At 47.1% G+C, this 72089-nt stretch overlaps 1 protein-coding gene across 2 annotated transcripts; it reads right to left on the bottom strand.

Moving 5' to 3' along the window:
* Positions 1 to 10368: 10368 nt before the first annotated feature.
* Positions 10369 to 59407, bottom strand: LOC142765249 (uncharacterized). 2 transcript variants are annotated; one of them, XM_075865947.1, is made up of 4 exons: positions 59283 to 59407; positions 49712 to 49806; positions 17660 to 17949; positions 10369 to 10640 (listed from the first exon to the last, which is right to left on the bottom strand). In XM_075865947.1, the coding sequence occupies exons 2-4, from the start codon at positions 49790 to 49792 to the stop codon at positions 10613 to 10615; spliced, it is 399 nt and encodes a 132-aa protein (XP_075722062.1). In that variant the 5' UTR covers positions 49793 to 49806; positions 59283 to 59407; the 3' UTR covers positions 10369 to 10612. The 2 variants fall into 2 exon arrangements, 1 of the variants encoding a protein (XP_075722062.1); XR_012884120.1 differs by lacking the exon at positions 49712 to 49806.
* Positions 59408 to 72089: the final 12682 nt, after the last annotated feature.

Below are 72089 nucleotides of genomic sequence, written 5' to 3' on the forward strand. Positions count from 1 at the left end.
TGAACGATGGAGAACATTAAAGTGAAGGAACTCATTGAAATTTGTGAGGAATTTGGTATTACTTTGGGCCGTGCGAAACAAAAGCAAGCGATCCTTGAGATCATGAAGGGTGAAGGAGTGTCGGCTGAAGAAGTCGATGAGGCCTGGGCGGATATCAAAGCATGCCGCGAAGAGGCTGAAAGGCGAGAACGTCGCGAGCGTGAGGAAGCCGAGAGACAGGAGCACCTCGAGTTGAAACGGATAGAATTGGCAATCGTACAGTGTTCGCAGGCACCTAGCGTAGCTTCTGCGACAGTTCAGGTCAGCGGTTATACAATTCTGAACCAACTTCTACCGTTCGTAGTAGGCGAGGACATGGCGAAGTATCTCGCCAAGTTTGAAGACGTCTGTGAGCGAAATGCTTTAGAGCGGTCTCTTTGGGCGCGGAGCCTGTTAGCTCTTCTTCCCGGCGAAGTGTCCGACGCGATAACTTGCTTGTCGAGAGAAGCGTTTGAGAGCTATGATAAGGTTAAGGAAGTGCTCTTGAGACATAAGTTGTCACCCGAGGCTTTCAGAGAACCGTTCTGGTATCCTAAAAAGGGGAATGAGTCACACGTGGACTTCGCGTTTCGACTTGAAGCCGATTCAATTAAATGGCTCAAGGGTTAAGGTGTTTATGGTGATCGCGATAAAGTGGTAGAATGCATTGCATTGGAGCAATTCTACCACTGCATCGAGGAGGATGTGAAGCTTTGGCTGCAGGACAAACTTGGTGAAGTACAGCTAAACAAGGCGGCATAGTTAGCCTAGGAGTATTATACTCGCCGAAAGTTGCATAGCAGGGCAGTGCGCGTTGAAAAAAATGAATGGAAAGAGGGATTTTCAAAGGAACCTGAACAACGGAAACCCGCTCTTCACCGTAATTTCAGGAAGGACCCGTTTCTTACGAAAGACACTGTAGGGGAAGGGCAAACAGAATAGGAGAAATCGAGTGAGGTTCCTAAACAACGCACTGATACCACATGGGCGTTTGAATCACGAAAGTCGCTAATCTGCTGCAACTGCAAAAAGGAAAGGCACATCACGATAAACTGTAAGCAAAAGTTTGCTTTCGCTACAATCCGAGAATCGGAAAAGAACATGCGGTTATTCGAGCCGTATCTCCAAGAAATTAGTGTGAATGGGAAAACTTGTCGAGCATTTTGAGACTCAGCGGCAACCGTGAACGTTGTCCATCGTTCGTTGGTGTCTCCGGATGACTTCACAGGAGAATGGGCGTGGATCAGACAAGTCGACGAGGAGCAGAGCACTTGCTTACCAATCGCTACGGCCCCGCCGCGGTGGTCTAGTGGCTAAGGTACTCGGCTGCTGACCCGCAGGGCGCGGGTTCGAATCCCGGCTGCGGCGGCTGCATTTCCGATGGAGGCGGAAATGTTGTAGGCCCGTGTGCTCAGATTTGGGTGCACGTTAAAGAACCCCAGGTGGTCAAAATTTCCGGAGCCCTCCACTACGGCGTCTCTCATAATCATATAGTGGTTTTGGGACGTTAAACCCCACATATCAATCAATCAATCGCTACGGTTGTCACTGAAGGCCCGTTCGGTAAGCTTCGCACCGAAGTGGCTGTGTCTGCCGCGCTTCCCGATCGTTTTCCTTATGTTTTCTCTAATAACTCAGAGTAGCTTCTCAAAGAGCAGGGTAAATCGTTCTTCTCCAACTTAGCGTACATGGCCCTCACATGATCGCAAGCACGGAAGCTTTCGCAGGAACTTGATCTTGTTCAGTGTGGTCTAACACCACCTGCGAAGTCTGCTGATCTGCGTGAACTTGGCAGCGAGTCGACGGAACCTCAGACAAGAAATTCTCCGTGTAAGTCATTTGAGCAGTCACTCGAGCAGCCTGTTGCCAAAGCGACTGGTGCGGTCTTTGTCTGTGGAGGAGACGACATGGTGCCATTGAGTCAGAGCGAAAGGGGTGCAATGCTCTCGCCTGTGGCGAAAGTTGGAGTGAGGTATCGAGGGTTGATTGAGAAACGCTCATTTGAGAGCAGAGTGAGGACCTCCCGATTAAAGCACTAATGAAAAACGTAAGATTGGGGAAAAAAGGAATTTTTCTTTTTTTTTTGAGAAAGCAGGACTCCTGTATTAGAGCTACACAAAGGCGCAAGGTCGCAAGTATGAGCAGCCCTTGGTGCCACGAAAATATCGTCGCCAACTATTGAAACTGGTCCATGAAAACGCGTGGGCAGGGCATCTCGGCATGAAGACCAAGGCTAGAGTTTCCCTTCAATTTTATTGGCCGAAATGCTGGAAGGATATCGGAAGCTTTGTACGGTCATGCGACACTTGTCAGAGAGCAAGGAAATCCATGGACGTGTGGAAGGCACCCATGAATATTGTGCCAATTATCACAGAACCTTTTCGGCACCTAGTAATTGATATCGTCGGGCCATTGCCAGAGTCAAGGCAAGGTTGTCGGTACATCCCAACGGCCCTCTGTGTAGCCACAAAATTTTTGGAAGTGATACCACTTAAGGAGCTCAATTTCCCTCATGTTGTGGATGCACTGCTATCTATATTTGCACGCGTTGGATTTCCTTCTGAAATCCATTGAGACATTGGTAGTGTCTTCACCAGCTGCCTTACCTCTACCTTTTCGCATAAATGTGGAATAAATGTAGTGCACAGCTCGATCCATCACCCGCAATCTAATGCAGTAGAGCGTACGCATTCCGTTCTGAAAGGAATACTGAGAGCTCTTTGCTACGAGCACAAATGCAACTGGAAAGCGTGTATTCCTCCAGCTATGTTCGCTTTGAGATCAGCTCCTCATGAGAGCACTGGTTTTGGTCCTGCAGAGCTTGTGTATGGCAGGAGTTTGAGAACACCATTGCAAATGCTACGAGAGTCCTGGGAAGGATTCGATGAGGACCCTAATGTAGTTGCGTATGTTCTAGACCTCTTTCAGAGGCTGGGAAAAACGAAATATCTTGTGGAAAGCCTCATGAAGGCGGCAGAAGTGTTGTCGAAGGAGCACTACGACAAATCGGCGAAGCACACCTTTGAAGTAGGTAGCCAGGTAATGCTGCTGCGGCCGTCTAAAAAGAACAAGCTTGAGGTTCATTGGGAAGGGCCCACCAAAGTAATATCGAAGCTTTCTGATACCAATTATGAAGTAAAATTAGGAAGGCAGCCGAACAAAATTTACCACAGTAACTTGATAAAACCATACGTTAACGTCAAACGATCGTAAACCTGCTTTTGAATGCTTCAGAGGAAGAGGGAGCAAAAATTTTGACCTCTAGTGATGTAATCGAAAGGGGATCTGAGGTAATCTTGGAGCAGTTGAACCTAGAGCCTAGGTTAAGTGAAGTCCAGAAGGAGGACCTGGGGAGGATTGTTTTTGAGTTTAAAAACGTGTTTTCGGACTGTCCCGGAAGCATGACGATGATTGAACACGATATCGAGCTAACTTTTGAGGAGCCAATCCGTAGCAAGCCGTATCGATGTTCCCCTGTGCAAAAGCAGATCATGAAAGAGGAGATCGATAAAATGCTGGAGTTGAGAGTCATAGTACCGGGCGAGAGTGACTATACATCCCTTCTAATATTGGTTCAAGTGCCGGAAAAAGATCCAAGGCCATGCATCGATTATCGACGTCTTAACGCCATAACTTGAGACCAAACTTACCCGATACCAAACCTAGAGGAGAGGGTAGAAACTGTGTAACAGTCTAGCAATATTTCCACGTTAGAACTCGTGCGAGGGTATTGGCAAGTTCCCCTTACGGAGCGCGCTAGCCGCTATGCCACATTCGTTTCTCCAATTGGAATGTATCGTCCACTTAAGCTGAACATTGGATTGAAAAATGCGCCCTTTTGTTTTTCACGCTTAATAGACTGCGTTCTTTATGGCCTCTCTCAGATCACTCTGCCGTATCTTGACGATGTCGCCACCTTCTCAGACAACTGGGAAGAACACGTCCAGCATTTACGACTCATGCTGAACAGGTTGAAAAAAGCTAGTCTTACCGTGAAACCTACTAAATGTCACTTAGGGTGCGGCGAGGTGTCTTACCTGGGACACGTTGTGGGGCATGCCGACGTAGACCTTCAGAATTATGGTAGCCGCCGTCGTCAACTATCCATGACCAACCACAAAATCTTAGATAAGGGCATTCTTGGGCCTAGCTGGATACTATGAGCATTACGTGCAAAACTACTCTAGCATTGCCAGCCCTCTGACGCACTTCGAAAGTCCGAGCCGGTTAAAGTAGTATGGGACTCCAAAAAGGAGAATGCAATTTGCCAGCTGAAACAGGCCTTAAGCGAATCAGGTGCCTGTTCTCATGACACCCGATTTTTCTAAGAGATTTGTGACTCAATGCGATGCGAGTGATCGCGGCATGGGAGCTATATTGTGCCAGGAAGACAGTGCTGGTAACGAAAGGCCAGTTTTGTATTTAAGTCGAAAACTCAGCTGCAGGGAAGAGGCATAGAGTACCTCTGAAAAGGAATGCGCTTGCCTTGTGTGGGCCGTTCAAAAGCTGGCCTGTTATGTCTTCTGTTCAAGGTTTGTGGTCGAAACGAACCACTGTCCTCTAACCTGGTTAAATAACATGTCGCCTAAATGTGGCCGGTTACTGAGGTGGAGCATGATACTCCAACAGCACAACTTTGACGTTCGCTACAAAAAAAAGGAAAGCTAAACGCTAATGCAGACGCATTGAGTCGTGCGTTTTAGTAAGTACCTTCTCCACCTTTCGGTTTCTCGCTGGTGATTCGGAGCAAAATTTTGGCCTCATTTATTTATTTATTTATTTTATTTATTCCAATACCCTCAGGGCCCGAGGGCATTACAGAGGGGAGTGGGTTACACAACATAATGAAAAAGCGGAAAATTGGTGGTTACATGGATCATTGAAGGAAACCAACAAAAAATAATGCACATTATAAGAACAAAAACACGTATTAAAGAACTACAAAGTTTAACAGGTCTACCGAAAAATGGAAATACTATATACCTAAAAATTATGGCGACAGGTTAGTTATAGCAGCCTTAAACATAGAGGTATTAGTCATCTCGACTACAGATCGGGGAAGGTGATTGCAACTTGCTGACGTACGGGGGATGAATGAATTGTAAAAATGGTTGGTGTGGCATGTGGGAATGCCAACCTTATGACGATGGTCGATGCGAGCGGATAGTAAGAAGAAGGGGTTATCAATTTATTCTTAAGTACTGAATTGTGGTAATATATCTTGTGAAACAGGCAGAGGCGAGATATTTTTCTACGTTGTGAGAGCAGAGGTAATGATAAAGTTGTTTTCATGGAAGTGACGCTGGAGGTGCGATGATAGTTGGAAAGAATGAAACGAGCAGCCCGACTCTGGATGGATTCAAGCTGATGAATGAGTGTTTCTTGGCTGGGGTCCCACACAGATGCAGCATATTCCATTTTGGAACGTACTAATGATTTATACAAAGTAATTTTACCGGAAAGGAAGAAAGATGAAAATTATGGCGTATAAAGCCCAGCGTGCGATTAGCGTTATCGGTTACATGTGTTACATGCATCTTCCAGGAAAGATCAGAAGTTATGAGTACGCCTAGATATTTGTAATATGACACAGGTTCTAGGTTAGTATTATTAGGATAATAAGAGGGCAATGTTGTATCGCGTCGTGAAACGCGCATGTGCTTGCATTTGTTGGTGTTTATCTCCATGTTACACGTGTTAGTCCAGTCACGAACACGGTTTATATCTGATTGAAGAAGATATACGTCAGAGTCGCTGTTAATAACGCGGTACACAACATGTCGTCAGCGAACAGGTTCATTGATGAACATAGATTATCACGTAAGTCGTTTATGTAGATGAGGAAAAGCAAAGGTCCCAGCACAGAGCCTTGAGGCACGCCCAATTTAACTGCAGAAGTGATTGATAAGGTGTTATTTACAGTGACAAATTGGGAACGATCAGTGAGAAAAGAGTGAAGCCATTGAAGAACGTTCGGATCAATGTTAAGTTTGCCGAGTTTTAAAAGAAGCAGTTGATGAGAAACCTTGTCGAACGCTTTTGAGAAGTCTAGGAATATGCAGTCGACAATGAAACCCCTTTCAAGAATGGAATTTAGGTCATGTGTGAATGTCAAAAGTTGTGTTTCACAAGAAAATGACTTGCGAAATCCATGCTGGTGATCTGTAAAAAAGGAGTTTGGCTGTAGGAAAGATGCGAGATGAGAGCAAATAACATGTTCCATAACTTTACATGAAATACATGTGAGTGAGATTGGTCGATAATTATATGGAGAATGTCTATCCCCAGACTTGTGCAAGGGAATAACCTTCCCTACCTTCCAGTCTTCCGGAATGCAACCGGTATGAAGCGATTGCTGAAATATATTAGTGAGAATGATGGGACTGTACACTTTAGTACTAATTAAAAACTTTGAAATAATGCCATCTACATCACATGATGATGAAACTTTTAGATTTTTCATGATTTTTCTATACCGGCAGCATCAAAGACAATGGGGTCCATTGTTAAGAAATTTGAACTAGCATATGTGGGAGTTACGGAACACACATTTTGTGAAAAAGCAGAAACAAATACAGAGTTTAGAACATTTGCGTATTCATCAAGTTTGATTATGCGATTGTTTGCATCTTTAAGGGTGATTGAGGAATTGTGTCTTTTGTTGACTACATTCCAAAATTGCTTAGGGTTGGTAATTAAAAGAGATGGTAATGTAGTATTGAAAAATAAATCCTTAGCATCTTTTAGGGCTTGTTTGTATTCCGTAGCTACGGCCTGATAATCACTACAACGTTCTTGAGTGCCAGTTACCTTTGCAGAGCTGAAAATGCGTTTTTTCTTACTGCGTAGTCGTTTAAGCGATTGACTGAACCATGGTGATTGCAGGTTAGATGTGATGACTATGCATGGCACATATTTTTCTATGAGTGATAGAACCTTTTCTTTGAATAAAGTCCAGTTAGTATTAACGGAGCGATCATAAAAGTGCATGTAATCACTTCAAAAAGCTGAAAGATCATGAATAATAGCATCAAAATCTGCACGCTTATAGTCCCGGATATATTTTTTGTGGTTCCTACTGTGAGGTACTGTGCAGGTGAAAGAAAAATGAAGCAGCAAGTGGTCGCTTAGCCTCTGTAAGTAGGATATGGAATGGAAAAGATCAGGCGCAGTGGTGAGCACTAAATCTAAGATGTTAGATGTGGTAGACGTAATTCTTGTTGCCTGTGTTATTAGCTGGGACAAGTTAAAATTGTTGCACAAATTCAAAAACGCGTCTCCCGCTCCAGAGAAAGGATGGCAAGTCGAATGCACGTTTGGCCAAACTATATTCGGGAAATTGAAGTCGCCTAGTAAAATGAGCGGACTATTCGGATACCGTACTGTTAGCGAGGAAATGACATCATGAAGCTCGTCAACAAAAGTGGATGGACAGGATGGTGGTCGATAACAAGCGCCCAATATCAACTTCTTGGAAAACGTTTGTACTTCAACCAAAACAAGTTTCAAAGCACTACTAAAATGAATTGGAAAAGACGAAATCGTATCTGAAACCACGATAAGCACACCGCCTCCACACCGAACACCTCTGTCTCAACGGTAAATGTTGTAGTGTTTTTTTGCAGTCAAATAATTCACTGTTATCAACCTGCGCAGACAACCAGATTTCAGTTAGGCAGATTATGTCGGCGTTACAAGCATCGATAACAGAGCAGAGATTGTCACGTTTTGGAATTAGGCTTCGAATATTTGAGAAAAGAAACGAAAGTTGATTTGCGACTGGTAGCTTTGATCCACTTCCCCTCGCGTAGCGCTATTCGGCGTTGTGCGACACAGATGCATGCGGCAACTCATGCGAGAGATGTGAAGTTTTGACTGATGACTTAAAGGATTCGGAGATTTCACGCACGCAATCATCAGAGGGGTTGTAGATAAAGCACTTTCTATTTACGTACAGTTTGTTAAAGCGAAACTTAAATCTTGAGGATTGAGTCTTGCCAAATTCAGCCAGTTTCTTTCTGGCAAGGCGAGTAGCTGGCGAATAGTCTTCACTAACGGCAACATTTACTTCCTTCAGCTTTGAACTACTCAGAAGTATTTGCTGCTTGAGCTTGAAGGAAGAAAATTTGGCAATGATTGGCCGGCACTTATTGGGATGATAACCGCCAAGCCTGTGCTCGTTCGATTAGTATTTCAGGGGGTGCTATTTCTAATCTGGATGAAAACACATTCACCAGCTTTTCTTCTGACTGGGCCCAGGACTCTGACTGGGCATCAGGCAGCCCATAAAATAAGAGGTTGTCTCGCCGCTGCATATACTCGAGCTCACCTTGCCGAGCATGCAGTTGATCGTTTTCGCTGCTAATATGGCTAATCGATTGACGAAAATGTTGTATTTCTTTCTGGACTTCCTCAATCGCGACCGTTTTGCGCTCTACTTCAGTTAATCGTTTGTCTAAAACAGTAAGGTTTTTTTGAAAACTCGCCTGTGTTTTTTAAGCTCATCAACAGATTTGATTGGATCTGTCTGGTCCCTCTCCATTTTTTTCGGTACGCGTGTTTACAGCTTGTAACATCTTGAACATATCATTAAACTTCTTAGTCTGTGAATCAGTAAGAGGACTTTGCTCTTGGGCTCTAGTGTTAGGTCCGGGATTGAGCTCAACATCACCGGACAACATAAGCAATTGAGTTACAACGTCAAAGCACTCATGAAAAACAGAAAACAAAACTCCCGGGCGTGGGAACAGCAACAAACTAACGTTCTTCGACTTTTTAGCATACATAGATGTAACCGAACTAACCTGGACGACAAAGCAGAATGGATTAGTGAACTGCATCGTAGTGCTGTTCACACGCCCACTAAAGGCGCCGGGATTCCGCCAGCTCTTCATATGGGCAGCCGTCGATGATGTTGTCGTCGATCCGATTCCTTCGTTTGGTAGAGGGATGACCGTAGACACGTCGCTGTCGCACGGGCAGGCTGACACTTTCATATCGTTGGGATGGCAGGACAGCCTGCTGGTGTTGCTTATCGCTGGAGATATCGGTACGGCGGTGAAGTGAATCCATGCCGTAACCTGGACGACAAAGCAGAATGGATTAGTGAACTGCATCGTAGTGCTGTTCACATGCCCACTCAACACGGCCTTAGCTGAGCGCTCTCGTCTTGAGTGATCTCAAGGGGCCAACTTTATGTTGTATTCTATTTCATTACGTTGTTGTACATGTATAAATTTGAGTTCTCATTTTAAGAGTCTTGTGTCCCACATGTGCCTTTTGATGTTGAGGGAACGAAATTCCGATAGACACATAGCTAGGTATATGTTGTACTATGCTTGGTCTGGTGTTCTGTCGGGTGACTGAGGGCACTTGCTTGTGTCGTGTGTTGTTCGTTGTCGAACTGTTCTTGACAAGTTGCAGAACCATTGACAAGTGCTGAAACCAAAAATCGACAGAAGAGATGTGTGAAGCTGGCCAACAAGTTGGGGTGACAAGCCAGTGAAGCTGGGATCCGTCCTCAAGGAATGGATGTGTTCACGGAACTGAGCCTAGAGCTACATTCTCCCCATGGCCCTGGAGGCAAACCTGGAGGGACCTGGCGAACGAGCGCGCCCGACATCCGAGCCACGTGGAAGCAGCTCGTCTTTACGGCGCATTGTCGGGTGGCAGGGGTGCTGTTACGCCTGGGTGTCTACGCCGAACGTCAACGCCTCTGCAAAGTCAATCTGTGTCAAAACCAGCGATTGAACCCGCTTGACCCGATCAACTCAAAGACGTCATCAAGCGGCGGCGGTCTGTCACGCAACGCCCAGCGAGCTCCCTCAGCCCACGAGCCCGTTGAAGCAATTGGCGCCTTCCAGTCTGGCGAGCCTTATGCAATACGTTGCAACGTCACTCGTCACTGGGTGCAAGCACGCGCAGCGACTCCGGATTTAATGAGCATGACGCAGCCCAGCGGCGGGCCCTATTTGAGGATTAGGACATCAAGGCCAGCGGCGCTTTTGGTTGGACATTGGTGACTCAAAAGATCCACCCAGTGCCTATAAAAAAAGCCCTGCGGCGCGTCGCCAGCAGTAGACCTATGTGTCAGAGAAGCGTCTCGTTGCTTCGAGCCCCTTTCGCAGTCCGTGCGGCTGGTGTCCTTGCAAGCGGCGAGTATCGTGGTGCTGCTGTTCGTAACCTTGTAGGCGGTGCGCCTTCGTAACAATTAGCACAAAGTAGAATGAAACTGTCAATACAGCACTCCCACTTGTACCCATGTGTTTCAGAACGATGGGTATGGGCAACAGACTCTACCTACTTTTTTTTATTGAGCGGCCGGAGCTATAAAATGAAGAACAGTATTGCTATATTTGAAAAATGCATTTTTTATTAGAACATTACATTATATTTACTTTTGCACACCTTTTAGAGACGAAAGTTTTTGGGGCTTCTTTAGGCCCAGTCTGCCCTTGAGACTTGAACTTGTTTGACAAAGTTCTAGTGATACTCCAATCATTCAGCTCGTCTGGCATCTAAAACATTGTGCATGCCAGACGGCAAAGCATCGAATCAGTTGTAGCCCGGAACAAAGTACCCCAGGCTTCTTGGCTCACCCAATAGCCAGAGCCAACGTAGACCTGCAGAATTAAAAGATACGAATACAATTTATGTACTGGATAATATATTTACACATTCTTGAATTGACAGAAGCTTATACCTCGTGTTTACCAATTCAGTTTTTCAGAATTCCCTGACTTTTCCAGGTTTTTTTTTTGTGATGACTTGAAGCAAATTCAATGACTGTTACGTCTGCTTCCTCGAGACACTGGGTCTCGAGTAGTAAGAAAAATAAGGCGCTTTGATAAAATATGTCAATAAATGTACCACAAGTTCTCCGAATGTTCTGAACATATGCAGTATTTGTGAAAAACTATGTGTATCTGGCCAAAATGCAACCTCTGAGTCAGAGAGTAAGCTAGTTGGCTGTTAATTGTTTGGAAGACTTGGAAGGCAAACACATGGGTTTAACTGTAGCTAAAAGTTCGAAGGGGTCAATGACTGTCTTACAATGCAGCTAAAGCTGCTGGGCAACGCAGAAGTCGTACTATCTCGCAGCATCTGTGTAAAAGTAGGATGCCGTAGCCTGGCCGGTTTTACCACTGGAATATATTTTAGTTTCACAATAACGGTTAAAGCTCCGGCTACTTAGGATGTGGATTGGATTACATCGACCTGTATTTACTGACTTTACTGTTTAATTCGATTGGATCTGATGAAACCTGGATTGCTGAATTTACTAGTGATTTTGATCCCCGCGTAAATTGCACACCTCCAGTATATACTTTTCCGCAAAAAAAAAGAGGCAAAAAGAACAACGCTACTACTCGTGTATTCTGTGTACCTTCCCTTGACGAGTATCGACAACACTGCAAAACAGAGCCGTACTGCAAAACTCCCTTTCTTTTTTTTTCTTTTTTTCGACGAGCATATGCATGTTTGTATTTTATGTCTCTGGGCTCCGATATTTTAAGTGCAAAAAAAGTCCTCGGACGGCTTCAATGAAAGCTGGAAACAGCGTTTAAAGTGCCGACATTTGAATATGTGATGGCAAGAAAGAATCTGCCAAGGTGCAACAGCTTCCTTGATTCCACCGATTATTCACGAATGTCGGCACCTTACCTTGAATTACGTACTTTGCTGTGGACGTGATGGTGAAAAGTAATTGCAGACTTCTTCGCACAATCGCATAAAACTGACATAAAAATTTAGAGCTGAGGTTACCCAAGTGCTTCCCTTGAAACACGAGCTACCAGCAATAAGTGTGTAGCCGAGGACGTTTGCTGTTGTATCACCAATATTATTAACAATATTAATGATAATAGTATTATTATTATTACTATTAAAAGACGTGAGTAGCCTGAATGTGTGAATATGTGATGGCAAGAAAGAATCTGCCAAGGTGCAACAGCTTCCTTGATTCCACAGATTATTCACGAATGTCGGCACCTTACCTTGAATTACGTACTTTGCTGTGGACGTGATGGTGAAAAGTAATTGCAGACTTATTCACACAATCGCATAAAACTGACATAAAAAATTTAGAGCTGAGGTTACCCAAGTGCTACCCTTGGAACACGAGCTACCAGCAATAAGTGTGTAGCCGAGGACGTTTGCTGTTGTATCACTAATATTATTAACAATATTAATGATAATAGTATTATTATTATTACTTTTTAAAGACAAGAGTAGCCCAGCATGCTTCTGCTGATGGCATGTAGCCAAGACAAACCAGACTGCCTTCAAGCGGAGCCAAAATGATAGCATAGACAAACTGCATAAATTTACAAACATGGGTAAAGAGGTTCAGAAGTCAGATATGCCATGTGATATGTAGCAGCAACAGACATCAAAATAGTGGATGTACCAACATGGAAGCTAAAGAACGCTTGAGCACAAATTTCCTTGGTCTTGTATATGCTTCTACAATTTGACAACCAGTACACCGGTGAAACTGGTGACTTCAAGAAAAGAGAAATATGACACCAAGAAATGGAGCGTGGCCTCGACTGCGCTCGCTGAACACGCCGAATATACAGACCACCAAATAGACTTGTAAAATTCGTGTGTTCTGGAAAAAAAAACCCCGCACCTTCCCCTGGGGGGAGCGGGGGGGGGGGGGCAGGTGGACACGAGTGAACGCCTCAGAGTGGTGGGGGTATTGTGTGAATGCTGCATAATCCAGTAAGGTTTGGGAATGCTCAATTGTTATTTTGTCTTTGTTATTCATGCTTTATGCATGAAAGAGAAGCGTTGCTTTATTAAGTGTTGGGACACTGTTGTGCCCCACTACTGGTCGAATCCGGAATGAGGAAGCAAGCCTATCAAAAAACAAGAAAAGAATTATCAGTTTCAGAGGACTAAAGCAAGTAGAGAAATAACTTTGTTCTGTATCCATGTTATGCATTGTTTCGATTTTCTTTTTCTTTCTCTTTTCACATGTGGATTGCGAGCCCTAAAAGTTGTTCCTAGTTTTTTTTGTGCATTAGTATACTAATGCAATTTTTTTTCTGCTCGAGAGTTATCATCAATCATCATCGTTTATTATTCTTTAAGATCCCCTGATGGGGCATTACATAAGCGGGGAAGGGGAAATAGCGAAATATACATACAAGGTCACAATTACAAAGAAAAAGAGGCAGGTTAGCTTTGTACACAGCTGAAAAACCAAAGTTGAAACAAACAAAAAGACACATGCTAAGTGTTCCTGCATGTGTTCAAAAAGTGTCTATGTTGTGGTTTCACAAGCACGAAACAAAGGAAAAATTATAAACATCAAAGTGTTTACAATATGATCAGTGAACTGGTTTCGAAAGAAAAGTCGTGATACATTCTTAGGGAGCCTCAGACCGCAAAATCGTATTACTTTTCAGGCACATTATTGAATAAAAGAATGAAAATGAAGAGGTACACAGCAAAATAGTTATACACTAGGAAAAAGGAGCAGCTCGTAGAGAGATTCCAGTTCCAGGTTTGAGGTGGTAAAAAAATCATCTGCTTTATTTTGATAAGTGAGCTAATATACCAATTGCCTAAATTTTGAACTGTCGCACTGATGGATGATTAATTCGGGAAGCGAGTTCCCCTCTCTATGGCCAAGAATAAGAAAGACTTATTAAATGCAATTGTAGAGCCAGTTATACGCTGCACACTCATGAAATTAAAAAGTCGACGTGATGTTCTCAAAGGTGGTATTAAAATTGATATTCGAGTGTCCGGATAATTATGATACAGGTTATGAAACAGTGCTAGTCGCAGCGTTTTGCTTCATTGGGCCAAGAAGTTGAGACCGAGGAATGATTTGATGCCACTAACGCGGACACAACTACTATATTAAAAACTGATGAAACAGGCAGCCCTATTCTGAACGCTTTCTAATAATTCAATCAAGTAATGTTGATGTGGGCTCCATATAGCAATGGCATATTCGATTTAGGTCAGACATATACCTCATAAGCAAGTTTTCTAATGGAACTCCGAGATAAAAAAGAGAGCATTTAATAAATCCTAGTGTTTTGGATGTATCTGCTATTAATTTTGTAATGTGTTCAGACTTGTCGCGATTGTCATTGATAAGGACACCTGAATAATGGTACGAATTGATGAATGAAAGGGTAGTAGATTATAAAGTGTATGAATTTTTTATGGTGGAATGCTTTTGCGACACTTGCATGCTTTTGCGTTTCGATACATGGAGTTTCAAAAGCCAATGGGCGCACCAACATTCTATTCTATCTAAGAGTCTCTGCAGCAACTTCTGGTCAGTGGTCGAGGTTATGCGATGATAAAAAATGCAGTCGTCTGCAAATAGGCGAATCGAGGATGAAATACCAGTAGGAGGGTTGTTAATTCAAAACTAAATGTAAAAGTGGTCTGAGTACAGAGCCTTGAGGTATGCCTGAAGAAGCTTGAGATAAATTGGGGCTGTGATTGCATTTAACAGTAAACTTAGTGCGGTCTGAAAAGAAAGAAGAAATCCAGGACAGTCATAAAGGATCTAAGGATAGGGAGGAAAGTTTAGTCATCATACGTTGGTGTGGGACCCGGTCAAAGGCTTTAGGAAAATCTAAGTAGATAATATCAGTCTGGAATAACGAATATAAGTTGAATTTAAGGTCAGTGGTGAATTCTTAAAGCTGGGTGTCGCAAGAAAGTCCAAATTTCATTGATATGTGAGGTTTAACGTCCCAACACCATCATATGATTTATGAGAGACGTTGTAGTGGAGGGCTCCGGCACTTTCGACCACCTGGGGTTCTTTAACGTGTTCATCTTGCTAGGAAGCGCAGCCACTATAACAAAGAACCTAGCAAGATGGATCCTTACCAACTGGCCCGATACAATTGTTTCTTTAACGTGCACCCAAATCTGAGCACACAGGCCTACAACATTTCCGCCTCCATCGGAAATGCAGCCGAGTACCTTTGCCACTAGACCAGCGCAGCAAAGCAAGAAAATCCAGAACGAAAACCATGTTGCTTAGAAAAGAAGAAAGAATTTTTTGTCCAGGTGAAATGTGACTTGAGAATAAATGATATGTTCTAGCATTTTACAGGCAATACAAGTTAATGAGATTGGCCGGTAGTTCGATGGATCAGTACGATCGCCGGCTTAAAAAACTGGCGCGACCTTGCTTAATTTCCAATCATCTGGAATTGAAGAAGTACATACTGAATGACTAAAATAATTTGTAATATCTGTCATGAGATGTCCCCAGTAGCTTTAAGAATCTTTGTAGTTATGTCGTCAGGCCCGGGAGCACTGGCTGGCTTCAAGTCATTGATAAGTTTAGCTGTGCCTTCCGTTGATATGACAATAGGAAGAGTCTAATTTAAATTAAGGTTGGGAAAGTAGGTTATGTTATGTGCCGGCTCACGAGTACAGACAGAGATAACGAAGTCATTCATGACATCAGCACAATGATCAGGAGGAATGTTTGGGCCATCTTGGTGATGCAAACTGATGTTTTGTGAAGAGTTCTTGCTCGGTAACATGATCTTCCAGAATTTTTTCGGGTTTTTTCTAATTATATTTTGCAAGTATATATGGAAGAATTTCTTCTTAGAGCACCTTAAAAAATTTGTATAAGCATGAAGACATTTAGAGTACTTCGCCCATTTAGATTGGCAGTCTGATTTTTTGGCGGTCCCGAAAAGGCGCTCTTTCTTATTTAGTTGCGGTCGTAGGGCATTGGAAAGCCAGTGCTTATCAGCATCACCACGAATACAGATAAGTAGTACATATGAACCTATAAGCGACAGTATTTTTTCCTTGTAAAGCAACCAGTTAGTGTTAACTATTCGAGCATGAGCACTTAGTCTGAATTGATGAAGAAATTCTTTCAGGTCGTGGTTAATTTTTTCATAGTCTGCTTTGTTGTAGTCGCGAATATTTTTTAATGATGACCTACTGATAGAAATTCGAAAAGCCAGATCAAAGAAAAGCAAGTTGTGATCACTAAGGCCATCAGTGCACGATAGAAAATACTGTAACCACACGTTGGACTTTTAACACACTGAATCAAATTAAATTTAAGAATTAATTATGTAAGATTTCATTAAAAAGATGTAATACATCTTTTTGACTGATATGAAGATGCTGTCAGCTCCTCCCAATTGATGTCCAAATAATTAAAATCTCTACAAAGCACAAACTTGGCACGGCTATAGCAGGACTGTAGGTGGAAAAGGACGGAATGTAACTCATCAACAAAAGAACAATCGGAATCTGTTGGACAGTAGCAGGCGACAAGTACGGTTTCGCCAAAAGGAAAACACAGATTAATGCACACTAGCTCGAGGTTACAATTCACGCGTACTAATTGGGAGACTATCACTGCTTTGACTAAAATGAGGGCACCGCTGTGTTAAATCTATAGACGCTAAACAATTCACTATTCTTGATGAATTCATTGTCCTGGATATCTGCGGCAAGCCGTTATTAGGTGAAAATTGAAATGTCGGAGCAGTTATCTTCAAGAATGACTTCTGTAGCATCTTTTTTTGGTAAATAGCTGTGAATGTTTGTTAGCATGACAGCCATATTATGAAAATATGGTGTGCTAGGTGAAATTTGCAGAAGCTGAGCAGGTATATGGTGAGGCCTGGAAGTGGTCGGTGATTGCTATTAAGGCAGTTCGATTACGAAATCTATAGCAGCATTATATGTGTACTGCTTTTTGTCCATCAGTAACTTGTCATAACGTATTTTGAATGCGGTATCCTTTTCTTTAGCAAAAGATTACAGTTTTTTTCGGGCCAAGCGTACGTACGTTGAATAATCTTCTTGAATATAAAATTTTGTTCCCTTCAGCTTGAGAAGTATTGCAAAAATCTTTAACTTGACCTTAAAGTGTGCCAGTCTTAGGATTATGGGACGGTTTTTAGGTTCCTGAAAACGGCCCATGCGTTGGGCACGTTCTATATTGCCGGTAAGTATAGACAGTTCAAGGTACTCTGAACAGAAGGAGATAATGTGCGCCTCAGATTGCTCCCAGGTTTCACCGTTTGCATTCGTGATACCGAAGAAGATTAAGTTTGACCTGCGCAAGCGATTTTTTGCGTTGTCGCACTTATCTGTTAGTGTTTTTCTTTGAGAGGAAAGCATAGAAATTTCGTTGATTGAGGCAAGCGATACAGCCCATTCGTTAGTCGGATGTGCTTGTACCACTTTTTCTAAAACGTCAACACGCATAGGAACAGTGCTAACGTGGTTTTAATGCTGCTCTGTGCACTACGAATGTTGGAAAGCTCATCTAGTACAGTGCTTTGAAAATCCTCAAGTCGTGCTATTGCTGCAGCAATTGATTGCAGGGTTGCTGTTGTATCTTTAGTATCGGGGCCAGGGTTCAGTTCAATGTCAACAGAAAGAACAAGCAGAAGATGAACAACAAAGGCATTGACACAATATAATCAAGTCTGGCAAAACAATTTACGGCAAGATTGATTGATTGATATGTGGGGTTTAACGTCCCAAAACAACCACATGATTATGAGAGACGCAATTTACGGCAAGAATCAATGAATTCAAGTGGACCCTACACCACAAGTAGAAATGGGTCGCTTGTACGAGTACAACAAGCGCACGGTAGACTACTAACCTGCACAAAGAGCGGTGTTGGCATGACCCTATTTGATGCGCTGACGTGCCCCAAGTGGCATCGGTGCAGTCGCGGCTTAAGTATGAGTGACGAAGATCCCGCGTTGACTGTAGCACCAGGTAGCCAGATGAGTGCTCGTTCCACATGGGAAGCACTGAAAATTTGGCGTTTTTTCTGGCAGCCAGAATCTCAGGCAGGCGGCAAAGCGACTTGAAGGGGTGGTATTCCTCGGACAGCTGGATGTCGGCGAAGCAGATAGGCAGCGCCGAGTTGGTCCATATCAGAACAGCCTGCACAAAGAGCGGTGTTGGCATGACCATGTTTGATGCGGCGACGTGCCCCAAGTGGCGTCGGTGCAGTCGCGGCTTAAGTATGAGTTGTGAGTGCACATTTTTTGTTAAAATTGTACTTCCAGTTTCTTTTTTAGAGCTGTACAACTGCGTAATATTTATTTGAAGTGTAGTATTTGATTTTTATGTACCCTTTCATACTTGTAAATGTCTTTTTTCGCTGCTGCTACTGTATAGGTGGCACAGCCCAGTCAGGCAATGTGTCTCCATGGACCATTTTGTAATTGTTCTTAATAAACTAATAAAGAAAGAAAAAAAAAGAAAAGGAAAAAGCGCCACTACTGATTGTGCCCCACAAGTGGTGCCTCACTACTGGTTGCTTGCATCGCATCTACTCGAGTCAAGCAAAGCATAAAGTCAAGCGAAAGCCAAATAAAGGCCCCTTTGACTCAATTCTGAATGCCCGATCCAGTGCCTACATATACGGGGTGGTCAGGGAATGATTGTGCAGCGGGAGTAGTCGGTTTTTACTAGTAGACGCTGCCTGTGTCGGCTTTGCTAGGCGAGAGAGTGGGGGGAGCGACAGTTGGCACGAGACGAGAACATGCGCAGTAGGGGTGTAGACAACACCACCGATGCCCGATTTGCAAGTAGGTGCCACTATAAAATGCTTCGCATGTAAAAGAAGCTTGCATGATACGCGCACCTGGAATCCAGATACAGACGACTGTACATACCCTGAACAGGAGTGATAGGATGCTTCTGACAATGTACTCTCGCTGCTTATGTCACGTATTTAGGCGTACTTAAGTGCACTGTGCCTTTCTTTTATGGCTTTTATTGTGAACAAGGCTCCCTCCCATATCAGGTACTGAAACTTGAGTAAACTGTGTGCTCTACGGGTCGGTGTATCCTTTCATGTTTACACCAAGAAGCAAGAGTTATGAACGGTCTTTTTTTTTTTCACATGCCTCTCAGCAGCTCACTGTAGTTGCAGCTCAGAGAGACTTTTTAAGCTCACAACTACTGTCAGTTTCCATGACCTGACCGGGTTTTTCAAAAATTCCCCGACTTTTCAATGGCTTTTCCAAAAGGGTCCCAATTCCATGACTTTTCCAGGCTTTCCAGTTTCATAGACACCCTGAGGCTTACACACTCTAAAATTATGACTCCTCCAGACTTGCTTGGACTGAGACTCACGGCTTGATCTGAGTGAGTGCATCTCAGTGAGTTGAATCATAAGCGACTTTGCATACACCTATGAATACCAGTGTTGCAAGGGTGTTTGGAAGGCATCCTATTGATTGTTCATTTACTAGGAGGTCAAGTTTGAGCTGCTACACAGGCAATTTCGAATGCTAATGATTCAATGGGATACTATAAAATTCTATCAATACCCCAACAGCATTTGCAAATTGGAAGAAGAAACAGTGCAAACATGCCGTTCTGATTACAGTGCTCGTACTTACAATAAGCAAGAAAAATCAGAATCGGTCAAGAAATATGTATGTCTGCATATTTACATAAATGTATTTTTGGCACTCCAAATTTGTCATATATACGTACTTCTGACCACGACATACTCATACTTCTGACCACTGAAGGGGACACCGAAAATTTTTGGATACTGTCAGTTGGATAAGCCCGCTCTGGACTTGGCACCAACTCGTATCCGATCCGAGGTGCAGAGTTGAGATTGAGTCGCCGTTGCCGCTGGCTTCCCACGGCAGCGTTAAATGTGTGTGTGCATGTGTGTGTTTTGAGTTCGCTTGCTCAGACCACAGAGGCAGGAGCTTGAAGGCGAAAATTTCGGTCATCGCAAACAGTATTTACCATGTTACATAGAAATTAAGCATGCTTCATTAAATTAGCAGTTTAACATTGTGAACATGCCGAACTGCGGCGCGCAGGGCTGTTGAAGTAGATATGCTTCTGAGGAAAACACTTGTGATCGGTGACACTTCTTCAAGCCCCTCAATTACCCCGCAGTTCTGAAGGCCTGAACAGCTGCTATTCCACGAAAATCTTTCCAGGATACAGTCAAGACATACATTTCCGACTTACATTTTGAATCCGAGGACCTAATCACTTGCTACGTGCATATCGTAAGGGGAAACGTGAAAATTACCATGTGAGAGGTGCATACCTAAGCCTAGTGCTGTTCCTCGAATTTTCCCTCAATATTCCTGCACATTTGTCTAAACACCAACAATAATGTGCAAAAGGAAACCACTGAAACTTAGACAAATCAAGAATTTTGAAGGTCATGTGTCGACAAGTGGTGGCGATGTGTCGCACGTTCACGTGAAGAACAACGATGTGAATGAAGCTACTGGTTACCCCTCCGATCCTGAGTTGTGCCCAGAGGTAGCAACTTGGTTGCCTGCATTACAAGACTGAACAATGTTCCAATCCTCGAATGCCAAGCTAATCCAGGAAGAAGTTTTTTATTCTTTTTCAAATTCGCTCTTTGTGCTGTGCAGAAAGCTTTAAAGTGTAGCCAGCCAGAAGGTAGCACTACGAAACTGAGTGGCTGATTCCTTGCCCTCTCTTTAAAATATCAAGCCCTGCTGCTGCTTATAGGTTGATGTCAAAGGTGAAAATACTGCCTCTGCCGACATCATCATGTCTTAAACAAATAAATTATCGAAGAAATGCCTTGCGAGTTTGGGTTAAAACATTTTGCTCAGCGCCATCGGTTGTTGGGCTGGAAGGCGGCCGGTCATCAGTTAGTCCACTTGACTGGTAGAACCTTTTTAAAGCTGTGTGTTCATTTTACGAATGTCGTTCCTCACTTTTTTTCCCCAAAAACTGTGGCCCTAATAACTGCCAGTTTTTTTTAGCAGTCGAGCGTAATTTTCGGTGAAGCTTCGTTGGTTTTGTAGATTTCTCCTTTTTTTTTCTTCTACTGATATCGCCGATTATTCCTTCTGTTCTTGCATAATAGGCATAAGTCTTTTCGGGACAGCCTAAAAGTGCTCCTCCACACGTCCCAGATCTTCAGGGCTGGTGTTGCGGTCGAAATTGAAGGGGATAAGCTGGTACGACAGCCTGTACATATCTTCAGTTGTTCAACGTAACTGAAAAAAGTTGATACCATCTGCAAGCTCGTGAGCTTCAACTGACTTCCTAAACCATGTTCACTGTACATGCACAAGGGAACAAGCTTACCCCTACAACTGAGGACAAAGGTGAAGTCTTTTACCACCACTGCCTTGTCAATTTCGACAATAGCTTTGTTCTGAACTTAAAAAAAACCGTCTTCCTGAATGAGCTCGACATTCCTGGATTTTCCAGGAATGTCGAGCTCATTCTTCTTTCTTCGGTATTGTACTGCAGGCAACCAAGTTGCTATCTCTGCACATAAGTCTGTATCAACCAGAAGCTTCGTCAACATCGCTGTACTTTATGTTAACGTCAGACACATCACCAGCAAGTGTAGACACACGGCCCTTCAAATTCCCGGTGTAGTGGAGCATACGCACTAACGTGTATGCGCCTTCCAAAGAGAAGGAAAAACCCCGTGCTCTGATTGCACGAGAACCTGGGCCGCCTTTTGCCAGACTTGTCGTACGGCCATTTTTCGTTGCGACATCGTTGCGACTTCTCCGGTTCAATAAACGTCATCACATTTGGTGGAGGCTGCTGAGATCCCCAAGCAGACCAGGAGCTCCGCTCTCGCAAGTTGCCCGAGAGACCACTGCAAAACATGACTGACGCAGTCGCCAACCAGCCCATCCCAGCCCAGCCAGCACCACCGGCTGTCCCGTCTACCTGCCCCGGCGCTACTCGCCAACGGGACCCACCAATCTTCAGCGGCAGTGGCGAGCAAGACGTCGAGGACTGGCTCTCCTTGTACGAACGCGTAAGCGCCAGTAACAAGTGGGACAACGACTCTAAGCTCGCCTACGTTATATTTTACTTGGCAGACGTAGCTAAACTTTGGTTTACGAACCGCGAAACCGCCATCGCCAACTGGTCTTCCTTTAAGACACTCGTCACTGAAGCGTTCGGCCGACCAGAGGTCCGCAAGCTCCGCGCTGACCAGCGCCTGCGCCACCGAGCCCAGCAGCCTGGCGAGACGTTTACTAGTTACACAGAGGACGTGCTCGACCTCTGCAAGCGTGTGAATCCATCTATGCCCGAAGAAGAAAAAATTCGGCAGATTCTCAAGGGCATCGAGGATGGCGCATTCCAGATGTTGCTAACGAAAAGCCCGAACACGGTGGCAATCCTCGTAAGCCTCTGCAAGAGCTTTGATGAATTGCGCCGTCAGCGTTCCATCGCCCGACAGAGTGTCCTACCGCCGGATTCGATCTCGGCCGTCACACTCACAAATGCCAACGTTTGCAAAGAAAGTCTGTCCAACCAGATCAAAGACTTCATCAGGGAGGAAGTCACCCGACAGCTCTCCCTGCTGCCGCATAGCGACGCGCCCACCGCAAGCCTGCCTACGACACTGCAGCAGGCCATACGCACGGAAATTTGTGATGTCCTCCCTACAGTGCAGGCCCCTTACCCGTGCACTTCAGTAGCGCCTAATCTCTCAGCTGTCGGCTACGCACCACCTGCACCACCTTCACCTCTCAGCTACGCAGCTGTGGTCGCGCGGCCCCCACCGCATCCAGTCGCCTTATCAGCTCCACCTCCTCCGGCCTCGCCTCCAGTTTACAGGCCCTCACCTCGCTTTTTCCATCGATCTAATGAGTGGCGCACTCAAGACAATCGTCCTATCTGCTTCGCCTGTGGCATCGCTGGCCACATTGCACGCTTCTGCCGCCGTCGCCCCACACCTGCAAACGCATACTTCGGAACTCCTACCTACGCGCCACAGCAGGCCACCGCATCTGCATATGAACAGAGGCACTCAGACTCGGATCGCCGCCCATCGACTGCTCGTTTCCCATCCCCTCGTCGCCGGTCGCCATCGCCTATGCGTCGTCGACCACCTCCTGAGGAGGGAAACTAATCAGTGCAGTTCCGGAGGCAAGAACTGCAACTTGTGCGCAATTCCCAAGGCCTCCGTTTTCGCCGAAAAATGTTGTTGATGTCGATGTTGAGGGAGTCGCCACATTAGCGTTAATTGATACCGGGGCCGCCGTTTCTGTGATGGACGTCAAATTTTGTCGGAAACTGAAGAAAGTGACCACATCTCTCTGTGGCATGGTGCTGTCCACGGCTAGCGCGCAACGCATTCATCCCTCGGCTCTGTGTACGGCGCGCGTCGTCATCCAAGATGTTTTGTACGTCGTACAGTTTTTTGTTCTGCCATCTTGCTCTCATGACCTTATCCTCGGTTGGGATTTCTTATCAGGTCATGAAGCTATCATCGATTGTTCCCGTGCCGAAGTGTCCCTTGTGCCAACATATGAATTTCCACCACCCGACCGGTCTCCTCGGCTCTGCAAACTCATCGCTGACGACGACATCACCTTGCCCCCGGAAGCTTCGGTCCCTGTAAGCCTTTCATGTGTGGCGCAACCTGACGCCACGGTGGTGTTTACGCCATCTCCTGTTTTTACTGAACGCAAGGGCATCGTTCTCCCATTTGCCGTTCTTACAATTGCATCTGGTTTAACCGTAATGCTGGTTACCAACCACTGCAACTACCCCATCAGCTTACTTCGTGGTGAAACGTTGGGATATGCGCAACCTGTCGACCATATCGATGATATTATTCTTCCCGACGAAACGCCATGTCACATTGCCGCAATAACTCATGCGTCTGAGCCATCAAGTTTGTCAGCCTTCGACAATGCTATTGACGCAGACCTTCCCCTCTCGCATCGCCGCCATCTTGTTGCTCTCCTTAACAAGTTTCGCTCTTCTTTCGACTTTCAAGAACCTGCTTTGGGCCGCACCACGACTATCACTCATACTATTGACACCGGCTCACATTTGCCTCTGCGACAGCGTCCTTACCGCGTTTCCGCCGAAGAGCGCCGCGTCATTACGGAGCAAGTAGACGACATGCTTAAACGTGGAGTGATACAGCCTTCTCAAAGCGCTTGGTCATCACCTGTCGTTCTGGTCAAGAAAAAAGATGGCACCGTTCGATTTTGCGTGGAATATCGCCGCTTAAACAAGATTACGAAGAAAGATGTCTACCCGCTACAACGAATAGACGATGCTCTTGACTGTTTACAAGGCGCCGAGTACTTTACATCCTTGGATCTGCGTTCTGGGTATTGGCAGGTGCCAATGGCTGAATGTGATCGCCCTAAAACAGCCTTTGTAACGCCAGATGGTCTATATGAGTTCAAAGTGATGCCATTTGGGCTCTGCAACGCACCTGCCACATTTGAGCGCATGATCGATACCATCTTGCGTGCCCATAAGTGGAAAACTTGCTTGTGTTACCTGGACGACATCGTAGTCTTTTCGTCTGATTTCCCGACACATCTTGTTCGCCTCCACGAGATTCTGACGTGTCTAACTTCTGCGGGCCTACAACTTAACTCCAAAAAGTGCCACTTCGCAGCACGAAAACTAACCATCTTGGGACATGTCATCACAAGAGACGGTGTTCTTCCGGATCCCGATAAGCTTCGGGCTGTCGCTGACTTCCCGTTGCCCACATCACTGAAAGCTCTAAGAAGTTTCGTCGGTCTCTGCTCGTACTTTCATGGCTTTGTGCCCAACTTCGCGTCCATCATCGCACCTCTAACAAGTCTGCTCTCCAACAGCAAAGGTATATCTGCATGGTCACCTGCATGTGACGACGCATTTCGCCAGCTGCGCCGCCTGCTGACCTCACCACCCATTCTTCGTCACTACGACCCCGCTGCTGCCACAGAAATTCACACCGATGCAAGTGGCATCGGTCTTGGTGCAGTTTTGGCACAACGGAAAGGCACCCAAGCCGAATACGTAGTCGCCTATGCAAGTCGCGCTCTCAAGAAGGCTGAATTGAATTACTGCGTGACAGAGAAGGAGTGTTTGGCCATAATCTGGGCCTTGACGAAGTTTCGCCCGTACCTTTACGGCCGCCCTTTCGACGTGGTCACAGACCACCACGCTCTATGTTGACCCGTCCGGACGCCTGGGACGTTGGGCACTTCGATTGCAAGAATACGACATCCGTGTAGTATATCGTTCCGGTCGCAAGCATGCAGATGCCGATGCACTTTCGCGATCGCCTTTGACCCCAGATGTGGCTTCTCTGTCACCACTTTTTACCACCTTGTCACCAGTAGACACCACTGACATGCTTTCGGAGCAGCGTAAAGATCCATACCTTGCATTGTTACTCGACTACCTTACCGATCCGTCTGCTGTCCCTTCCACGAGAGCGCTACGCCGACAAGCAGCCCACTTTTCCGTGCGAGACAGCATTCTGTACCGCCGCAACTATATGCCTGGTGGTCGGAAGTGGCTCCTTGCTGTCCCAACTCATATGCGCTCTGACATCTGCATGAATTTCCATGCAGACCCTCAAAGTGCTCACGCAGGTGTCCTGAAAACCTACGAAAGGCTGCGCCAACGATATTACTGGCGAGGAATGTATCGCTTTGTGCAGAAATACGTTCAGTCTTGCACCACTTGCCAACAGAACAAGACACCTCCGCGGCACCTTACTGGCATGTTACAGCCGCTCCCATGCCCGGCTCGCCCATTCGACCGCGTGGGTATCGATCTCTATGGCCCCCTCACATATAGTCGCTTTGGAAACCGGTGGATTATTGTCGGCGTCGATCATCTGACACGCTACGCTGAGACTGCAGCTCTACCAGCAGCGACCGCCCATGAAGTTGCACTCTTCATTCTCCGCAGCTTCATTCTCCGTCAAGGGGCTCCAAGGAATTACTCAGTGATAGGGGTCGAGTGTTCCTGTCGGAGGTCATCCAAGCTATTCTCGCTGAATGCAACATCATCCACCGGAAATCTACCGCATACCATCCACAGACGAATGGTCTCACTGAACGGTTCAACCGCACACTTGGCGACATGCTGAGGATGTACACCTCCTCCGACCACACTAACTGGGACGCTGTCTTGCCTTTTGTTACCTTCGCTTACAACACCGCGACGCAAGCGACTACCGGTTTTTCCCCGTTCTTTCTGTTGTACGGCCGCGAACCATCCCACCCACTCGACACCATACTTCCGTACCGCCCTGATGTATCGGAGTGCTCCCCGCTTTCGGAAGTGACCAGATACGCTGAAGACTGCCGTCAGTTGGCTCGGTCTATGACAAGTGAGGCTCAAGGTCTACAAAAAACCCGGCATGATGACGCTCATCACATAGCGCCTACGTTTCGTACTGGCTCCCTCGTGTGGCTTTGGGTGCCCCCGCACGTTCCTGGCCTGTCTTCTAAACTTCTGGCCCGGTACCATGGTCCATACCGTGTCATTGACGCAACCTCACCAGTGAGTTACATCGTCGAGCCCCTAACACAATCGCCAGATTTGCGCCGTCGAGGACGCGAGACCGTACACGTCGACCGTCTCAAGCCCTACTACGACCCCCTCATTGTGCCTACTCCCTGAGTCGCCAGGATGGCTACTCTTCAACCCGGGGGGTATTGTAGTGGAGCATACGCACTAACGTGTATGCGCCTTCCAAAGAGAAGGAAAAACCCCGTGCTCTGATTGCACGAGAACCTGGGCCGCCTTTTGCCAGACTTGTCGTACGGCCATTTTTCGTTGCGACATCGTTGCGACTTCTCCGGTTCAATAAACGTCATCACACTCTACTGTTATTCTACTGTTGAGGGTTCCCGTTTGCGTTTTAATGCCGCTGATTTTGACAAGTGTGCAGGAATTTTCGGGAAAATTTGCGGAACAGCACCCAGCTCAATTGCGAACGTAACAAGTGGAATTTGGACGTTTCCGTCCCCTATGTGCTCGCGGCAAGGAATTAGGTCCTCGGATTTGAAATGTAGGTCATGACTGTCACCTGGAAGGCTTCTCAAGGAATAGCAGCTGTCCAGGCCTTGACAACTGCACGGTTGTTAGGTGTTTGCAGAAGCCCTGCTGATCGCAAGTGTTTTCCTCAGAGGCGTAGCTACTCGGACAGCCCGGCGCGCTACAGGTTGGCATGTTTACTATCCTACTGCTAACTGACTCGAGCATGCTTGATCGTCGTGTAATGTGTAAAATACAAATTGCAAAAGAGCTTTTCAAAAGAAAAGTCATTTAAATACTGGCTGTATGTCATCTATTGCACTGCAATCTATATTTTCTTAAATTATTTTTCCATCACTTTGGATGCTCCTTTGCTAACTCCTCAGGTAATTTCAGCTACATTACAAAGAGTTTGTGTATGAGATGAATCGTTATACAAAAATTATACCAGTTATGTCATCTGTGCCAGCTGTGAGACTTGCAAGCTCACCGATATAAAACACAGCAAGATTGTGGCGCTAATTCAAGCAAGACTGCTCGTGTGGCCGGTCTACTTTTTCCTTGGCTGTTCAAAAAGAAGCACAACCGTTTCTAAATATATTTTACACACAATTTATATGATGTGTAATTACGACAGCCTCGTTCACTTAGAATTGTCCACAACCTGAAGGCGCAGATGAACCCTATTTATTACAAAGGTGCAGGCAATTTTTTTTTGTTCCGGGGAGGGGGGACGGGGGGGGGGGGTAGGGGCACCACCTTGATTTGAAGAGGGTGCCGGATAGAAAAGTGTGGTCGAGTGTCACTTTTTGCTCTGTAACAATAGCGGAAAGATTTTTTTTGGTGGGGGGGGGGGGGAGAACGGTACAGCCCCAAGGTGCCACCCACTGGCCACACAACTCAGTCATACATTTCTTAGATACAGGCCTGGCCCTTATTTCTCACTAAATAGTATTCTACTGGCACTCATCTAGCTGCGTTAGTTGAAATATGCATATTTAGAAATGAATTTCCAGCTGTTTCACATTCAGAGGTAGCAGTTGATGCTCCTTCTCCAATCCCAAATTGGCAGCAGCGCCGCAGCTGTGTGAGATACGGGAGGGGGCTGCTCCTCGCCACTTCGACCGCGAACGCTTACCCAACTGACAGTATCTCAAAATGTTGGGAACATCATGCATTGGCCTAAAGAAGGGAGAATGAGAGAGCCCACAAGAAAAAGTACAGAGACAGACACAGAAAGCAACAGGAAGAAACGAAAAACGGTAAAGATATAAATAAACAGAAAGAGAAAAATTGTCACCAAAAGGGTTTTTCCCAAGGTGAGATTCAAACCCACATAATTTCTATGTGAAGGAGCATCCTAACCACTGCTTTTTAGACACGCTTTCTGAACACAGAATAGCCAAGTACTGGGCGCGAGGCCCATCACTCCATGGAGGCGCGAGCGCTGCAATTGCTGTGACGTGCATGGTTGGATCACGTGATCTCGACTTGCTCTGACGAAGGATGATTTGATTGATATGTGGGGTTTAGCACCTCAAAACCACCATATGATTATGAGAGACTGTAGTGGAGGGCTCCGGAAATTTCGACCACCTGGGGTTCTTCAACGTGCACCCAAATCTGAGCACATGAGCCTACAATATTTTCGCCTCCATCGGAAATGCTGTGATGGGATTCGATCCTGCGACCTGCGGATCAGCAGCCGAGTACCTCAGCCACTAGACCACCGCGGCGGGGCTCGCTCTCGCGAAGGAGAGCTGGTGGTTGGATGCGTTGTTTTTACCGTGACTTTGTGGCGTTTTCACTTTTGAACAGCGTTGTTTTGCCCTGGCTTCATGTTTGTGGACTTCTGCAGACTACACAATCCGGAAAGTTGCAGTAAAGGTTACTGGCGGCATGCCACAGTGCGCCACGTACGCGAGGGCACTGTCAAGACCACTGGCTGTGCCACTGTCACCTCTCTCTTTCTCAGTTGTAGCTTTTATTTCAAATGTATTGGGTTAAAATGAGCACTGGCACTGAATGAACACATAAAAGAAGAGCGTTTCAGTTTCCACATGGGAGCCTTGTTCACAACGAAAAATGAATGTGCTAACAGTCTGATTATGTATATATAAAGAAACATAGGTGTGTACATGTGGCAGAAATTACCGTCATTACATTAAAGATGTGCGACGTCTAAATTGTCAGAGAGTCAAGATATACCCTGGAAGTTCAGTTCTTTCCCCTCATTTTCCTTAATTATACCCTATTCCCGTCTATTTTGTGGCCAGTTGCTTCTGCATGTTTGGCCAGCACACCTTTTTTTACATCTTACATGTACCGCTCCAGTCTTTGCTAAAGCTTACTTCTCTCGCCAAGGTAACCTAACCGCCGTCTGTGCCATTCCCACCCTCCTCCCTGGCTGTCCGTCTCCATGAGTGTACCCAATCCCACTGGTTTCCATCGGCCAGTAGCGTAGTCAGGAAGTGACTCACCAAGCCCGTGCCCCCCCCCCCCGCCCTCCCAATTTTTTACATGGTATAGCACCCAAAATAATGGTCTTGGCCCAATGCTCATCAAGGCGGCGCCCCCCCCCCCCCCCGAATTCTGCCAGCGGCTTCGCCGTTTGCTACCTCAACTCAAAGGGTTCATATAAAGGTTCCCTAGTCTGACCGCGCCCATAGCCACTGTGACTTCCTCTGAATGTTTTTCTTTTATCTACAGGCGAAAACATGGTCAGCTTCAAAACCTGATTTATCTTCTAAGAGCTCCTGCGAAATATCAAACAGCTTATGAATGAAGCTGTAGAAAATAAAAAACACCTGGATACTGGCAATTTCACTGTAACATGAAATTCCCATTTAGGTAACGGTGCGCAAAGCCTCGCAGTATGCTCATTCAAAGGAGCAAAATGATACGTCTGGCTGACCGCACTTCTTTATCCCAATTTTACCCTTGGTAAAAGCTCTGGAACTGAACCAATCATACATAATTCATTTTCACCCATGTATGAATCGATGGCGATCGAATGTGCAACGTGTGACCAACGTAAAAATTTAGCGCAATAAATATTAGCATCATGCCACAGAAAAAAGTGACAACTCTGAATGGAGTATGCGCATGCGTGGTTTTCACGTTTGCCCACAATCATCACAGAAAGGTCGTGGCTGTAAGAATTATGTGCTGCTTCCCACAAAGTGGGGAATTCGCTTGCACTGTGCTTTGTAGGGCTATGTGCGCTGTACAAAAAAAAAATGTAAATTTGCCCATGCTTGTCATGCCGACCGCGGCCCATCTTTAGATGCAAACCTACAGTGAATGAAGTAGAGTGGTTGTGCACATTTTTTGTAGCAAAGATAAGTTGCGGTCGGCGGATGTCTTTCGGAGGGAGTGGACGTGGTTTTTCGTCGCTCCTTCAAGTCTTTTGTTTTAAATAAAGTAATTGGCACGCCCGTGTCCTCTTTTTTTTTCCTTTTGTTCTGCTCTCACGATCGCGCTCTCGAGCGCGGCCCTCCTCAGGGCTCTCAAGGGGGCAGAGCATTATGTAGCTTTAACTCTTTGTTTTCTTATCCCTTTTTTATTTTTTTTTCTTTTTTTTTCTCCAACCCTCATTTGAGGTCTGTCGCCATTTATCATGGCCGACGGCAACAACGAGCCATCGCACAACTCCGAGGCTCTCCACTCAGACCTCAACGAAGCCGCCAACCACGTGGACTCTACGCCACAAACATGTGGCCCTAGCCCAACTGTCAAAGCGGCCAGTCTTCGACTCACCAGGGCCCACCGCCGACTGGCTCGCAAAGGCTCCTACTCCAATGAGAAACCGGAGGAGACGCCTACGTCCAGGCCACAGACCCGACCATCTCCACGTCACCAGCAACCGCCCAAGAGGCCGGCTGCTACACAAAGAAACCGAGGATGCCGAGCGGCGGCCATTACCAAGCTAGCCGCCATTTCTACGGCCACACAGACTGACGAGTTTCCTTCGCAGTCACCGCCCAGAAACGAGGAATCCAGTGGCGCCAGTTCCTCCTCTCCCACGACGTCTTCGTCCTCCTCCTCCTCCTGGGAGCACGAGACACCCGCCACCTCACCGAGCTCCGAAAGCGAAAGTGTCGTGAGCTTGGAACAGCCTGAGCAGGGAGCGTCGTCTGCTGCAGCCGCCGGCACCAACCCAGCCCGCGATCCATCCGTGCAGCCGCAAACTGGTTTCCTCTCCCAACCAGTCCTCCCCAGTCCCGACGTCACTGGAGACAGAGGCGCATATGCCACAACCCTTTCCCGAGGCGATAGCGAGCGTGGGTCAACTGCTTGTCTTCCCCCGTCCTCCCCTCAGGCCAACGACCCCCTCCCTCGCCCGGCGGGTCCCCCAAAGGAACTGAGCCGGCCACTAAGAGAGGAGGTGCCACTTCCCACAACATCTGGTGTCTCCCCCTCTCCCCAGGCGGGCTTTGCAAGCTTTTCCCCTCTACCAACCACAGAGGCCCCGGGCAAGGTAACTCTTTGCGCGCCGACCGACTCCTCTCTCCCACAGACAAGAGGGAACAAGAAGAAAAATCGACGACAAAGCAAAAGCCAGCGCCACGCCCGGTCTTCTCTCAGGCTGGATGAATGGATGGATGGATATGGCTGTACCCTTTAGATCGGGCGGTGGCTAGCGCCACCAAGCCGTAACACCTAATGAACCAAAAACTATATTTATTTTTTTTCCTTAAAAAGTGAGTTTGAGGATTCGTACTTTGCAGTGAAGAGTTTAATTTTCACTCGTGTCTTGACTTTAGCCACCAATCAGATAACCTCCTTCTGGTTAAGTCTACCCGCTTAAAGTTTATTTTGCCCTCCTGGTCCCTAAACCCCAGTGCTTTGAAAAACTCTGCGCCATCATCCTGAACTATAGGGTGAAGCCCTTTACAGAACATTATCAAGTGTTCGGCAGTTTCTTCTTCCTCTCCACACGCACTGCATACTGTGTCTACCCCTTCCTATTTGGCCCGATATGTCTTGGAATTCGCTCGCAGGATTTCAAGCTGGACGGTTGTGCCCTCGCGATCTCCGACTTCAGCGTAGCTCCCGCCGACTGGTTCGCCCTCCGCGGTCTCCTGAAGCCGTGCAGCTCTCGCATTGTGGCACCCCGCCCTTGGACTGCTTCGACCGGATCCCCACTTTCCTATCTCCTTCTTTTTCTCTCTCGTTGGCTGGCTTCTTCTCCGTCTATTTTCCTTCTATTCTTTTTATCCCTCCTTCTTTTTCCCTATATCTTTTATTCCCCATATCCCATTCCTCTGCTGACCTGTTGAGGTGTCCTCGTAAGGAGAGACAGTTACGGGTCGGCACCTTTCTTTTCTTTTCTTCTGTTATAACCACTTATATATATATGTCTTGGTTCGCAGTACTCCCGTCCTGGCCTCAAACAGTAGAGAACTACCCCGTGTATTATCATAGATCCTTTCCTTGGCAATTTCCTGCTTAAAAGTTCGATAGATCTCTAGTGCGGACTTCTTAATCATGCCCATTCTCCACATGTCAGTCTCCATTTCCTTCACTTTCTTCTTAACCGATAGTTCTTTTTGGTTTGGCCACCTGCTGTTTTCTAAGTATTTACCAGTCAACTTCCTGGTTCGCTTTCTCCATTTTGTATCGACATTCTTCATGTACAAGTAGCTGAAAACCTTCCTAGCCCAACGCCCTTCCCCCATTTCTCTCAATCGTTTCTCAAATTTTATCTTGCTGCTAGCTTCCCTGCCCTCAAATGATGTCCATCCCATATCACCTTGTACTCCCTGATGTGGTGTATTCCCGTGAGCTCCTAAAGCAAGCCTACCTATTCCACGTTGCTTAATTTCTAATCTTGCTTGAACTTCTGATCTCATGCACAAGACCGCATTGCCGAACGTCAGCCCAGGAACCATGACCCCTTTCCATATTCCGCTCACAATATCATGCCTATTGTAATTCCACAGTGCCCTATTTTTCATGACTGCTGCATTCCTGTTACCTTTAGTCGTCACGTATATTTCGTGTTACCTCAGATACTCGGTCCCATTGCTTATCCATACGCCCAGATATTTGTATTTATCTGTTATCTCTAGCGTGACCTCCTGTATTCTAAGCTCACTACCTTCGTTGTCATTGAAAATCATGACTGCTGATTTTTCATTACTGAATCTAAAATCTAACCTATCTCCCTCATTACCGCAGATGTCCATCAATCTCTGCAAATCTTCCTTGTTGTTGGCCATTAGCACTATATCATCTGCGTACATTAATGTTGGTAGTGCCTGATCAATAAGTTTTCCTTGTTTGACTGAAGAGAGGTTGAAGCCCAGTCCACTTCCCTCTAATTTTGCCTCTAATCCTTGTAGGTACATCATGAATAATAAGGGTGACAAGGGGCACCCCTGCCTAAGCCCCCGTTTTACCTCTGCAGGCTTGGATACCTGTTTTTCCCACTTTATAACTACCTTGTTACCTTTATAGATACCCTTTAAAAGATTAGTGACTACATGTTCCACGCCTAGTGTGTCCAGTATTCCCCACAATTCCTCTTGAACCACGCTATCGTACGCTCCCTTGATATCCAAAAATGCTAGCTACAGGGTCCTGTGTTCCTTTTCTGCTATTTCGATGCACCGCGTCAGTGAGAACAGATTGTCTTCCAACCTCCTGTGCTTCCGAAACCCATTCTGCAGTTCCCCCAGCACCCCCTCATCCTCTATCCACGCCTGCAGTCTTTCCTTTATAATTTGCATCGCTAGCCTGTAGACCACTGATGTCACTGTTATAGGACGGTAGTTGTTTATGTCAGCTTTTTCCCCCTTTGCTTTATAGATTATGCTCATCCTGCTAAGTTTCCATCCATTGGGAACTTCACCATCGATTATTATTTTGCGGTAGCGGAAATCAGCGCCCCTATTAGGCAATCACCTCCGGAGCCTGCTGGTGACGCCATCGGCCAGACGATCATTTTCAGACCGGTCGGCCGTAAGTCACACTTCCTGGCTGCATCGAGGGACGCAATCTCTGCCTTCCTCACTGGTTTCCCAGCCACACAACGGGTGCGGGTCAATCATCGCCGCAACCTTGTCGCTGTCGACACCGCCCCCAACTCTGATGTCAGTGCTCTCCTTGAGATCAGCACCATCGTCGATGTCAGAGTTAAGGCAAAGCTGCTCGACCTCAACTCGTGTGTGGGGGAGGTGTTTGGGGTTGATGAAAACAGTCCCCTCGACCGCATTGCCGCGAACATCTCCTCAGCGGCAAGGACCCTGTCGTGTGCGCGACGCGGCTCCACTCTGGTGATTACTTTTGAGGGAACTGTGGCGCCAGCTGAGCTCTCGCTCTTCAAACAACGGAGGCCGGTTCGGGCGCGCCTTCCGCGTCCACTGCAGTGTGCGCGTTGCGGTGTGTTTCGACACGCCACAGCAACGTGCTCGCGCGACAGGCGCTGCCTCCGTTGCGGCGGGAAACACGCAGAGGGTCCCTGCTCCTCAGAAAGACCCCGCTGCATAAACTGCAAGGGCTCCCACCCCGCAAACGAACCTCGGTGCGAGTCATGGCAACTGCAGCGAAAGGCGGCCTTTCTCCTTGCCTCCTCTGGCGGAAAGCTGACGCGCCCCGAAGACATCGAGCAAGCAAAAGCTTCGCTTCAACGGGAGGCTTCAGCGGCAGCAACGGCAGCCACACACCCTGGCTGCACTTTCCGCGATGCCCTGAATGGCAAGGCCACCACAGCACCGGCGCCGGCGGCCACACAGCCTACACGTCCCCCCCCTCCCCAAAAGGACGCAAGGGATACAGTGATGACGGCACTGGCCGCGGCTCTTCGCGCACTCCTGGAGACCACGGTGTGCAGCCCGGCGACGCGCGACTACTGCCTCGCAGCTTTGCGCGCACATCACGATCTGACACACCATGGATAGTGCGTCGAAGAAGCCGCGGCCGCGGATTTTCCAGTGGAACGTGCGTTCCCTCCGCTGCCGTATCCCTGAGCTCGCCCGCTCACTGCCCCAGCGCGACCTCGACGTCCTAGCACTGCAAAAGACGCGAGTTCGTGATGGGGCCCTCAACCTACCAGGGTATGTGGCTTACAACGGGCCCACGAGCTGCAGGAACAGCGCGTGCTTAAGCACGCACTGCAACAACCCAGCGCACCCACAGGGCCTGGCAAGGACCTCTCTCTACGTGCGCGCGCGCCTTCCCCAAGTGCGTCTCGACGTATCTGACATCGTCGGTGCGGGCGTCGAGTGTGTGGCAGTGAGGGTGCGTGTTGGTACGACAGACACATGTGTCGCGAGTGTCTATGTTCACTCGTCGTCCGAGTGGGACGCCGACTTCATTGTGCGGCTCGCCGATCGCCTCGGGAGTGCTGCTGTGCTGTGTGGGGATTTCAACTCCCATCACACAGCGTGGGGGTGCGCGAGTGTAAACGCCAGTGGCCGCGCATTAATGGATGCCACCCTGCGCGCTGGCCTACACATCCTCAACGATGGCAGCCACACTTCGTGCGTCCCGGTGCTAAGCGCAGTGCGCTTGACCTTACCCTCGTCACGGACGACTGCTACTATTCGTGGCGTCGTGCGCCAGACACTGAGGGCTCGGATCATTACCCGATCCTCTTGGAGCCCTTCTATACCGGCGCCCCGCGCACCAATGTGTACAGTGTTGTGAACTGGCCCCGTTTCCGCGAACTGTGTGCTGAAGTGCCAGTCGCGGGCGACTTTCTCCAACACATTGTGCAGTGCGCGAGTGCCGCCACGACGGTGTGTCGAGTGCCGACGGGCACGCCCGTGCCCGACATTAAGCTCCTAAACCTGCGCGCAGCTCGCCGCCGGGCGCAGCGCAAAGCGGAACGTTCGGACAAGGCAGAGGACTGGACTGTTTACAACCGCATCGACGCAGTCTGTCGACGCCACGCCCACAAACAACGGGATCGCAGCTGGTCCAGCCTCTGCCGCACTTTCGACGACCCGCGCTACCAACGGCGTGCCTGGCGCGTGTTCCGAGCCCTCCTCCGCCCCCGTGTGCCTCGGCATCCGGAGCTCTCTATCGCGGTCACACTTGGAATCGGCACCGCGCAACTCGCCGAATTGTTGGCTGACACTTTCGCGAGTGCACCCACTGCCAGTGCAGCTGCTACCATGCCCGAGCTGCCACTACATGCACGGCCGGAACTCTTTACGCCCTTTCACTTCTTCCCCACACCAGCTATCGTGGAAGCGATCGGCGAGCTGTGCACAGCCGACTTCAGCATCCGGGAGCTTCGCGATGTACTCGACTTTCGGGGGCGCCGCTCGGCGCCGGGCAGTGATGGCGTCACTTATCAGATGCTCCGAAACTTGGATGCCACCCAGTTTCGGAATCTGCTTGACTCCTACAACGTCATCTGGCGCACGGGGGCGCTACCAGCCTCGTGGGGAGAATCCATAGTAATTCCCATCCACAAGAAAGGGAAGCCGGAGTCCGAGCCTTCATCCTACTGACCGGTTTCGCTTACTTCGGCCGTGGGAAAAACATTCGAAGCTATGGCGCTCCGGCGCCTTCAATGGATCGCTTCTGCTCTGGATTTCCTCGCGGCTGAACAGACCGGTTTCAGAGCACATCGAGCGACAGCGGACTCGATCTCGGCCGTCGTGAGCCTTCTTGAGGAAGCCAAGCACCGTGGGGAGGCGGGATACCTCGTGCTTTTCGACGTAAAAAGTACGTTTGACTCGCTCCCACACAACACCATCCTCAACGCCCTTCGTGAGATGCGTGTGTGCGCGAACATGCTCCGATACGTTGAGGCTTTCCTCAGTGGCCGATCCTTTCGTGTGTGTGTCGCCGGCGAACTCAGCAGTCCTCGGGCGGTGTCATCGGGTGTGCCGCAGGGCAGTGTGTTGAGCCCCTTTCTGTTCAATGCAGCTCTCGCACGCCTCATCGACCACATCCCGCGAGCCACTGCTTACGAGCCACTGCGCGTTGCGATTTATGCGGACGACATCGCACTCTTCACCAGTGGCCCCACCCTTCGTGGTCAACAAGTCCGCGAGGGACTCCAAGCTGCCATTGACGCAGTTGACAGTTTCGTCACAAGCATCGGTCTCCAGCTCTCAGCAGCCAAGACGCAGGCCATGCACGTCCACCCGGAGCGCACGGGGATCTTCTTCGGATCGCAGCTCGTCCTTCGCGGCCACCGGCTCCCGTGGAAGCGCAAAGTGCGCTATCTTGGTCTCACAATCGACCACCGGCTTAACTGGAGCCCCGCACTGGCGTCCATCCGCAGCGACACACGGATGATTGGCGGCATGGCCTCCCTCATTCTTGCCAATAGCGGGGGCTGCTCCCCGGACATTGCGCTGCGTTTTTTCAATGCGGTAGCGTCGGCCAGGGTTCTCTATGCCGTCCCACTCGTCGCACTATGACCCGCACAGTGGGACGCGCTGGACACCCTCCACCGTGGCGTTGTACGCCGCCTGTATGGCCTGCCGCGCTCGTCGCCGATCGGCCCCACCCTGGCGGAGGCTGGCGAGACGTCCCTCTCACTTCGGGCGAGAGGCAGTGTGTTGCGCCACATACACCGCATGTACCTCACGTCCGAGGGACGACGCCTGGCTGGACGACTCCTTGATCGTCCCCACTCGGGCATGGGTCAGCGCGCCTTGGAGTACGCTGCGCTCGTGCCCGACCCGCCTTACTGCGGCTTGATCCCGATCCCGCCGCACCAGGATCCTGGTCTCGAGATCAACACCACCATCCCTGGCATCAGATCCAAGAAGCAAACGCCTTGGTCTGCCCTCCCGCAGGAGGCTGTCGCCACGATAGAGGAGCGGCTCGCCGGCCGAGTTCTGCTGTACGCCGACGGCTCAGTCACAGCGGACGGCTCGGCGGCAGCCGCTTGTTTCGCCTCATCCCTCGGCATCCGTGTGAAGTGCCGCCTTCCCCTGAGTGCCTCCTCCACTGCTGCTGAACTTGCCGCGCTTGATCTCGCGGCAGATCAACTCATTGACTTCCTACCCCAGTCGGCAGCAGTGGTGTGTGACTCTCGCGCCGCCCTCCTCCCACTTGCTCGCGGAGAACGTGGCGCCCCCGTTGCGCAACGCCTCGCGCGGAAGTTCGCGGTGATCGTGCGGAATGGTTGTGATGTTGTGTTCCAGTGGGTGCCGTCTCATGTTGGACTACTTGGAAACGAGACAGCGGACGCACTCGCCAAGGAGGCTCACCACCCCAGCACACCCATTTCGACGTTCATCTGCGCGAGCGATGTTGCGCATCTTCGTATTGCGCGCCATGTGCGCGCTTTACACCCGGACTGACGTGTGGCAACAGGATACCCCCCACGACCGCTGCCGAAGACCGGCATCAGCAGGCGTACCCGGGCCTTCCTGCTTCGGCTTCGCACCGACTGTTCCCGCACGGCTGCAAGGCAGTTCCGATTCACCAGCAGCGGGAGCCCTTCGTGTGCCGAATGCCCGGCAGATGAGACCACCGAGCACATCCTGCTTCACTGCCCCGGCTACACTGAACAACGCCGGTGGCTCTTCGACGCCTACGGTCGTCTGGGACTTCCACACGGGAGCCTCGACCACCTCCGTTTTCCCCAGGCCCACCACTCGAGCCTCATGCGGGCCCTCGAGGCCCTACTCGAGTTCTTCGGCGACGCCGCTCTCATCGCGCGCCTCTAGCGTGGCCTGCACGCACGTGTCCGTGTTTGTTTACGTGTCGGGCCACGCCCACGTCCTCTGTGGCTTCGCTCTCATCGCGCGCCCCGCTCCCACGTGTCTGTGTTTGTTTACACTGCGGGCCACGCCCACCTCCTCTCACTCTTGCCGCGTGGTGCTCCTGTTCCCTCTCCATCCCGGCTCGCCTGACTGCTTTCCCTTTCCCGGGGGCAGCGCGGGCTGCGTCCGAGACAATCCTCTGTGTCCTCTCTCTCCTATCCTTTCCTCCTCAACCTTTACCTCCCATTCCCCTTCCCCCGCGCGGAGCCGTGTCGGTGACTTCGCTTGAAAGACAGTAACAGCTCCGCGCTTTTCTCTTCACTTTCCTCATTAAAGAACCTCTCCGCAAAGATAAGTTTCTTTACCATTATTACCTATTTGATGCTTCCTTTCGACAGGGAATGACTTGTTACCTTTTACAGAAGCAGCGCGCTCGGCCCCCACAGTTTTCATTTCGGTAGCCATAGCGGACGACGCCAGCAGTCATGCATATTCGCAACGCTTTTCTGGTGCAATTATTTAGCACTTCGTAAAGTGAGGGAATGAGCTCCAGCAATACTATACTGATTTCGTTGAGTGAAGTACCACAATAATAATATAATAATAATAATAATAATAATAATAATAATAATAATAATACAGTCGAAACTCGCATCACGAAAAGAATGCGTCAACACCTTGCTGAAAACAACCAATGAACCATTCAAGCGTGGTGCAGTAAATACTCACTTGAAGATTCAAACATAGAATTTATTGTGTTGGTTTAAAATATTGAAAAAGAGTAGCCTGCTTTTTGTTGGCCATGGCGTGTTTGACGACTGCGTCCTCAATATAGTCCAGGCGATCCATAAGTGATAGGCCGGTGCCTTCAATCGCGCCGCAGTGGCGGCGCACAAGGGCCAAGGCAGCTACGACCTCAGCTGATGTAGGAGCGGGTGTTACGACCGGCCCCAGCATTGGGATTCTCCGAAGGTTTGCGAACCCCTCTGGGAGATCATCGACGTATTCCTGGGATAGCCTGCACGTGAGAGACTGTTACGACCGGCCCCAGCATTGGGATTCTCCGAAGGTTTGCGAACCCTCTGGGAGATCGTTGACGCATTCCCGGGATAGCCTGCACCTGAGACGGCCTTGCAGCCAAGCGAGAACAAAGGTCGACGCACTGGTTTTGCGCTAAGGAACCGAGCAAGAGGAGTTGCGGGGAGAACTGGTTCCTGACCGACTGTGTCGTCGACACCACCTCCCCATTCAGGCTCTTCCCCCTCGCCGGGAGAATTCCGGAATCTGCTGTGTGAAATGCATTGGTGCTGTGCGTTCATGACCACGTTTGGGCATCTTTAGGGCGTCGTGACCATATTTGGGCATCGTGTTAGGTTGTGCTCCTCCATGTGTTGTGAGGTGTATTTCCCCTCCCTCGTGGCCGAGGTGCCGGGGCCACCGTATTGGCTGACGATGCGGACAATGCTCCCAGTGTTGGCAACGTGTCGCTATAAAATGCCGAAGACGTTTTGAATGCCTCTCTCTCTTCTCTCTTTGGATCAGTTGATCACTTCTCAACATGTAAATAAATCTCTGTCGTTCGTTCGGGCACCTCTTCTCGCTGAATTGTCGGACGATGGATCCTGTGACGGGGCCAGCTACCGAAAACGAGACCGGCAGGACCCGGAGTCCCAACAACTTGATGGCAGCGGCGGGATGCCGATAGCCCCGAAAACGACCACTGGACGGAGTTAGCCCGAAGTCCAACAACGGGGCGACAGGAGAAGGATGACACGAGCTCGCTCATCGACTTCCAGATGGAACCGAACGGCACTTCTGAGAGGCACGACGCTAGAGGCATGATTGCGAACTGGGTGAGTGCCGGCTTTCTCTGTTAAATTTTACCAGGCATTTACTCTATGTGTTAAGCAAAAGCTGGTACAGAGTGGCTGTCTTGGTCATTGGGTTAACAGGTAACTTGTGTCAGGCAGAAATTGTGTGATAGCTTGGTTAAGCTCTTTCTGTCAGTGGCGTCAAGGTTAACAGTGACAGGGCAGGATTCCGTGTAAGAGCTTTTGAAGCTTTATTTGTAGACTAAGTTAACGGAAAACTTGAGGCAAGGCATGAATCTAGAGCTGTCGTTGCCGTCAAGGTTAATTAGTTGCAGGACAGGAATCTTTGTGGAACAGAGACAGCGGCACTGGAGGCAGCCATGAATCTGAAATCCCTGCGAAAGTCCATGTTGTTGCTACTTGCAAGGGAGTTGAATCTGGAGGTGTCGGACTCTCAAAGAAAGCCAGAGCTGATAGAGGCGATTCTCGCATTGGGGGCGGAGGATGACCAGCTGTCAGAATGTGTCGAGGAGATTCAGGAGAGGCAAGCGGCAGAGGCCGAAAGAAAGGCGGTGGAGGCCGAAAGGAAAGCGGCAGAAGCCGAGGCATATAAGATACGAAAGCACGAGCTTGAAATGAAGCGCCTCGAGCTAGAGATTAGCCATAATAGTAGAGCAGGAGGCAGCGAGACATCCGGTACAGCAGAGCGGGTCAGGTTCAAAATGACGGACCTAATGAGATCGTATAAGCTAGGGGAGGACATTGGGCTGTTCCTCGTCAACTTTGAGAGAACTTGCGAAAGGCAAAGTTTTGACCAGGAGACATGGCCCCAACGCTTGTTGTCCCTACTTCCGGGGGAGGCATCTGAAGTAATCACGCGCCTGACGAAAGAAGAGGCCGAAGAATAAAGTAAAGTAAAATCGAGCCTTCTTAAAAAATATAGGTTGTCGGCTGAAGGCTTCCGGCAAAAGTTCCGAGATGCCGTAAAAGAGAAAAGTTAGTCGTACCCGGAATTTGTCTACAAGTTAATGGCAACATGGGGGAATGGCTTAAGGAGGCGAAGGCGTATGGGGATCATGACAGGGCGCTTGAGTGTGTTGGTCTGGAACAATTCTACCAAAGATTGCCAGAAAATGTGAGGTTCTGGGTACAGGACAGACCAGACGTGAACACTGTGGCGAAAGCCGCCGACCTCGCGGAAGAATTCGTTACGCGCCGCGCTCTCGGGGTAAGCGTAGAGCCTGGGAACTGAAGAGAAGATTTCAACGGCCAAAGGCGGCGTCATTCAGAGAGGAGCCGACCAGTCTCGCGGAAACTTCTAAGAATGAGGGTAACAGGGTACCTCACCATGGGGCGTCGGCAGAGGCCAAGGAGAGGTTTGAGGCAAGGAAATCGGGAGCTTGCTTCAATTGCCAGGAAACAGGGCACTTTGCGGTACATTGCACGAAGCCAAAAGTGGTTTTCTTCTCCTTAAATGAAGGCGACGAGAACATGAAACTGTTGGAGCCCTATATGTACGACCTCACCGTGAACGGCAAGCAGTGTCGGGTTCTTAGAGACTACGCAGCCACTATGGACGTCATTCGTCCGTCATTTGTGCAACCTGGACAGTTTTCCGGAGACTGTGCCTGGATTAGGCAAGCCGTGGAGGCAAACAGTCAGTGCCTTCCCGTAGCTAAAGTGGTCCTTACAGGTGCATTTGGAACGTTGGAGACGGAAGCCGCGGTGTTGCCCAATCTCCCACCTCAGTATCCTTACTTGTTCTCAAATAGGTCGTATCAAATGCTTAAAGAGAAAGGCCTCACGTTGGGAGAGCGCATAGTACAGGCACTAACCAGATCAAAGGTGAGAGAACTGGCCGCGAAAGCCACAGTCACGGAGGCAACCGAGCCTCACACCGACAATGAACCCAGTCCAGAGTTAGACGTGGAGGTTGACACTCCGATGATAGAGCAACTAGATATCGCCATGGCAACAGAGCCACTTCCTAGTAGCACAGAGGATAGCACAGAGGGTGACCCCTTACAGGTGGAAGAAAATACAAAAGAGTTGTGTGTCACGCCAATATCGGATAACTTAAATCGGCTGCTGGGCGTGAGCACTTCCTCCTTAATAGCAGAACAAAAAGGTGACCTAACTCTAAAGAATTTCCAAGACAGTTCGAAAGAAGGGGTCGCTAAACGGAACGTGAAATTCCAAGAAAGGGGTGGCATACTCTATCGTAAATATCTGGACAGGAGAGGAGTGGAGTTTGATCAGCTGGTTGTACCTCAGATGTATCGCCCGGACCTACTTTGTTTGGTGCATGGAGGATCATGGTCAGGCCACTTAGGAGTAAAGAAGACGGAAAGTCGTCTCTTGCAGGAGTACTAATGGCCCGGATGTTTTAAGGATGTAGAAAGATTTGTAAAATCTTGTGATGCTTGTCAGCGAGTGGGTAAGCCAGTGGATAAGGCGAAGTTTCCAATGAAGCTGGTGCCCGTAAGCACGGAGCCCTTTCGTCGGCTGGTTATTGACACTGTAGGTTCCTTGCCCAAGACAATCTCGGGCTACCGTCATATCCTGACAGTAATCTGCCCAGCTACTAAATTTCCGGAGGCGGTCAGAGCTAAGTTCCGTAGAAATAGTAAACGCACTTCTGTCCGTGTTTGCCCGTGTAGGCTTTCCTGCAGAGATACAGTCGGACCAGTGCACCGTTTTCACTAGTGCCTTAACTACAACCTTCCTAGATAAGTGTGGTATAAAGTTAATACACAGTTCAGTCTACCATCCACAATCAAACTCGATAGAGAAGCTTCACTCCGTGATGAAACGAGTGCTGAGAGGCTTATGTTCTGAACGAAAAACTGACTGGGAAATGTGCTTACCTGCAACGATGTTTGCACTAAGAACTGCACCACATGAGACAACAGGGTTTACGCCAGCGAAACTCGTTTACGGCCGCAGACTGCGATCTCCTCTTCGTATGCTGAGAGAGTCGTGGGAAGGTCAGGGTGAGGATTCTGTAGTAGTGGAATATGTCCTCACCTTGTTGGATCGTCTAACAAAAGCCCAAGAACTGACCGAGAGTGCGATGACCAAAGCACAGCAGAAGGCTAAGCTTTACTACGATCGAACAGCTAAAGTGCGACACTTTGCTGCAGGAGACAGGGTCATGTTGTTGAGGCCCTCCCAAAAGAATAAGCTTGAAGTGCAACGGGTCGGCCCGGCCGAAATTAGGGTGCACGTTAAAGAACCCCAGGTGGTCGAAATTTCCGGAGCCCTCCACTACGGCGTCTCTCATAATCATGAAGTGGTTTTGGGACGTTAAACCCCACATATCAATCAATCAATCAATCCGGCCGAAATTACTCAAAAGTTGTCTGACACCAACTATGTGGTAAAATTATCAGGAAGTCGTAAGGTGCACCATGTGCATCACAGCAATTTGCTCAAGCCGTATAAAGAACGGGAGGCAATCGTGAACATGATGTTGAATGTTCCGGAAGAAGTTCCACTAGAATTTCCTGAATTGGCTTCAGAATCTGGTGAAGTCAGGTTCGAGCAAAAGATCGATGACTTAGTATTGAAGGCACAGCTGACGACGGAGCAAAAACAGGAATTGCATGCTCTCTTGACCGAGTTTCAGTGCAAATTTGTAAGCGAGCCAGGCAGGACATCCGTCCTCACTCATGACATAGAGCTTACCTTGCCGGAACCGGTAAGATCTAAGACGTATCGGGTGTCACCTCGCCGGCTTGAGCTAATAAAAGCAGAGGTTAACAGGATGCTCGAATTGGGCGTGATTGAGCCACGTGAAAGTGATTACACTTCCCCGTTAATTCTTGTGGAGGTACCCGGCAAAGATCCGCGTCCTTGCGTAGACTATCGTAAGTTAAACCTCATCACCAAGGATCAGACATACCCGATACCCCACATTGAGGAACGCGTCGAGAGGGTAAGCAGCGCGGAATTTATCTCAACGCTAGACCTAGTGAGAGGTCACTGGCAGGTGCCGCTCACCGAGAGGGCGAGCCGGTATGCTGCATTTATTTCACCATTGGGGACATTCCGCCCTAAAGTGTTGAGTTTTGGCCTAAAGAACGCGCCTTACTGTTTTTCAAACTTAATGGATAAGGTTTTGCGGGGTCAAGAGGACTTCGCATTGCCTTACTTAGACGACGTCGCCGTGTTTTCCTCGTCCTGGCCAGAACACTTGGTGCATTTCATAGCAGTACTGACACGCCTACGCGAAGCAGGTTTAACGGTAAAGGCGCCCAAGTGTCAGCTAGCAGAAGCAGAGGTACTCTATCTCGGGCATGTTATCGGTCGAGGGCATCGCCGTCCCTCTGCAATGAAAGTGGCAGCTATCCGAGACTTTACCCAGCCCCGAACGAAAACCGATATTCGGGCTTTTCTTGGAATAGCTGGTTACTATCGTAGGTACATCCCTAGATATTCCGACATTGCCAGCGCTCTTACTGACGCGTTGCGCAAGACCGAGCCCCAAATGGTCGACTGGGATGAGGAGAAAGAAAAGGCTTTCCGCGTTTTGAAAGCGGCCTTGTCGAGCCAACCTTTGCTTAGTTCACCGGACTACTCGAGGCCTTTCATAGTCCAATGCGACGCTAGTGATAGAGGCATGGGGGCAGTTCTTAGTCAAAGGGATGAGGGGGATGAAGAGCATCCCGTCCTCTATGTTAGCCGGAAACTCACCCTTTGCGAGCAGGTTTACAGCGCTAGCGAAAAGGAATGTGCGTGCTTGGTTTGGGCAGTCCAGAAACTGGCTTGTTATATTGCCGGAAGCGAGTTCATTGTGGAAGTGGACCATTGTCCTCTCACCTGGCTACAGACCATGTCCTCTAAGAACGGCCGCCTGCTGCGTTGGAGCCTCGCTTTGCAACAATATACGTTTGACATACGCTACAAAAAGGGTGTACTTCATGGCAACGCTGATGGCTTGAGTCGATGCCCCTGACGCGAGAGGATGTCTCGAGAACTCTGGCATATTTTTTTCCTGACCTAGACAAGGGCTTGTTTTCCTGACCTAGACAAGTGACTGTTTTTTTTTTTACTCCTTTAGGTGTACTTGTTTGAAAACGTTGAAGACACGGCTATCCAGGGTTTTGGGTTCGGTGTGCTTCCAGTGTTGTTGTTTTGTGTCACCTTAACGTATGAGTAACATTTTGAATAAATTGTGTATTTCCTTCAATATTAGATAAAGGGGAAAATTGCCTGGTGGAGTTTGGTGGAATTGTCCGGCGCTCACCGGCTGAGTAGTTGTGTTGTCATGTGCGTATGTGATGTCTGTTGAGCCCACAATGAAGCAGGTGGTGCACTCTACTTCATCAAAGACGGTCGTCACCAAACCGACTGCCGGCGCTGATCTCTCCGGACTGTGGCTGCAAACCTCAGCCCATCGAGATCTTTACACCTCCCCCCCCCCCCCCCCGCGCGAGAGACTGTTACGACCGGCCCCAGCATTGGGATTCTCCGAAGGTTTGTGAACCCCTCTGAGAGATCGTCGGCGCATTCCCGGGATAGCCTGCACCTGAGAGACTGTTACGACCGGCCCCAGCATTGGGATTCTCCGAAGGTTTGCGAACCCTCTGAGAGATCGTCGACGCATTCCCGGGATAGCCTGCACCTGAGACGGCCTTGCAGCCGAGCGAGAACAAAGGCTGACGCACTGGGTTTGCGCTAAGGAACCGAGCAAGAGGAGTTGCGGGGAGAACTGTTTCCTGACCGACTGTGTCGTCGACCCCCACCTCCCCATTCAGGCTCTTCCCCCTCGCCGGGAGAATTCCGGAATCTGCTGTGTGAAACGCATTGGCGCTGTGCGTTCATGACCATGTTTGGGCATCTTTAGGGCGTCGTGACCATATTTGGGGATCGTGTTAAGTTGTGCCCCTCCATGTGTTGTGAGGTGTATTTCCCCTCCCTCGTGGCCGAGGTGCCGGGGCCACCGTATTGGCTGACGATGCGGACAATGCGCCCAGTGTTGGCAACGTGGCGCTATAAAATGCCGAAGACGTTTTGTATGTCTCTCTCTCTTCTCTCTTTGGATCAGTTGATCACTTCTCAACATGTAAATAAATCTCTGTCGTTCGTTCGGGCGCCTCTTCTCGCTGAATTGTCGGACGATGGATCCTGCCACGGGGCCAGCTACCGAAAATGAGACCGGCAGGACCCGGAGTCCCAACACGGGGCACCATCAGCGCTTGCGGGATCCACCTGGGCAGAGTCTTCATTTGGCTGCTCAGCAGTAGCTTCGGCGACAATCTCCACATCCGTGAGCTCCGCCGTTCGGAGTTAGGCCTGTCGCGCACCACAGCGCGCGACAGGCCTAACTCCGAACGCACGAACACTGCGAGCACAACGACCGATGCCTGCCGATGCTACGGGGGAGGAGCTTGCAACAAGTGCGCAGTGTGCCGTTGACACCATAGAGACTGCAACGACTGCAAGCTGCAAGGCTGCGGCGTGAGTCCGGGTGTTAAGCGCGCACATGGCGCGCCCATGCCGGGTCGCCTGACTGCTTTCCCTTTCCCGGTGGCAGTGCGGGCCGCGTCCGAGACAGTCGTCTGCGTCCTTTCCCTCCCGTACTTTCCTCCTTAATCTTTACCTCCCACTCCCCCTTCTCCCGCGCGAAGCCGTGTTGGCGCCTTCGTATTGAAAGACAGTAACAGCTCCGCGTTTTTCTCTTCTCTTTCCACATTTAAGAACTTCCTCCGCAAGGCTGCGGCGCGCGTACGCCGCTACGTTAAAGTGGCGCTTTCGGCGCCATCGATGTGTGCAGCAATCGTAAACGCCCGCCGCTCTACCGCTATTTTCGAGAGTTGCGGGAAAGCTCGCCGCCTGTCAATGAAGCGCGGGCGGTTTGGGGTGGCCGAGTTCGATATATCCATTACATGTCAAACTTTGTTCGAAATAAAAAATCAATAATGCATGCGATTTCCCGTGTGATATAGGAACCGTTCGTTATAGGCAATAATTCGATATATTCGTGTTCGATAAATTGATGTTTGACTTTTTTATTGTTAATCAAGATTATTAATTATTACTCACAAGTCCGTATACTTTTGCTTTATTTTTTGTAATTACCCCATCCATGTAGCCATACGAGGTCCCCCTGTCAGTTTCTCTGAAACTTTGGGACCTCCTGCTGTATTAACGCGAACTATGTAACTCAACTGAACTATTTAGTAAACTTGACTTGACTTGACTGTATTAATAATAAAGGAGACACAATAACGGCTGCAGGCAGTGCGCGGGAGGGTGGCGGAACAATCCAACTGCGCACGTCATAGAGATGCTTCTGCATGGTGGTGCCACAATATGTCCTCGTGCCCAATAGTATAGTGTACAAAAAAGGCATAAAAAAGAAGTGAGCGTGAGGATGAGAGATGTGAGTGATGAAGGAAGGAAAGTTGGGAGAGAATAAGAAAGACAAACTGAGGAGGAAACCGTCCATCTTGATACTCAATATGTCCCTCAACAAAGAGCATGAGCGGCAACAGGCCCATGTTTCACTGTGCCAAGCTTTGTGCCACTCAGCAGTTGATGACTGGAATTCACTGCCTCAAGATATTTTTTCGGCTGATAACTTTTGCTATATCGCTGGAAAGTTATCTACTAAGTGATTAGAGTGCTGAAATATGTTATAAATTTTGTTGCTGTTTCACAGACATGCGACCTCTGTTAGCGTATACATACATGTTTTTTTTTCATTCTGTTACAAATTAATTGATTTTTTTTATGCCCCTCCAGCCTGGACCAAAATGCTGGTCTGCAGTATGTCTAAATAAACAAAAATAAAACTGGCGACATAATGTTTCCAAAACATTGTTATTAGCTTTGAAACAGCATAAATACAGTAAATCAGATTTAAAAATGTCCAGGTATAATGATTATGTTTGCAACATGCATAATATCAATGAGCTGTTGGGAATTCCTCACATTAGGCAAATACTGTTAAGAAGTACTCGTTTCACTTTTTTTTTCTGCCTTTGGTAAACTTGTCTATAAAGGGGGGGGTTCAAACACATTGCCTGTGGACCTTTCATTAGAACTGCGTGGCTTCACAAGTTTTGCAACTTTCCTACACGATCTTTCTTTGTGAGTGTTGCAATGCTTTGTTTAAAAATACAAAATCAAAATGAGCGCCGGCAGATGGAAACACGTAGTGGGATAATCAGGGTGAACAGGGGAAGTACCTCAGACAGGCTGGCAGACATTTCGATAGGAGGATTTATCTCTGTCAAAGGTGCCTTATCATCCTTGGCGTGTTAGTTTTAAGGGGGTTAGTAGTGGCGTCATCTCCTGCTGGTGGCCCATGTCCCTGTTTGCAATCACCGTCCGAAAAGAAAAAAAAACTATAATGCAGAGGAGTGCAGTCCTTACTTCATTTCAAGTTAGGTGGTAGTAATTCAAAATGTTCTTAGAGAGTGAAAAAAAAAAGACGCAAACAAAGTAGGGGCGGTGTGCTGCAAAGTGGTGGCCCCTACAGACACGAAAAAAGCAAAGAGCTTGAAACTTCAAAGGTGGCTGTTAGTAGCCGCATCCGGCTAACACAAAAGGTTGCCGACGCTAGTGATGCTTGCCTGTTACCGAACACTTATGAATGGGACGCATAACAAGAAAGCAGTTACAAAAAGGGGAGAGAAGCAGGCAGCGTACTTTTAAATGCCAAGATGTCCAAGCTAAGCAATACCAGACGGGGTCTGAAGAGCACATGTTTAATGGGGAAGGTCATTCGTAAAAATATGCTATCAGTCTCCCCGTAGGCGGCCCGCTCAGCGGAATTGCCTCAAGAATTTCATGTCATGTTGGCTCAGAAAAAGGGAAATTGAGAGTGCAAAGGAAGTTAGCAACAATGAAACACAAAAAGAAAACAAGAAAAATGGAAAGAAAAGGCAAAGTGGGGGTAGGCGGGATGTTAGGGTAAAAAACGAGAAAAAAGAGGAAAAGAAAAAAAAAGACACAGAGAACTTTCTGGGTTTGCAATGACCTTAATGATGTGAATGTTAATTATAGATATGCATGTGTCAATGTACATATATAACTACAAAGTTTTTTTTTCTAGAACATCTAAACCACTGTTTTCTCGTTCCTCCCTTCTAAAAGCACTCCCACCGCGCATCGTTAAGGTCATTGCCAACCCGGAAAGTTGTCTGCGTGTTTCCTTCTTTTTTTTTCTTCTGTTTCTTTTTCTCGCCTGTTTAGCCTAACGTGCCACCTACCCTAAGCACAATGACATAGTTGAGATGTTCGATCACTACATGCTCTTTTCAATTTACTGAAATGAAAATTCACCAATTTGATTTTAGTGGGATTAAAAACCTAAAAAAAGTCATGCAACATAACCTGACTGTTGTGTTGATTTAAGCATTCTCGAGTAACAGCATGTTTAAATAAAAACAGATAACATGGGAGTCACCATACCTTTCCATTCGGCTTCGTTTTCTTTTGGCTTTTGTCCAAGGACAACAAAGGCGTTCTGGGCCTTTCTGACATACATGTCATAGCTTCTTTATTTTCTGCATGGCATATAACAAAGCATCAGAAAACTGACTGCTTAAATGCAGTAACGATACGAAAAAAAACATTGACACATTTAGTATAGTTGCCAGTTTGGCAGCCTTCATGTAGCACCCATTTTACCAGTTGCGAATTTAGTATTTCCAAGCAAGTTTAGCATGTGCTCGCATGCCGCAAGCTTAATGTTCGACAGGGTTCAACAATCAGCTTGGTCAATAAATGCATAGAAGGACTGACAAACACACTATTTATTTACAAATACCTCTCAGGTTCCAAGTAGGAGTATTATGTGAGGGGGACTATACACTACTTTTTTATCAAGAAACACGGAACAAACAAAATAAATTCAAAAGCCATGTTCACAAATGCTAAGCACGAGCAATAACATGCAGAAATATAAAATTTGTGTTATACATATTTAGACTGGTTCTACAATGAATGAACCCCAATACGAAAGATATGTTTAGGGAAAGACAGTCGTAAATAGTTAGTATTTTATTCCTGAATTCCACGTGATTGCAAATGCACACGTGCAACATCATCAGGAAGATCATTCCAATGAGCAATGGCACGCGCTAGCGCAGATGCGCTAAAGGCTTGGGTGCGGCTGAAAATACGAGAAGAACTATGCTGATTGTGAAGCCTGAGAGATGTGCGATAAGGTTTTGAAAGTGGCAAGGTATTCACATGTGCGCAGTAGATGACTTTTCATAAACACAGAATGGGTATCTCCCTGTGCAATGCCAGAGATGATAAGGACAACAAAGTCTTCATTTTTGCTACACTGGAATAGCGATTGTAGTTACATGTTATGAAACGTGGAGCGCTGTTTTGCACATATTCTAGTAAGTCAATGAACATATCTCATGAAGTGTTCCCCCCCCCCCCTTCAATTTTTACAGAAATGAAAATCTATTTACTGTTTCCCTACTACATGCAACTGTGACAAATACAAGACACTTATTTTCGCACAGTAGTGACAATGCACTCCATGAATTTCGATGTGCTTCACTAGGCTTGTGTAGTAGATTTTGCTGTGCGCAAGTGCTTCAATCCTGTCACATGAAAACGAGCCATCTATGCAGATGCCGACCCACAGTTCAAACCAAGTTGCACGGTTAGTTCCTGCAACATGCCTTCAATGTGATGTGCCCTGCTCCTTGTGTCCCGTTTTTCTTGCACTCTGTATTGAAACTCAACTCATGCTACAAATCACTTTCCTTGCAATATTATTTGATGCGAAATGCTTTTGATCATCCCCATGACTGATGCTTCAGCACGCAATACCAGAGCCTTGTCCACAAGCATTGTGAACAAGGCTCCTAATTTGGGTACCCGCAACGTCAACAGATTTTTATTCTTTTGTGGTGGGCGTCCTTGTCTTTTTATTCAATAATTCTTTCCACCCATACTAGCGCCTGTCGAAGCGTTGATTGACATGGCTTCTGTGGGCACGGTGGCACCGCAGACGTCATGTCACCTGTAACTCGTCTTCTGTTCCTTGAACAGGTGCTGTTGATCTGCGCATCCCGCCATAACGTATCCAACACGTGTATCGCCAGACCGGATCCTGATAGGACCATCCTCAACTGGGAAGTGCCTGTCAGCAACGGCATCGCCGCCAGATACTATGGAAGCAGGACGGGAACGTCGTCCAGTCCTATGCAGTCCGGTGAGTCCGCTGCTGGACTCACCAGCCGTCCAGGCTGGTGAGTCCAGCAGCGGACTCACCAGCCTGCATCAGTGGGCACGGTGGCACCGCAGAAGCCATGTCACCAGTAACTCGTCTTCTGTTCCTTGAACAGGTTGGTTTCTATTCGCACTGTGGTTACAAGAACGATAATCGCTTCATTGTAGTGCTGCCATGCCCCAAAGTGCTTTATTTGTCATTAGGTTCTTTGTGTATGTTGCTATCTGGTGACATCGAAACGAATCCAGATCCTAACACGCCAGCGCTCATGAAAGAACTGCTTGAAGGGCAACACGCCATCAAAACTGATTTAGCCGCGTTGGGCGAAAGAATAAAACAAGTTGAGAAAGTGGTACAGATTGTCAAGGAAACGCGCTGTCAGCGGCAAGCCAGGATTGAACGAAATGGAAAGAGCAACAGGAATTCCGGATAGTTAACTTTAATGCTAGAAGTATTGTCAATAAGACGGCAGACGTAGAATACATTTTAGTCATTTATGATCCTTATGTAGTTACAATCACGGAGACGTGGTTACATTCAGAGATTCAAGATAACGAGATCATACCTCCCGGATACAAAATAGTGCGCCGGGATCGACAGTCTCGAGGAGGCGGCGTTGCAATAATAATGAAGGAAGATATTGAATTCAAAACACTAGGCGGTATTGCAGGGCACGAAAGCGTTTGGTGTGAAATGCATATTGGAACCTCATTAGTCCTTCTCGGTACCGTTTACCGACCACCAAACTCACCTCTCTCATTCTTAGAGTCGATACAGAGTTACATAGAATCAAACAAAAAACGCAAATGCCGGCTGCTCCTAACCGGCGACTTCAATTTACCTGCGATTCACTGGGACACGTTCACAGCAGAGTGTCGGAAACAGGTACACTGTGATTCACTCCTAGACATTGCATTCACCTATGATCTTTCACAAGTGGTTCACCAAAGTACGCGGAAATCGGGGGAAAGTCCGTCTACTTTGGATCTGGTATTCCTTGACGGGCGCTTCGAGCAGTTCAAAGTGTCAGTTCTTAAGGGTATCTCAGACCATGAAGCTGTCTTTGTCGAAATAGCACATGAGAGAATGTCAAAACATAAAGAAGCGATTACGAATGTTCCCAACTTTTTTGAGGCTGATGACACAAGTATCATTGACTACTCGTCATTTGCACTGGACAGTTTTGATTCTCAAGGTGACGTCAATGCCATGTGGGAATCTTTCAAGGATATTATCTTCCATTGCGTCGAAAATTTCCTACCGTTTCGGAAAAGAAGGAAAGCTAAGCGGAACCCTTGGATAAGCAGAGAAATAATCCAACTGAAGCGTAGAATAAGCCGCCAGAGACGCAAAGTAATAAAAAGACCGCGCAAAAATAACTGAATTGTCTGCACAACTGCGTTCCATGATTACAGAAGCCAAAAATAGATATTACAAAGAAACACTGACAGAGTTCATGACAAAGTCTCTTGATAAATTTTGGCGTCATATGTCGAAAAAAGATAATGAGTCACTTAGCATTGTAGTGGATAACACAGTGGTTACTGATCCTGCAGTAATCGCTTCTTTTTACAACGAATTCTTTCAGTCGGTGTTTTCTACTCCGTCACAATCCGGTGTCGAATCCGCACCCTCTCTATTGCTTCGCTCGGAAAAAATGCCAGGTGTTGAAGTCTCTTATGAGGGAATTGTGGTCCAACTACTGAATATTGACGTAAAAAAGTCAGTAGGCCCTGATGAAATACCGAATGCATTTCTGCACAGGTATGCGGAATGGGTTGCTTATTACTTAAATATTATACTTGACACATCACTCGCAGATTGCCGAATCCCTGATTACGGCAAATCCCTGATGACGAATCCCTGATTACGGCTTACGGCAAAGGTTATACCTGTGCACAAATCTGGTGATAAGCAATTCATTGAAAACTATCGTCCAATATTGCTGAGCTGCGTTTGCTGCAAGCTCCTAGAACATATTGTAGCCAAGTCAATTTACACGTATATTGAAAACGACAACAAATTTTTTCCCAACCACCGTGGATTCCGACAGCGCCTTTCCACAGCAACACAGCTCCTTGAAACAATTAATGACTTTGCCATGACGTTAAACAAAAAAAAAACAGATGCCATCTGTCTTGATCTGTCGAAAGCCTTCGACAGAGTGCTACATGCAGAACTGCTTCTAAAACTGGCAGTTATGGGAATAAACGAACAAATAGTAAAATGGATAGCCGCGTACCTTCGGGGCAGAACACAGTACGTTGAAGTAGAACACATTAAATCAAAACCGTTGAACGTGACGTCAGGTGTTCCCCAGGGGTCTGTGTTAGGCACAGTGCTATTTCTAGTCTATATTAATGATATCGCCTCTGAATTTGACGAAAAGATCACTGTCCGGCTTTTCGATGATGATTGTCTATTGTACAAAGAAATTGATAGCGCGGTTGATCAGGAGTTACTCAGTGATGCTCTTAGGACAGTAAAAGAATGGTGCGACAAATGGAAAATGAAAATAAATGAGAATAAAACTGTTTTATTATGCGTAACAAATAAAGTAAATAACATCTTCTACTTTAATTACACAGTGAATTCCTTGGTGCTTTCTACGGTTGACGTGCTGAAACACTTAGGCGTAAATATATCCACGAATTTAAGCTGGTCTTAACATGTTGGCAAAATATGCGAAACTGCGGAAAAGAAGCTCCGGTTCTTGCGACGGAAACTGCAATTAGCCTCACAGTCAGTGAAACTAACAGCTTATTTGACCTACGTTCGGCCCACGCTAGAGTATGCCAGTACAATCTGGGACCCTCATCAGTCAGGGTTAATTCACAGACTGGAAAGAGTTCAACGACGAGCAGCAAGGTTTATTCTAGAGCGATACTCTCATACAGATTCCGTCACCGAAATGCTCGGTTTGCTAAACTTGCCCACGCTAGCTGAACGCAGGCGTATAGCAAGACTAAAGTTTTTTTACCTTCTCTCTAAAAACAAATTCAACATCAATAGCAGTCAGTACTTGAACTCACGACAAGGTAGAGCATTGCAAAAAATCAAAGATCGTACTTTCGAAATACCTCAGATGCGTGTTAACAGTTACGCGTTTTCTTTCTTCCCAAGAACCATTAAAGAATGCAATCAGTTGCCACAACAAACGCGAAAAAGTAATACTGTAGAACATTTTGAAAATAACCTTGTAGGTCATTAAAAACGCACGCCTTTACGCATGCTGTCTATTTAGTGGTTGTCCGAGTTCAGTTGTTGCATTGTGTTGTTAGCTTTGTATTGTTTGACCGGTGTATGTACAGATTATTTCGCATGTACTGCTGTGTGTTTTTGTACGGTAGTGGTTGGTTATATTTTCTAACATCGCTTGTTAACTGTGCATTTATGATGTCGAATAATTTGATCATGTATACAGGAACTATTTCTCTTATGTACGCTTATGTTATCTTGTGTGTGGTATCTTATGTACGGTTTCTTATGTAGTATGGTTTCTTTCTTTTTTATGTATGCTTGTGTTTATTTTTCTTATGTAATATGGATTCTTATAGTCACACGATATTGACCATGCAAATGTCCCGATTTGACCCACTCTGTAACGGCCGACAGGCCAATAGTATGAGTAAATAAAAAAAAATCTCTACAGTATTTGCAGAAAAAGTAGGCACAATGTACCACTGCCAAGCATTCATTGCATCCAGTATATTAGCTCAGCTGTTGCCACCATGAACCACTTTTAGGGGCGAAGCTCCTTAGGGCGTGGGCTGTGCTTCCCCTGTAGCCTGTATGTAGCCACCTCTAGTTTAGTTCTTGCAGTGTTCACTAGATGGCGGTACCGTCCCCTGTATGTAGCCACCTCTAGTTTAGTTCTTGCAGTGTTCACTAGATGGCGGTACCGTCTCCTGTATGTAGCCACCTCTCGTTTAGTTCTTGTAGTGTTTACTAGATGGTGGTACTTGTAGCTGATGATGAAAAGATGCAAGATGTTATAAACTAGAAAGCGGTACTTGTAGTTGATGAAAGACGCGAGATCTTATAAAATAGGAATGATGTCACATATGGCGCGTGTCATTGGTTGAAGGCAATCGTTCGATTTAGTGCGGCGACGTACGCTAGGGGGAGCGTTGTAATAAAATCCGTTCGCTGTTGGCGCGCGCTCGGAGTCGCCGGATGGATAAGGCTGCACAGCGGAGAGAGCGCAAGGCACAGACCATAAAGCCGTCATAATGAAGGGACATCGCAAGCCATCCATCGTCTAAGAACAAATAAAAGTTGATTTGTGTATATACACACACAGCGTTTCTCACGTCTTTACATGATGATCGACTGGGCGAATTACACGGAAGATTCACAGTTTACCGATGAATCCCTCCGGAGCTTCGCCCATTCATCATCATTCACCCCGTGAATATGCCGTAATTTTTTACTAGAAATTACACTACATTAAAGTATAGTCGTTACTCAAGCATGCTCCACCAAAGCATCGATATTAGCCACTTAAAACGCGCTGTTTTCCATTGTATGTTCGGACACACCACCAAAATAATTGGCTTGGGCCTATGGCAGTCGGGCGAGGCTGGCGTATTTTTACCCTGGGTAAGGGCCGAGCCAGGGCCTCACTCTGAGTCACTTCGCTCTCGGACCAGGACTGGGCTCGGACTAAATATCCAGTCCCGTACAGTACTCTAGTTAACACTTTTTTGATTACTTTGACAAGCAAGAAAGTTCACTTTTTGGAATGTGCGCACCTTGGCACTTTAGATGTCGCTATTGGTGTGATTTGTAATAAGGTGTTCCCTTATACCCCTGTCACCTGTAATGTCATTCACTGCAAATGACATTAGGTGTTAATGTAATTTTTGTTACTGCTACATGGGCATAATGAATGAGATTCACACCTAATGACATTCACCCCTTGAATATGTTCACCAAACTCATGGAAGCGCGACGTGTAATCTCGTTGACAGGCGCTTGACAAGAAATTACAATACCGACACCTTAAAGCAAATGTAAACGATGTTCACATGTTTATTAAAAGTTCTGTAAAACATCGTTGGCACAAAATTGAAAGAAGGTCAAAAAAGAGACATGAAAAAGCGCACACTCGCAACTTACTTCTATTAAACCGTAGCTGATCTTCTGAAACCCTCCTGCATGCGTACAATCACACGAAAATCACAAATGACTATCATCACAGCCTATCAGATAAAAAGCAAACTCATTATCAAATATAGACAAGTACGGGACGCTGATGCATTGTTCACCAAATTGCTTGATGTTCATCGTCTCTGCCAATTTGCACGCAACTTTTTTGGTGAAGCGCTGCTACGTTTTAGACTCGCTAGCAGCAGAATACACACGCAAGTGTGGGACACTAGTTAAGGAAGATTGTTTTCAAACCAATTATCCTTTCTTAGGAAGCCGCACAGTTCTCTGTTAATCACCTACGAACTTGAAGCCCGAAGAGAAGCTAACGTAAACGAATCGGCGTGTAGGCGCAGCTCCAAGTCCCTCGTGGTCTATGATAATTTTTCAATTTCAAGCTTGAGGCGCTTCAGTGAGTTCTGATGCTTCATGACAGCAGCTAGAGCAATTAAAATTCGTGTGCATTGATCATCATTCATCGTGATCACAAATTCATGGACGCTGTCACGGTTCCAAATATTGCCGACTGCAAGTTGTGAGCAGTTTTAAGCTAGTCTTGCTTTGAATGTGAACCATTCTATGCTATTGCCCAGCATACCAGTCTGAACGACTATTACGGAAGCCAAGCTCTGTCAGCTGGATTCACGGCCGCTTACAGAAGAGAAGACCCTGGGACCTTGGCTGACGGCTTCCCATACGCGCAAAGCCACGAAAGCCCTCTTGTACTTTTTAAGGACCACCAGCCTTCACGACCGCTTGTGAAAGAACAGTGTGAGACTGTGCTGTGTAGTCTCGAGCTGACTATTCATCCTTTTCTTTCTTACTCCTTTTCTTTTCTATCTCTTTCCTTTCTATTATTCTCCCTTTCTCCCACCCCAAGTGTAGGGCAGCCAACCGAGCCAAGCTTGGTTAACCTTCCTGCCTTTCCTCTCTGCTTATCTCTCTTTCTCTTGAATTTGAACAAGGATTTTCTTTTTCGACTGATGCTGTTTTATTGTGCCACAGTATATTTGAGCCAGCTGGACAATGTTATAAAAATTAAATATGCAATTTATAACTTTTTGGTATCATAGTAGCCTGCTGATAAACATTACATCAAGTGCGAATGCCATTTCACATGACCATGTAGACCTGGATCGCAAGATCGCAATGACATTCGTTATGAATGTAGACCCCTGTTTGTGCGTACGCTCTTTACCTGTGTTAGCACGAATGGACGCTGCACAGTGATAGTATGTCAGTCTGTTTGATTATTCTTTTTATATTGTCTAGTTTTCTTGCTTTTCCTTTCTGGTGGTTACACCTATATATTTGTTGTTGCTTCCCATTAAAATATCGGTTGAAAGTAGTGTTGTCCTGTGTACTTGGTTTGTCTTACATGTCTTTCGCATATACATAGTGTGATTGTGCGTCACGCAGCGCCCCTTCGTCACTTCCGAAATGCGTCACCGACATGCCCGGGTACCTGCCGACTCTGTCGCCTACCGCTTCCGTGTTGTCTCCTCGTGCTTGCAACCATTTAGTTTTGCCTCACGATGCAAGTTTGAGGGCTGCTAGTGAGGCAAGTTGATTTAGTAGTCCCCGAAGAGGGAGCAGAGCTTCGGGGTGCTTCTTCGCCAAAATTTATTACCTAAAATTGAGAACGCACATTGCGATATTCCGAAAAGTACCGGCGCGTTTGGCTGGCAAGGATTTACAAAAAACTACTTGAAGAAACTCGGTGATATTTGCGTCTTCAGGTGTAACTTCATTCTGGGTAAGTGCCATAGCCAAGCACTTACCTACAAACAGAGATAGCTTACCGAGATACTGTACATACAAACTTGTCCGCGACCACTGCGTGCACCATCAACATGTCAGGGAGGCGGTCAAAATCGTGATGGTGATCACGGAAATTCGGGTATTGCATTGAAAGAAACTGTGAAAATGGATGCGAAACAATATTAGTTCACTCTGAAGTATAGCCGATCGGTTCGAGTTGGGGGGTCAGGATTTTCAAAAATTGGTCAATTTGTTCCCTAACGCGGTCTCCATCATTTTCAGGGTCTCCACTGTATATTAGCATACAAAAAAAGTAAAATACAAGGTGAAAAAGGTGTCAAAACATTCGCGAAAAAAAAAAGTGATGACTGGCATTACCGCGGCACGCACCATGCGAAGTGTATCTGCCTCGCGTAATGTTTTCCTCGGCTGTTTCCACAAAGTTCAATCAAACAGGCTCAGCATCAGCACTGTTTAAAACACTTGGGGGGGGGGGGGACGCGGCTACTTTGGTGGTGTGGGCCACAGCAATATATTAATATAAATTTTATATTTCTTGTAAACTTGCCCAGCTCTGCACGACTCATTCTCGAAGGGAGCTGCTGCGCTTCGCTCATCCACTCGTAAAATTGTGGCTCGAGAGACTTTGACCCTCCCCTACGGCGTCTCTCATAATTATATGGTGCTTTTGGGACGTTAAACCCCACATGTCAATCAAATTTAACCGTGTGACACCCGAAATGAACCACCTGGCTTTGCCACTACCCTGAACCTAGGCTTGTCGCATAATGCCCGCGCCCACCCAGGCGTCAATTAGCGAGACAAACACAATTTACGGCATCACTTAAATTAAGAGGAATGAGCAACCCTTACCTGACAGGCGTAGTAATCGGGTTGCTTTTGTATCCAGGTAAGGTTCTGTTTGCGTCGCTGGTCCCAAGTGTCATCGCCGTTTTACCACATCTCGCACAGGACGGTCGGGTTTACCGGATCGAAGTTACTTAAGCTCTCTCTCAGTTGAATCTACATCCCGATATTTTCCATTGGATTAAGGAATTTCTTGCTAGCCGATCACAGTCAGTACATATCAATAATTCCATTTCCGCCCCCCTCCCTGTAACATCTGGCGTTCCACAGGGCAGCGTCTTAGGCCCTCTGCTGTTTCTTATTTATATAAATGACCTCCCTCTACATGTTTCCTCTCAAATCCGAATGTTCGCAGATGATTGTGTCATCTACCGTACAATCACTAACAATGCTGACCACGCTGTTCTGCAAGAAGATCTCAACAATATTCAGGATTGGTGCAACGAATGGCTGATGACCCTCAACCCCAACAAATGCAAGGTAGTATGTTTCACTCGCCGTCTTCAGCCATTATACACACCTTACACTATTGCTAACACTTCATTAGAAACAGTGGATACATTCAAGTACCTTGGTGTCACACTCTCACATGACTTAAACTGGTCGCCTCATATAGCATGCATTACCGCCTCGGCCAACCAAACCCTGGGATTTCTAAAACGCCACCTGCGTCATGCACCACGCCACGTAAAACTTCTAGCATATAAGTCACTCGTACTCCCGAAACTAGAATACGCTTCTCCCATATGGTCACCTCATCAAGCATGTCTTATCAATACCCTAGAAGCCATTCAGAATCGCGCAGTAAGGTTTATTCAATCGTCATATTCCTATAACATCAGCATATCATTACTAAAAACACAGTCTGGTTTAAACACGCTATCATACCGGCGCCGCATTGATTCATTAATCCTTTTTCACAAGTTTTTCTACAGCTCGCTTCATCATGCCCCATATATTTTGGCCCCGCCACCGCGCACATCGCTGCGCACAGGGCACCACTTGCAAGTTTCTCGTCCACGCAGCCGCACTACAACATTTTCTGCATCTTTCTTTTGTCGATCATCAGTTGACTGGAACGGCCTGCCCCGCCATATCGTCGAAACCACCTGCTCATCATCATTTTCGGTAAAACTAAAATCTGCTGTTTTTCAATAAATGTATGTAGCCACTATTTTGTAAAAAAATGTGTGTTAACCCCACCCCTTATGTAATACCTCCAGTGCGGGGTCTTTAAGGAAAATAAAGTGAAGTGAAGTGAAGAAGTGCTGCACGGTGCGGTGTGCACAGCGCGGTCGACTACCGCAGAGGTCGAATTAAACTCATATTCTATGAAAACAGGCATTGCGAATACAACGCCGTGCTCATCTTGCGCGGGCAACACAAAGGCTACGACTACAGATTCGTATACGATTTCAAGAGGTCGGCGCGGTCACTTGCGTCATAGAGTTTCCCAATATTAACTAGAGGGCACTCTGGCGCTGCTATCGTTAAGCGACCATGGGAATGATGGGTAGTACCAACGCCTCCTCTAAACAATGCCTGGGGAATGGCTCGCGCTCCCAGCGGAGTTGGCCTGCCTTCAGTTTCGAGCAAGCGCCGCGCGGTGGGGCTCACGACCGAGACTATTATCATGGCGACGGGTGGTACCAGATAAGTGTTTTTCATCTGCGGCCCATAGGGCCGCGTCAGTCGAGAGTTGTTCGAGACCTGCAACTGTACACCGCTATTTCAGAAGCTATGCAAAGTGTTGCGTTGTTGCACCGTCCGCCACAGGTGACGCTAGCGACCGTGAACATTCTAAAATAAAGGAGAGAAAGGGTGTGGCAGCTGTTTTTCTTCTCATGCGGCAGGCATCTTCTAGAGGAGGCGTTGGTAGAATGGTAGTACACACATTTGCCTAGTCCTTGTACTTGCGGGCGGCGAATCGTACTTGCGGCTTCGTTTATTACTGGTTACGGTTTGGTTTTGAAAGAAAGAGCAAACCCTTTTGAACTTAGGGACTTGATTCAAAATAGTAAGCTTAAAAAAATAAGGTTGTGAAGCGCAAATGGTGAACATTTGCTAATTTATGTTTTCGTTAAAAAACAGCTTCAAGCCACATGAACACACACGGAGCCAGAAGCAGGCCAGAAGTACGAAAATTAGTCAAATGTGTGTACTACCCATCATTCCCATGCTGGTTGAAGCACCGTGTGTTGCAACTCCCATAGACACTAGCGCCAGAGTTCCCTCTAGTAGGTATTGTGGAAAACTCTATGACTTGCGTATCCAGCACGACCTACTGTATTTACTGACCTGCCCAGCGAGCGAAGCGCCAGCACGCCCTTTCTGGTACTGGTTTTGCCGCTATGTGCTCTGTAGCGCTACAACTTACCCCATCCGCACCGGTTGCTGACGGCCAAAACATAGGCCACCGCGCTTTTTTTTTCCTCTGCTTGCGCGACACTGGGAGAAAAGCAGCAATGTTTACGCGTGCAGACACTCTGGACGATTGAAAAAAAAATGAATAAAAGCCTCTTTTTGAATAAACTTAAAAGTATAATGGCGATCTTTTGCTACCATCTCCTCGTGCCGAGATGCGATAGAAGCGTGCAGGTAGGTGCAGTTTGTACACCAGCGAAGCGAGGTTTCTTGGTGCAAATGAACCATCACGATGGTGGTGTGCTGCGTGCCTTTCTGCGAATTAAGGCAAGGGAATACTTCTGATGTCACTTTTCATGAGTTTTCATTGACCGAGGTTGGTGAAAAATGAATCAAGGTGATTTCTAGAAAGGGTAAGTCTGCTCAATTAGGCGTTGTCTGGCATGCTGAAAATGTAATGGGTTGTAAATGACTACGTGTCTTTAAAAGAGTGAGTTGCTGGGCTGGTTGGTGGTGCATGACACACTCAGACGCATATTAGCGCAAAAAATAAAAATAAACCAACAACCTCAACAAAGTAAATGACGACGTGCTATACTCACAACTTTTTATTAGCAAAAAAAAAAAAGATGACAAGAGTGCACATATGGAAGCCATGTCACTACATGTGGTTATGCAACTAGGTTTTCAAACACACCCATTGTGGTGAAAAGCAGTTTCTTCGAGATTGCTTTGGTAGCTTATTTACATTACCAAAAAGAGCAGAGATCGTTGCATAAGTGGATATTTATCCTCTGTCGCTTATTAGTTCGACCTCGAACTTGAATTTATGTGCTACCGCGTCTGATATAAACGTGTTAGTTTACCCGTCTAGCGCATGCATGACAAAAGGACATATACGTGAAAACTTTTCTCCCAATGAAAAGTGGAGAGTAGCGTGTGTCCTTGTCTTCTTTCTTGTGGTCATCCGTTTTATTTAGTGCTAATGTATCTCAGCCAGTTACGTGTGTCACATGGTTAACGAGGTGAAGTCATACGCTCACTTCATAACTGTGTTTTATTCACTTCACCACCATGGTATAAACTTCTAACAGCATGAAATACTCCTTAGAAAAGAACAATAAATTTTGTATTTTACTCACAATATTTCACTGAATGTTCATCTTCTTCCTTTCAAGGTGCTGGCAATGAAGTTTGGCTCCCAAATGACAGGTCGAAGGTGTGCAGTGCGCGCTTTGCTCTAACCGACTATAAGCCGAGGCTAAAGATAAAAAGACTGAAAGCGGATGCTGTGCCGTCAGTGTTTCAACACTACCCAAAGTACATGGTGCCGTCCGTGGCAAAAGTTCGCCGCACCTTGCAACGTTCAAATGTTCAGGAACATGGACACTGCCCAAAGAAAAAAAGTGACTAACAATGTTTAATGCTTGACGTCTCCCCACGGCTCTTGCATACAAATTGGACCAATGAAAACGAATTTCAAGGAAAGGCGTATAACAGAACACAATTTTTTAGTGCAGGAAGAAAACAGGTTCAGCCCCGGTGCAGCAGAGCTTGACATCGAGTGACATGTCATCAGTACCATCCGTAAACACAATTGCGGGACCGTCCTCAGATTTTATGCACCCTCCCACCGAATTTGAACACACAAAACCGCCTGAAACTGCCCCAGGCGAGAAAGTAAAAAAAATACCGACGCTCCACGACCACGCAAACAACTATAACTAGCTGTCACAGGTCCCGTTAATTCGGTAGGCGATCGCCGGGCTAATTCCAAGGGCCGAAGTATCGGCCCCCCCGAACCGCACCACGAAAGCGTGGACAATTTAGAAGTGGCCCTATTTGGCGCACCAGCGGACGCCGGCTGTGGCCAAAAGAACAAGTCAGAGCCGAGAGTTGATAAACAAAACTATATTCTCAATAATGGCAGATAAAAACGATACACAAGTAGGCACACTCGACAATAGTTGAATACAATATGTCACCAATCAAACAATGTACTACACAGTACAATCAGCCACACTCGAAACATAGGACACAGACAATACGCACTACAATGCAGTCGCATGCATCGAACAACCAAGACACTTAAAGACTAAAGAGTTAAGAGACTTATTCAGTCCAAAGGCCTTGGAACAGAAGTCTGAATGATACTCTTCCGAGAATCACTCACTCAAAGTCCAGCGTTGTTGTCGTTCCGCTGCCCCCGAAGTTTCTCTTCCAGGAAACCTCGCGTCTTCAAATGGCCACTCTCCAAGCTTCAAACTTCTTCGCCGGAAACACTCCGGCTTCCCACACGCAGCTGTTGCCACGCGTCTTCGCTCGATAGCGGTAGGCACACACTCTTGCCTGTAGCTCGAGTCTTCACCCCTCGGGTGGTAATCCTCTTCTTCTCCTCCTTTGTCACGGAAGACAAAAGACTTCGCCCATAAGGCGGAACACCCTACGCATTCTGGCGCATACTTTCTTCTTCTTCTGCTTTGTCACTAAGAACAAAACCTTCACCGACAGACGCGGCGGGATACCCTACGCACTATAGCGTTAACTTCCTTCTTCTGCTGATCTCCCATCTCTGCTGTTCGGTTAAATACCTTCCGCGCGAGATTCCAGAAAGTTCTCATCATTTCGTCGGCGCGATACGCAGCGAAGGCTGGGGGGGGGGGGGGGGAAAGGGCGAGACGATACGGGGGCCGTCCGCGACGGATTACGCAACCCGGCATCACCACGCCCCTTTTTATCGAGAAATTTCCAGGGCTTGCTCGGGCGCCGATAAGAGCAGGTTCGTCGGTGAACCCACGCTTCCGAGGGCAGAGGGACGCGCGTCCGGGGAGTCTTTGGATGCTTGTTTTCTTTTTTTTATCGTTGCCCTCGAGGAATCCTTCCGGCGTTTCGTCGCGAGAATTTGGTGGCGCGCCCTTTTTGAGCGCTCGTTTTGTGACACCAGCCAGTAGATGCGCCATGTCATGACTTCCGCAAAATCATCGCGCCGAAAGTGCCAAACCATGGCAAGGAATAATGCTGCATTAAAAGCGCAAATAGCCAAGCTGAACCGTGAAGTTGCAGAGGTTAATCTGCTCTCCAAAAGAGCAAACGCTGCAGTCTTGCAGGTAAAGTTGATTGCTGTTGTTTGCTGTTGGTGCTGTTTCATTTCAAAACTGTTGCAGAGTGTTTTTATTGATTATTAATGTACCTGCAATCGACATTTGCCATTTTAGACGAATGTATTTATGCGCAAAATTGTCTGTATTGGGTTGTTTTCTGTGCGCGCTGGATGCCGCGGCCACTGTCAAATGTCATAGTCCTTGCCCTTTCTTGTCCAGACAGTAAATTCAATCCAGCTGAGTGTGCGACAATAAGTCTACCTTTGTGTACACGTATAACTGGTATCATGAGTTAAATGAACATTTGGTGGGCCAGCACTTTTTACAACCTGTCTCTGTCATCCTTGTTTCTTGTTTTGCACGCTGATACATGTGTTTGTATCTGATTTGCGGTTCTATTTAAAAAATAATGGACTCAAATGTCAACTAAAGTGCAAAAGAAGATTCTCAAAGTCACATGAAATAAAATTATTCAAGATACCCGCCATATTTACTCAATGAGTGATGAAACTCTTCTCGAACCGGCGGTAACCCATGCGTTTCCATGCATCCACCAGCACTCAGGATGGATGGATGGATTGATATAGCTGTACCCTTTAGATCGGGCAGTGGCTAGCGCCACCAAGCCATAATACTTAATGAACCGAAAACTAGATTTTTTTCCCTTAAATAGTCAGGTTGAAGATTCGTACTTCGCAGCGAAGGATTTAATTTTCACTCGTGCCTTGACTTTAGCCACCAATCAGATAACCTCCTTCTAATTAATTCTACCCGCTTAAAGTCTATTTTGCCTGCCCCGCCGCGGTGGTCTAGTGGCTAAGGTACTCGGCTGCTGACCCGCAGGGCGCGGGTTCGAATCCCGGCTGCGGCGGCTGCATTTTCGATGGAGGCGGAAATGTTGTAGGCCCGTGTGCTCAGATTTGGGTGCACGTTAAAGAACCCCAGGTGGTCAAAATTTCCGGAGCCCTCCACTACGGCGTCTCTCATAATCATATCGTGGTTTTGGGACGTTAAACCCCACAAATCAAAGTCTATTTTGCCCTCCCTGTCCCTAAACCCCAGTGCTTTGAAAAACTCAGCGCTATCATCCTGAATTATAGGGTGAAGCTCTTTACAGAGCATTATCAAGTGTTCGGCAGTTTCTTCTTCCTCTCCAAAGGCACTGCATACCGTGTCTACCCCTTCCTATTTGGTCCAATATGTCTTGGTTCGCAATACTCCCGTCCTAGCCTCAAACAGTAGAGAACTTCCCCGAGTATTATCATAGATCCTTTCCTTGGCAATTTCCTGCTTAAACGTTTGATAGATCTCTAGTGCGGACTTCTTAATCATGCCAAATCTCCACATATCGGTCTCAGCTTCCTTCACCTTTTTCTTAACCGATAATTCTGCTTGGTTTGGCCCCCTGCTGTTTTCCAAGTATTAACCAGTCAATTTTCTGGTTCGCTTCCTCCATTTGTATCGAAATTTTTCATGTAAAAGTAGCTGAATACCTTCCTAGCCCAACGCTCCTCCCCCATTTCTCTCAATCGCTTCTCAAATTTTATCTTGCTGCTATCTTCCTTGCCCTCTAATGATGTCCATCCCATATCACCTTGTACACCCTGATTCGGTGTATTCCCGTGAGCTCCTAAGGCAAGCCTACCTATTCCACGTTGCTTAATTTCTAATCTTGCTTGAACTTCTGATCTCATGCATAAGACCGCATTGTCGAACGTCAGACCAGGAACCATGACCCCTTTCCATATTCCTCTCACAACATCATACCGATTGTTAAGAGTCCGACGGAATCCCGTCTGGAAGGGGACAAACATAGTGCAAAATAACAAAAACAAAAACGCTCGCCAAGGTAAAATACACAAAACTTCAAAAGACGTTTCGGCTCCCCAAACGGGAGCCTTGTTTGTGTATTTCACCTTGGTCGGCGTTTTTGTTTCTGTTATTTCGCACCATCATACCTAGCGTATTTCCACAGTGCCCTATTTTTCATCACTGCTGCGTTCCAGTTACCTTTACTCGTCACGTATATTTCGTGTTCCCTTAGGTACTCGGTCCCATTGCTTATCCATACGCCCAGATATTTGTATTTATCTGTTATCTCTAGCAGGACACCCTGTATCCTAAGATCACCACCTTCATTATCATTAAAAATCATGACTTCTAAATGTTCCTGACTGAATTTGAAATCTAACCTATCTCCCTCATTACCACAGATGTCCATCAATCTCTGCAAGTCTTTCTTGTTGGCGGCCATTAGTACTATATCATCTGCGTACATTAATGCTGGTAGTACCTGATCAATGAGTTTTCCTTGTTTGACGAAAGAGAGGTTGAAGCCAAGCCCACTTCCCTCTAATTTGGCCTCTAATCCTTAATTGTAGGTACGTTATGAATAACAAGGGTAACAGAGGACACCCCTGCCTCAGTCCCCGTTTCAACTCTGTGGGCTTGGATACCTGTTTTTCCCACTTTATAACTACCTTGTTACCTTTATAGATTTCCTTTAAAAGATTAGTGACTCCATCTTCCACACCTAGTGTGTACAGTATTCCCCACAAGTCCTCTTGAACGACGCTATCGTACGTTCCCTTGATATCCAAAAATGCTAGCCACAGGGGCCTGAGTTTCTTTTCCGCTATATTGATGCACTGCGTCAGTGAGAACAGATTGTCTTCCACCCTCCTGTGTTTCCGAAACCCATTCTGCAGTTTCTCTAGCACCCCCTCATCCTCTATTCATGCTTGCAGTCTTTCCTTCATGATCTGCATCACCAGCCCGTAGACCACTGATGTCACTGTTATAGGACGAAAGTTGTTTTTGTCAGCTTTGTCCCCCTTTCCTTTATAGATCATGCTCATCCTGCTAAGATTCCATCCATCGGGGACTTTACCATCGATTATTGTGCTCACTGCCTCTCTCAAAGTCTATTTAGACTTCGAACCCGATGTCTTTATCAGTATAATTGGAATGCCATCTGGGCCTGTTGATGTACTACTTGGAACCCTCTTCTCAACCCTTTCCCACTCTCGTTGTGAAAATGGAGCCATTGTGCCACTTGATCCATCCTTGTCTGTTGTGGTGCATATGGCACTTCTTTGTTGAAATTTTCTGTCACCCTTCTTATATTACTCAATAGCTTCGTCCCCTTCTAGCCTAGCACCTTGAGCTGTAGGTATAAACCTCTGCTCTAGGCTTGTTTCAATTCTTAGGGAGTTTAGATGGTTCCAAAATTTTGCAGCTGCCTTTCTGTCCTTATTATGTACTTCTGCCAGCCACTGAGCACCCTTTTTTCTAATCTTTTCATTGATCAGAAGGGATGCCTCCCTTCGAGAGCTTAGAAAAATGTCCCATTTTCTTTCAACATCATCTGTCGGTTCACCCCGCTGCTTAGCATGTCTGTGTTCCCTAGAGGCTTCCTGACGTTTTGCTCTGGCTCTCTTAACTTCCTCATCACACCAACTTTTGGGTCTGCTTGTCCGGGGTGACTAGTCACGTGCCTTAGCACGCTCCAGCCCAAACAAACTAGATTTGTGTATGTCCACACTCTTTTATTATCCTCAGTGATTGCTTTCTCAATTTGTTTAGTAGCAATTTCCATTTGCCTTTCTGAATGAAAATTTTCCTGTACTTGCTCATCTTGTCTCCTTCCCACTTTCGCCGCTCTTCCAAAACTTACACAGCACTAGTACATGATGGAGAGTGTGCAGCCTCTTGGCGCTTAACGCTGGAAGACTTGTGCAAGCGCATAGGAGCACCGTGTGACTGGGATTCTTTGAAGGACAGCTTTTGCACTGAACTAGTTAAAGCAGGCAAAGATAGGAAAAGGCACCTAACGACTGAAATAATGACACAATTAGAAAAGCGCACAAACTTGGGAGGGGCAAAACACTAAAGTTTGCTATGCAAGTTTATTTGAATCAGTTGAAGGCGCGATATGAACTCCTGCTCCGGATTAGCTCATGTACAGCATCGCTGTCGTTCGTGAATGGAAGGTTCGTTGCAGATCCTGCTGTTCTTCGAAGTGTCTGCAACGACTCTCTTTAAGACGAGCAATGGTTTCATACGTTGAGATGCCCAGTGGCGCAGTCTGATCGAGACGATGATATAGTGACCATTTTTAAAACACACTTCCCCACCTTGTTGACGACAGAGGACACAACCGTAGGGGACCATAGCATAGCTATACGCTAGTTCTGCTCGGGTATCTCTTGCATACCAGAAGAGTGCCATGATAGTTTATGTAGTCCGATAACATTGGCGGAACTACATCTTGTACTCAAACGAATGAACGCTTCCGCGGCAGCATGTCCTGATGGCCTACCACTGATTTATTTCAAGACATTTTTGGAGAAATACATCTCCACCTTTTGTCGATGCTTAACCGGACTGTTTTTGATGGGATTCAACCTAAAACGTTTCATGAGAGCAGAGTCATCCTTCTGCTAAAGAGTGGAGGTGAAGCGTCAGACCCAGAGCACGGAAACCCAATTCTTTACAGAACTCGGAGTACAATATATTAACCGCTATTCTACCGCATCGCATGTCATCCGTCCTACCTGAAATAATCGGTAATGTGCAATCTTGTTGTGTTCCAGGTTTTACAATTTTTTTCTTCACTTGGTTTGACCCGTGCTCTGTTCATGTTTGCTACGAGAACACAAGTGTCTGGTGTTTTTGTCTCCCTAGACTAAGGAAAAGCCTTTGACATGGTTGAGTACAATTATCTTTTTGGCTGGTTGGAATGCTTTGGTTTTCCTACTCGTCTTTTCGAGATTCTTCGTCTGATTTATACTGACCTGGAAGCTTACTTAGTAGTGAATGTCCACACAACTGAACCCATCGCTTTGAGTCGCGGTATCCTTCAAGGTTGCCCTCTCTCTGCGCTTCTTTCTGTACTTTGTATCGAACCACTGCTAGAACAGATTAACAGATGTAGTTCAATACGCGGATTCCTTTTTCCTGGCCTGAGTGAAGTGATTGATTAATATGTGAGGTTTAACGTTCCAAAACGACTATATGATTATGAGAGGCACCGTATTGGAGGGCTCCGGAATTTTGGACCACCTGGGGTTCTTGAAGGTGCACCCAAATCTGAGGCCTGAGTGAAGTGAATGTGGCAGCCTGGTGCGACGATGTCTCACTTTTTTTCAGGAATACGGATAGCTACAGGGCTTTCTTGCAACTCTATAACACCGACAGCAGTCTCTCGGGAGCACAACTCAATCCAGATAAGAGTAAAGCAATGCGCTTTGGTAGCTTCGCTGAAGATTCCCGAAGAAGTCCGCTGGGTAGACGGAGTAAAGGTTCTGGGGATGACCTTCCTCGCGTCCGGTGAAGTAGCCCGTAACACCTGGAATGAAATTAAGCGCAAAGTCGACAAACGTATTGAGATTGCGAGGACTTTTCATTTACCTTTTATTGAACCTAGCAACTTCTTTTTATTGAAGCATAGCAACTTCTTTTTTTTATGTAGCAAAAACTGCACGGCCACATCGACGAGTTTTGCTAAGAGTAGCAACCGCATGTGGCTCCTTCTTTTGGAATGGCCATGCGGAAAGCATCGCCAGAGCACAAGTCCGCCTACCAACGAAAATGGAAGGTTTTAGCATGCATTCCCAACTTCGAAGTTATGTGTCGTGTTTCTGCCTTGAGAACCCATAGGAACGCATCTCAGATACGGCATACTAAGGCCGAGAACTCACGAAGTATCGGTTGGGAAGTTCCCGTCGTTTCTTTGAATTAGCAGAAGAGACGGGACTGGTTGCCGAGTGGCCACTGACCTGCTATACGTACATGGCAAAATCTCTGCACTTTTTGCAAAATAACTCACCAGACTGTTAACTGATGGATATGTTACCCACTGAAATGTTACCCACTTGGCAGCAAGGGCAGCAGCAGGCTTCACGTGTGCTCGCAGACTCTGCGCATCTTTTACGCAGGCATTGCTGATACCGTGCCCAACATTATGGCTGTCGTGGCTGTGCTACCGTTTCAACTTGCAACGCCGCGGATGGAAAAGCTGTCTTTCCGACGCCAGCATCACCTTTCAAGCTACGAAAGTTGACTGCGGCACTGCACCCCCCCCTCCATGCAACAATAACCTTGCTACTTTCTGCGTCGGGCTGTCTGCGGCCACGTCCGCTAGGGGGATGTGGCTGCACATGCACAGCAATGGCTGCCTCCGTCGCGTTGTTTACTTTCATGTACACTTGCACATGTGTAGGTGAGTTGTTCTTTAAATATTTAAGATGGCATGTGCCACAGGGTCTGCTTCCGCGAAGACAACGTGGTCTGACGATGAGACACAGGCGCAAAAATAACAAATATACGTTGCTCTACAAATTCGTCGATCACCACTGTCATCATTTGCAAAGTACACTTCGCTTTCTCGTGTAGCATCGAGCCGCAAAAATGACACTTCGTGAGCGTAAGTAGACACGCTCAAATTGCGCTTAAGTTTCCAAGTGTCACAGGTGTATTAGTTGACAAGTCCTTCATTTTGCACCGGACGCTCCATGCTTCACAGAACACTTTTCAGTGTCTGTAAAACGTTTCTTTGAGCAATCCACTAACTTTAGAAACCATTGAAAAATGGACACCACACTCATACACGACCCCGAAAGCGTAGTATTACTGCGCAATGCACTAGAGCAAGCGTGCGAAAGGCCGCCTGAGCCCCGTAACTGGGATGCATTGAAAACAGTTGGCGCACCGAGCTTTTCAAAGCGGGGCTCGAAAGGAAAGCGCGCCTGACGACGGAGAAAGACATGCTACGAAAAGCGCGCATCGTATGCAGAGGCGAGACGCTGACGTTCGCAATGCACGACTATCTCGATCAGTTAAAGGCGCGGTATGAACTTTTGCTACGTCTTAGTTCGCGCACGGCTGCGCAGTCTTTCATCAACGGAGGACCGGTTTCAGATCCAGCTTTTCTTCGAAGCGTTCGCAACGGCTCTTTGGATGAAGAAATATGTTCCTTTCGTTCAGTTGCCGAACGGTGAACAGTCTACACGAGCAGAAGACATAAAGAGGGTCTTTGAAACAGCAAAATGGCAAGTTGGGCCAGTTGGATGACGTTCATAATTGAAATTTTTATTGAAGCGCACTAAAAAACAAAAAAAAACAGACGGACATAAGAGGCTACCAAGGACAGCGCTTGCTCTCACAACTGAAGGTTTATTCATCAGAAAAGGTATTTAAAGCGAATACATGGTCTTTCGCGCATGTGCATCAGAACAGGGTGCAACAGAAGCCGCTATTGTCAGGATTACCGAAAATTGTACATATCATTTGTTATATATTACAAGTACTAGGTGTCGAGATACGCGTACTCTTTATCATGCAGCAC

The sequence above is a fragment of the Rhipicephalus microplus genome, chromosome 6 (genome assembly GCF_043290135.1).
Source record: "Rhipicephalus microplus isolate Deutch F79 chromosome 6, USDA_Rmic, whole genome shotgun sequence".
Lineage (NCBI taxonomy): Eukaryota > Metazoa > Arthropoda > Arachnida > Ixodida > Ixodidae > Rhipicephalus > Rhipicephalus microplus.

Bases quoted from the DNA above. Each gene is read 5' to 3' on its own strand.
- LOC142765249 (XM_075865947.1), bottom strand. From the start codon at position 49,792: ATGACATGTATGTCAGAAAGGCCCAGAACGCCTTTGTTGTCCTTGGAC. The intron at 17,950-49,711 runs GTATGGTGACTC...CTCTTTGTGCAG, and splicing joins AAACGAAGCCGAATGGAAAG to GCTGTTCTGATATGGACCAA. The intron at 10,641-17,659 runs GTTAGTAGTCTA...TTAATTCTGCAG, and splicing joins CAACACCGCTCTTTGTGCAG to GTCTACGTTGGCTCTGGCTA.